The following is a 72,089-nucleotide window of genomic DNA, read 5'->3' on the forward strand; positions in this document are numbered from 1 at the left end:
CTAAAATGTCATTGTGACCCACCAGTCAGAGTAAGAGTTTATGGAGATAGGGTGAAGTTTTAGCTCAGATACATCTTACAATGGGCCTATACTGTGGTTATTTCCCCAGCTCTGGAATGTATCTTTGAAATAGACATACTAAGCAACTGTCATAATCCCCAAATTGGTTTAGTCACCTTAGAGTAGGAAAGGCCAAGTGGAAACCCCTAGAACTGCCTATATCAAGGAAAATATTTAAAAAAATGTAATATCCCAGCCTTGGATGGAGTTCCAGGATCCCTGGCAGCATTTCATGGTTTGGTGCACTTTAAGGACCTGAAAGTTGGAGGGGTGATGATGTCTACCACTCCCTGTTCAACCTCTCTATTTGGAAAGTTGAAAACAGATGGGTCTTGAGAAAGCAATGGATTATTATAAACTTAACCAGGTGATGACTCTAATTGCACCTGCTCTTCCAGATGTGTTTCATTGCTTGAGCAAATTGACATATCCCTTGGTACCTGGTATGCATCTATTGAGCTGACAAATCCTTTTTTTTCTCCATATCTGTTACTAAAGACCACTAGAAGTCATTTTATTTCAGCTGGCAATATACTCTCCCTGTCTTATTTCAGGAGGACATGAACTTTCTTGACCTGGATTATAAAATTTAGTCAACAGAGATCCTGATTACCTTTCCTTTCCACAAGAGATACATGTGGATACGTTACATTTATGACATTTATAGCATTATATTGATTGGACCTAGTGAGTAAGAGGTAGACACAACTAGATTGATTGGTAAGACATTTGCCTATAACAGGATGGCAAAAAATCAGACAAAAATTCAAGAGTCTTCAAATCCTTAAAATATTCTAGGGATCAAGTGGTGTGGCACATGTCAAGATAGCTCTAGATATCTTAGACACAATGCCTGTGGCACTCTGTATTTAGAAGATGTGTTACTCTAACCCATTTATCAAGACATCCAAACAGCTGCTAGTTATAAGCTGACCAAGAAGAAGAGAAGGCTCTGTAATGTGGAGACTAACATGCAAGCTGTTCTGCCACTTGAACCAAAACATCCGTTAGATCCAAAGGTGGTTCAAGAGTCAGTACAGATAGAGATGCAGACTGGGGCCTTTAACTGGCTCTAATAGGTAAGTCACAGTGTACAGCCTTAGGATTTTGGAGCAAAGCCCTTTCATCATGTGCAGACAACTATTCTCCTTTTGAGAAACAGCTTTTGGCTTAATGTTGGGTCCTTATAGGGACTGAATATTTTGCCATGGTCCACCAGGCAACCTGAGCTGCCCATGAACTGGTTTATCTGATTCAGCAAGCTATAAAGCTGAGCATGCACACCAGCAGTCCATCATCAAACAGAAGAGGTACACACACACTTGAGCCTGAGAAGAACTTAAAGGTACAAGTTACATGAAGAAGTTGTTCAAATCCCTATGGTTTCTCTCCTGCTTTCTCTCTCTCTCCCAGCCTTCACTTGCCTCTTGTGGAGTCCCTTAAAATCAGTGATTAGAAGGAGAGAAAACATAGTTTGGTTCACAGATAATGCTCCACCATGTACAAATACCATGTGCCAATGGACAACTACAGCACTGCATCCCCTCTCTGAGACACTCCTGAAAGACAGTGGTGAAGGGAAATCTTCCCAGTGGGCAGAACTTCAAGCAGTGCACCTGGTTGTGCATTTTGATGAGATAGAAAATGGCCAGATATGATTATATATCAACTCATGGGGACTGTGGTCAGTGATTTGGTAGAGATTCAGGAACTTGACTGGAACATGATTGGAAAGTTGGTGACAAGGAGTTTTGAGAAGAGGTATTATAAATTGGACTTCTTCAAAATTAAGAACTTTTGTTCTTCAAAAGATACTATGAAGCAAGCCACAAATTTGGAGAAAATATTGGCAAAGCACTTCCATCCAATATGTAAAAAGAACTTTGAAAAACTCAGTAGTAAGCTGGGCATGGTAGCACATATTTGTAGCTCCTCAGAAAGCTGAGACAGGAGGATTGCAAGTTTGAGGCCAGCCTCAACAACTTAGGGAGACCCTGTCTCAAAATTTTTAAATAAATAAATAAATAAATTGCTGGGTATATGGCTCAGTGGTAAAGTGTCTGTGGGTTCAACTCTCAAAAAAGAAAGAATATAATAAAACAAATGAAATTAGGCAAAAGATTGTTAATATATACATCTATAAAGATATATATGATAAGTATGTCGTAAGGTGTTACCATCCTTATTATCAAGAAAATGCAAGTAAAAATCACAACAGAGAACCCTACACATCTATTATAATGTTTAAAATCCAAATGGCTGTACTAAGAAGACAGAAATAGAGAGTAGGTAACAGTTAGCAATACTATGGAGACACTGGAATACTCATACAATCCCAGAGTTAATGTAAAAATGGTATAATCACATTAGAAAACAGTTTAGGAGGTTTAAGATGCACCTACCACACCATACAATCATTTTACTGGTAGGTACTTTTCCAAGAGAAATTATCTTAGGAAATTTGCACACAAAATGTGCATACCAGCTTTTGTGATAGCCAAAAAAAATTTTTTAAAGTCCAATGTCTATCAGCAGGTGAAAGAATAAACATATCTTTACAATAGAATATTTCTCAGATATAAAAAGTAATAAATTATTGATATACAAAAATATGGATGTATCAAAAAATATTTACACCACGTGAAGGGAGTCAGACACAGACATGAGAAAGTTCATTGTGTATAAATATATTTACATAACATTTTGAAAATGTTTTAGTCAGCTTTTTTGCCACTGTGACTAAAAGACCCAATCAGAACAATTGTAGAGGTTTATTTAGGGCTCACAGTTTCAGAGGTCCCAGTCCATAGGCAGCAGGCTCCATTCCTCAGAGCTCAAGGTGAGGCTGAATGCCATGGCAGAAGAGTGTGGCAGAGAGAAGTGGCTCACATGATGATCAAAAAACAGAGAGAGACTCCACTCACCAAATACAAAATATATGCCCCAAGGCCACACCCTGCAGGGACCCATCTCCTCCAGCCACACACTACCTGCCTTCAGTTACCACTCAGTAAATCCCCATCAGGGATTAATCCAATGTTGAATTAAGGCTCTTATAATCCAATAGTTTCTCCTCTAAACCTTCTTGCATTGTCTCACACATGAGCTTTCGGGGGACACCTTACATCCAAGCCATAATAGGAAAGTACTAATTAATTTAAAGTGGATTAAAATAATTGAAGCAAATCAAGAGAATGGATTTGTTATCTTTATTGTTGTATTGGTTTAATGAGTTTGTGTGTGTGTACACGTGCATGTATAAAAATTACTAATTTACAAAATTTTGCACTTTAAGTATTCACAATTTATCTTAGGTCAATTATACCTCTGTAGAGGTATAATAGAGCTGTTAAAATATGTAAGTGTAAGAAACTAATTGAATGAAGAAAGTGCTTGTAATGTTTCGCATTCAAATGATATTTAAGGTGAGGAATGCTCTCCTAAAACAGATTTGTTATAAGGTTTGTTTGTTTATACATGAAATCATGAGTGGATATTGAATGTATTAAATACTTTTCCTACATCTACTGAGATAGCATAAGAATTTTCCCTTGTAATGTAGTAGCTGATGATTATGGAATTTTTAAATGCTAATCCACCCTCACAGTATCTATTACACACACACACACACACACACACACACACACAAAACGGGGTTTAATTAGCTAATACTCCATACAAGACATTTTGGAGTCTAAATTGATGAGAAAGGGTATCCTACAAATTTTCTTTCCTTTTCTCTGTCTAGTTTTGATTTCAAGTTTACAATATGCTGATGAGTTGTAAAATATTTACTTTTTTCTTCCCTTAAGGAGTTTATGTAAGATTATACAAACTTCAAATGACTTATTCCATTTAATATTAGTTGGAGAAAATTTGCTGTCAAAAACCATCTAGTATTTTCTTTGCAGTTAATTTTCAAAATGTTATTTAATTGCTTAATTGACACAAATTTATTCAGATGTCCCAATTCTTCTTGAGATTATTTCATAACATGCTTTTCTAAAAATACTTATATTTTATCTAGAGTTTAAATTTGCTGCCATAAAGTTATGTTTTTAATCTAAGTAAATATAATTATGTATGTTTTTCAGACTTAATATTTTTATTAAATTTCTTTTTCACTTCATTTCAAATCAATTTCACTTTTTTCAATTCTTTTCTTAAAAAACAATCAACTTTTGGTTTTGTTGATCTACTTTAAATTGTTAATGTTTTCCAAATCTGTGATTTTATGTTTTAATATATTTTATAAAGTTCTCTGCCAAAAACATTTTAAACGTTTACTTCTTATCCATTCTATTACCTCCCCCTGAAACTCTTTATTATATATATATATATATATATATATATATATATATATATTAGAATTTTTATTCTATTGTCCATTTATCTTAATTTGTCTTTCATATACTCTTTCCCCTGGCTCTGCAAGCTACAATCTAAGTAATTTCTTTCAACCAATACTCCAGGTCAATAATTTTCTTCTTCCTCCATATGCAATCAACTATTTAAAACATCTATTAAGATTCTTCATATCAGTAGTCATATTTTCATTTACAGAGGTTCCATCTGGCTACATTTTGAAACTGTATGGCTATCTGTGGCAAGCTGTTAATGCTAGGTCCTGTTTGAGTTTTACTCCTTTGGAGTTCTTATACAGATTTCTATATTTAATATCAGACAATTTCTATATCCATGGTCCTGGTAGTCTAAATCTGTTGTTTATTTATTTTTTTCCTAATTCTCACTCATGCTAGCTTGCCTTCCTATATATTTGAAGACCTTGAATTTGTAGTTCACATCGTATTATTTCATGGTCTTAAAATAATCTTTTCTTCCAGAAATGATTTATATGTATCTCAGGAGCTTCCACCGATCTAGGATCTCTTCAACACCCCCGACCCAAGGTTGTGGCTCAAAATAGAATTCAGGAGCTTAATTACACTTTCCCCCTGCTGGAGCAAGCCTCAGAGCAGATTGTGGTTCTGCTAAGGCATCTGTCCCTAGGGCCACCTTACCCCTTTCATCTGCCCACTACTCACTACTCACAATTCCCTCTCCCACTCTTCTCAAAGTTGGTTGTCTGTCTTGTTCAGGTTTGTTTGCGGATAAAATAAGTGTATCTTGGACTCCTTGCCTACTTAGAATCCTCTTATGAATACATTAATTCATCACAAGGTGTTTCATCTTTAATACCTAGTTGTTCTTTAATGGGAGGGTCATCCAGGGAACTTAATACGGTATAAGGCCTAGTGTGAAAGTTAATCCTAGATCTCTTAAAACACGTATTGGAAACTATCCAAACTATCATCTTCTTTTACAATATTCTGATAATCAAAACATGGTCATTCACAACACCCACAACTAGAAAGGAACCATTATGGACTGAGTCCTGTTCCTTCAAAATTCATTTATTGAAGTCCTAATACCCAGCACAGCACAGAATGTGACTATATTTGGAAATGAGACACCTAAAGAAGTAATTAAGGTTAAACAGGGTCACAAGAGCGGGGCATAATCCCACATGACTGTTATGAAAGAAAAAAAAAACAATAGAAATGCCTGTACCGAGAAAAAAGACCCTGCAAGGACACAGTGACAGGGTGATCACCTGCAAGCCAAGGAGGGAAACCTATGAATACCTAGATCTTGGACTTCCAGCCTTTAGAACTGTGAGAAATTGCTGATGTTTAAACCCCTCTGTCTGTAGTATTTTGTTATGAGCCCTAGCAAACTAACACAAGAGCTTATGCAGAATTCCAAATGTTTTCCTCCTTCCCAGAATGACCCATTCCTCTCTTATTCATAGGATATTTAACCCATCCTTCAAGGCCGATTCAAATGACATCTCTTCTGGGCAACATTTTGGCATATTTCTATTATACTACTTTTTCATTGTGTCAAGATCTACCTCTAATAGTAGATTGTGAATTCAGAAAAGAAACTATATAAAGTCCATCTTTGAATTCCTAATAACTAGCTTCATCCTTGTCGAAAGAATAGATGAAAGTAAGAATTCAGGAGCAGAGGAACAAGCCCCAGGCAAATGTCCCCTTAAGCTGCTGTGCTCTCTGCTGCCCTCTGGCGACCGTTTATTCCCCATCACTGCGTCTAAGGCAAGACGTGGAAATGCTCTTGGCAACATCCTAGGGTTTCCTTCAGATCATTCATTTTCGGACTCATAGAAAACTTCCTCCGACTGTGTTGGTATTGCCAGGATATTTTACGCTTACTTCATCATCCTTCAATCTCCTGGTCGTTCTCATTCGTTGAGAACCTTTGTCCCAAGATCACCATCCTCCCTAACATGACTTCCAGGCTCAGGAAGACCATCCTTCTCAAACATGCAGACTCAACGTTCCTTGCTCAAGCCTAACACATTATCTGGAACCTACTTCAGGAGATTATTATTTGGCCACAACCAGACTTAATCATCAAAAACATCTAACTACCTAAGCTCTGTAGTGCTCTCTCCCAAGCGATGTCTGCCTGCACCTAATCCTCGGCACCTGTGACTATGTAATTTTACTTGGCTAAAACTGTAGATTTGATTAAGTTAAAGATATTGAGATGTGAAGATTACACTGGATTGTACAGGAGAACCCAGTATAATCATAAAGGAACTTTTAGGTCAGGGACAGGAGCATCAGGGTCAGAGGAAGAGATGTGACAACAGAGGTCAGTGTAATGTGGGGACATGAGCCAAAGGTAGCCTCCAGAAGCTGGAAAGAACAAGAAAACAGATTTTCCCTTCAGAAGAGGCATGTCTCTGACAACTCATTCCAGATTTCCAGAACTGTAAGAGAATAAATTTAGGTTGCTGTAAGTCACTAGTTGGTGGCAATTTGGTAGAGCAGCCAGATGAAGCTAACATAGGAGCCAACGGCCTAATCTCCAACCATAACCTTTGTTCTTCTGTCTTGTTCACTCCACTTCCAGATCACTAAACCCTCTTTTCACAGTTTGTCATCTTTCTCCTGGTTTTATTTCCTTTATTGTGACACCTAGACACCATGATTTTCAATTTTAGCATCTTTCCTTTGGGGATGTCAACATTCTAACCACTTACTTCTCTTCATCTACATTGATACTCACAACATGGTAATTTACCAGTCTCCTGCTTGTATCTTTCCTATATTGAGGACACTAAATATCTCAGGAGAAAACAACTCAATAATGTATATTGCACCACTACAAAAGCATGACCTCTAATCTCAGCCTGCCCTCAATCTTTCTTTTTCCCTCACATAACCTTTATTAGCAAATAATTCTGCACCATCACCTTTTCTCCACTCACCTGATCCATCACTGAAACTCTCTTCATTGGTTACTCTGTCTTCTATTTTCAAGAGAAAATTAATGTGTGCCATGGACTGATTCCAGCTTGGCCTCTTGTCACACTGCCATTTTCTCTCATTGTCCCTGACTGTTCTCACATGTATGCTGTACCCACCCTTTGCCTCTGCACTCTCTACCCTACATTTTCCTAAAATACACTTACTTCTCTTGCATTTCCCAACTTATGGGTAAACTTTCTGTGAACTATTCAATTCCCTGGTTTACCATCCCTCCTTTGAGTTCCCACTTTATTGTACATTCTTCTATTGGCAACTATAGTAGCACACCACATAAAACATGAGATCATGCTTAATTACATTTCTCTATTTGTCTCTCTTTTAACTAGCCTGAGAGTCCCTTGAGATGAATAACTGTGTCTTATTTATCTTATTATTCCTACCAATCTGGCATTATGCTGTTAATGTTTTAAGAAATGATAAGAGAAGGAGGGACTCTGCAAGAAACTGAGCAGTGTGGCCAGACAGACAGGTTTCCCCCGACACACACACACACACACACACACACACACACCACTGAACATCAGTCCTGACTCACCTCCACCCAGTGATTAATCTGTTTGGAGACTCAGAACTGTCCCAGACCCCTGGGCAGAAACTCAGACCTGTCCAAATGACAAGTGCATTGGCATGTCCATCAAATTCGTTTCAGAATCAGGAAGACACTCTTGGATACTTCAGTGCCCCAGACCATCTGGTCAGGTGGCATAGTGCCCACTTACAAGGTCAGTTCCTTATTGCCCTGAACATTCCAGATCATGCTGCAGAGTAAACTTTCTCTCTGAGCTGCCATGCAATTTTTACAGCAGCAGCATCATTAAGCCCTTCATCATTCACTTTTTTTATTTTAATCCTCAACTAGGTGGCAGGGATATTTCTCCAGGTCATCACTGACATCATCTAATTGTTCCTGAGAACAATGGAAGGGTCTGGAAGGGGAAAGAGAGTCAGTGTTCACTTCTCATTCCTTTTCCACAGGAAGGAGAGTGGCACTGAAGTGGATTATACTGTGGAATGTGGACCGACATTCTGGGATTTAAGGGAAATTCCCAATCAGCTTAATGGAGACCTCCATCCAAAGTTGTGCCATTTGCGTTAGAAGTGGTTAGCTATAAACCATGCCTCACATATAAATGATGGTTGTATTAAAAAGAATTTTTGCACCAACACTAGAAATGGAAATGAGAGAACAAGCTGAAATATGCTTCTTGTTGGCACAGTTTTTACTGGAATTGGCCAGAAGATTTTCCTTTACATCTAGAAAGTAAATTCTGTAACGACAAAAGGCTGCTAACAACATAGAGAATGCTGGAGATGGGCAACCATACCAGTTTTATGCAAATGATATATACTCTATGCCAAAATAAAAAGGATAGCCACATTACAGACAGCATTCCGAAGGGCCAAGGTGTGGAAGGAAATTGGCTTCACACCAAATGAACATAAAAATTTCTAGATTATCAAATATTTATCTTCCTATAGGTAATTCTATTTATGTAGACATCTAAGTGTATTAAAACAAAAAAATAGAGCATATTCCAAACCAACTATATTAGAGAATTAATTAAAAGTATATATCTCTCTCTCTCTCTGCCTTTTTCTCCTATGTATTTGGGAGGTGAGAGGAAAAAGGAGATGGAGGTGGACAGAAAGAAATCCTCATCCCTGATGATTCAGCATCAAAGTACTTTCTCTGTTAAATTCTCCTTGACTTTTGCAACCCACCATGATCTTTCCTTCCTCTGAATACCTGTAATATTTTGCAAGTTACCATATCACATACTGGTGTGTATAATTAAATATCTATGTTCAAAGTAGTCATTTACTCAATTAGCCACAAGGGTCTTGAGGACAAGGATCATTTGCATTTCCCTAAACTACCTATCATAGCACCTAAACATAGCAAATGCTCAAAATATATGTTTGAGCAGTAACATCAGCAAATAACCCCAAATCACAAATTTGATTTCATAATGCAGTATATAGAATTAAAAGAATAAATTGTCCCTGTATCATATTTTATGAGTTGTATTTTTCAATTATTGAGAACAAGTGAGGTAGGCTGTGAATTAGGGTTGCAGTGGTAATGGGAGTGGTTCGGAAGGAAGGGGGTGAACTTTTTTAATCCAAGAGGCCCATGAAATATGACCCCATGGGATTAAAATAAGCAGGATTTAAAATAAGCGGGATCAAGAATGTGCATAAGTATAAGGGGTGTTTGCAAACAAGATTGAAAAAACTGGAGCTGCAGCTCGCCTTAAAGACGCTAGAAATCTGAGCGTGCGAGTCACTGCCTCATGGCCACAGTGGTTTAGTGACACATGGAATTTTTGTCCTCTCTTGGGGAGCACAAGTTTTGCACACTCTCAGGTGTGGAGACCGACCGTCACAACGGCTTCTTACCACCAGGGGGCGCCTTGCAGAGCCGCTTCTCCCGGCGCTTGCAGCCGCTCTCCCAGCATGCCTCGCTCCTGCCCGCCACGACCCGGAAGTTGTCGCCGGCTGCTGGCCGGCCGGCAGCCCTGGCACAGTCGGCGCTGCGGAACGCAGTCCCCCTAGCCGCCCTATCCTGCGGTGGCTGCGGGCTGAGGCTGTCGGCGGGAACCCCAATGAGTCCACTCCAGGCTGGGTATCAGACTGGACGCGGGGCCCCTGGCGACGTGTGACCCGCCCCCGGCCGGCCGCTGCACCGGCGTTTGTAAGTGTGTGTGGGACCCAGCCGGCCCTGCACCGCCCTCTCTGAGGCTGCAGAGAGGCGCTCCGCCTGGGGCACTATGAAGGCCGCAGAGCTTTCCTCGGAAACTGCATCTCCGCTGGAAGCGGCTAGTTGGACTGTTCTGTTGACAGTAGTGAGGGGGAGAAGCAGAGCTGCAGCTGTCGCTTTGCAGCGCCTGTAGGACTTCAAGGTCCCGAAGCCCCTGCCGGTTCTCTGTAGAGAACCCCAGTTTTCTTGTATCTGGAACACAGTACCTGCCTCCTTTCCTGATTCTTAAGTAAAATAGAGGGCTGTCTTCTGGGGGAAGCTACCTGAGCCGTTCAGCCATGGAGGCCGACACAGTGTCCCCTATCCAGGAGACCTCTGCCCAGTCTTTATGTAATTTAAGTAATCTGTGGGGTAGCCGGAAGCTGATGATTGTGGGGATCTTACTTGGTTGGCTTCTAGTTATCCACCTTCTGGTTAACGTGTGGCTTCTGTGCCTTCTCTCAGCGTTGCTAGTGGTGCTGGGAGGTTGGCTAGGCTCCAGCTCCATTTTGGGGCTTTCAGGTCGACTACACCTGGAACGGTTCATCCCAGTGGCCACCTGCCCTCCATGCCCTGAGGCAGAAAGGCAGTTGGAGCAAGAGATCAACAGCACCATCCAGATGATTATTCGAGATTTTGTGTTATCCTGGTATCGTTCAGTGAGCCAGGAGCCAGCTTTTGAGGAAGAGATGGAAGCGGCCATGAAAGGGTTGGTGCAGGAACTTCGGAGGAGGATGGGTATGGTGAACAGTCGTGCTCTAGCCCAGAGAGTTATGACTCTCTGTGGTTGTCACCTGCAGAGCTACATTCAGGCAAAGGAGACCTTTGCAGAGAAGCAGAGTGGTCCAGTCCAGCCTTCCCAGCTCTGGGAGGCTTATTGCCAGGTTACTGCCCCACATCCTGCTATGCACAATCCTAGTACAGAGGTCACCTATACCCGTGGCATTGTGAATTTGTTACTTCAAGGGCTCGTGCCCAAGCCCCACTTGGAGACTAGAACTGGACGCCATGTGGTGGTTGAACTCATTACTTGCAATGTAATCTTACCACTGATCAGCAAGCTGTCAGATCCTGACTGGATTCACCTTTTACTTGTGGGTATTTTTTCCAAGGCCAGAAATGATTCAGCAAAAATAGATAAATCACTCTTCCCACCCAGTTCCTTGGAACAGCACTCAGTGCCCACATCTCTACCACTGATTGTTGAGGTGGAAAGTCTGCCAGAACGAAGAGCCCCTTCTCCAATAGAAGCCTCTGTGCTCCTAAACTGTAGTGAGCCAGGCCCCACCCCAGAGGTTGAAGAAGGCCATGAAGCTGTAGAGGCAGATATGGCTGGGATACTTGAAGAAAGAAAAGTAGGAAACAACTCATCTCATTTTCTACAGCCAGATATTCGAGGCCCCCTGTTCTTATGTGAAGACTCAGAACTGGAGTCTCCACTGTCTGAACTGAGCAAAGAAACTATCATGCTCATGACCCCAGGCAACTTCCTCTCTGACCGGATCCAGGATGCCCTATGTGCCTTAGAAGATTCCCAGGCTCTGGAACAAAAGGAAGGTGAGGGATCCGAGGGCAATGAAGGAGCAGAGACTGAGGAGGGGTCAGGGACAGAAACAGGCCTGCTGGTCTCCATGCTGAACTCCTGCCCAGAGATCCAAATTGACACAGCAGACAAGGAGGTAGAGCAAGGAGGTGACACCTCTCTTACAGCTTTGTTGGAGGAGCCAAAAAAGATTCAGCCCCTGCGACCCTCGTGCTTAGATAATAAGGATCTCATCAATGATATGAGCTCCCTTGATCCAACTCTGCCACCAGTTCCACTTTCTTCCTCTCCACCTGGTCCTCTCAGCTCAACCACTTTCAGCTTTGAGCCCCTGAGCAGTCCAGATGGCCCAGTTGTCATCCAGAACCTTCGTATCACTGGTACCATTACTGCCCGAGAGCACAGTGGCACTGGATTTCACCCGTATACACTCTACACTGTAAAGGTAACAGAATTCAAGCTACAGGTACCCACCACGGGCTGGGAATGTAATCAGAAATCAGAGTCAGCAAATGTAATGTTCTCTCAGGAGATGACTTTTAGTTTGCTATGTTTAATTCAACAAACATCTGTATGTGAATGGCCTGATTCAAATGGCTAATTTGTAAGGCAGAGTAGGCTCTTACCCTATTCCTATACAAATAATCTAGAAACTCAGGGTTTTACCCTAGTTTCCAATCTTGGCTGTACCTCAGAATCACTTGGACTGCTTTTTAAATACACTGATTCTGATAGACCCTGACAAATTCTGAAGGAGAATGTCCAAAGTAAAGTCCAGGGTTCTGTATATTTTAAAAATAAGACTTTCCAGGCAACGTGAAGACACCTTGACCTCAAGCTATTTGGAGGGAATCAGCTGCTCTAAGCAGCTTCCTTTATAGTTTCCAAGTTTGTGCTTAAATGTCTTCAGGAATAAAAAAATTCCTATCTTCTGAGGTAAATACAGGTAAATAATCTGCCTTCCAAAAACAAAGTTCAAATGATACTGGTATTTTTTAAGAAGAATGTAGCAGGGAAGAAGTTTGGAAAAAGAATTCCGGGGCAAGACCCTATCTGTTGTATTTTACTTGCTTTTTCCTTGCTTTTCTCATTGAGTCCAAAAACTTCCATAAGGCATGTACCTGGATACTGCTAACACTCTCATCCTCAAAATCCCAGTCCTGTTAATAGGAAAAGGGCCTTCCCTAATCTGCTGAACTCAGTTGCATCATAACAGCATTTTGAAAATTAACAAGACATTTTGAAGTTAAGACAACAGAATCATAAACATGTAAGTACATATATTTATACATACACACAAACACTCCTTATAAAATAGACAAGTTTTACAAGTATAGACATCTGTCATGTAATCATAACTCTGGCTAGTCTCAAAGGACAGGTGTAAACATTTTGCCTGCCTTTTTGTTCTAATTCCATATGTCCCAATGACATGCACCTTTCTCACAAATAGGCGTCAGCTTCTGATTCTTCCATCTTCTATTTATGATATATTCTAACACTGATATTAAACAACAATTATTTTTCCTCTTCATTAGCAGAAAATTTAATGGAAAGAATTATTAAGTCATAATCTTTCTCCCACTTACTGTTTTTGTTGTTGCTAAATTTTGACACCAGTTACTACCTACTTCAAGTAGACACTGAAAAAAGGGTAAGGTGGAAAATGAGCAACAAAATAATATAGTCAATTATGTATAGTTTGAGATTGGCCTTAGATTTTCAAAAGGACATAATGTAACTATGATTTTAACTTGATTTCAAAGTTATTTTACTTTCTGATTGTAAAACAGTTTTAGTTTGTATAATAAAAGTGAACACATCAGTATTGAATATTGTCCCGAATATTCCACAGAAAGATTACAACTCCTAGTTTCTCTGAGAGCCCTCCCCTGAATTCTACCTGTGTCTTTATTTCTGAGTACTGGTCTCAGGAACTTATTTGCTCTCTTCAATTCATAGTGAATACCCCTGCTTCTCTAGCTATAAAAAAGTTTAAAATACCACCAAGTCCTACCAATGGGATAGTTTTTCCTATCACTTGCCACAATATAGTAACGTACCAAACAATAATAACCTACTCCTAATTAGTCTGTTCCTAATAAGAGCAAGCATAACAGTTCCTTGTATCTTAACTACTCTGTCAGAGACAAAGTTTTCTTCTGTATTGAGTCATAGCTTTCATGTTGTTCACGGTGCTCACTTTTCTGGGAACATACAAGAACTAGTCATCATTCCACATACAAGCCCTCCAAGCATTCAAAGGCAACAGACTTTAACAACATCTCCAGTCATCACTTGACTTCTAATACATATGTCATATGCTTAGGGGAAAAAAAAAACAAAAACAAACTTAACCCCTAAAAGTAACAACTAGGAAGATTAATCTATCCACATGTTCTTTTAATTTATTGCACGCAAACAAATGATTTGTGTTCATTGTTTGGAATTATTTGTTCTTCCCCCAATTAATAGAAATCATCCCTGAATGAGTATAAAAGCAAAATGGTTTTTCCCTTAATAAGGTCCAGTTTGTAATTTAGGGGTGATAGAGTTAGCTTTTTTTTATAGGTGTTATGCCTTCTGTTTTATACTCACCTTTTGAGATTTGAATAATAGTGATGTAGCCATTTTTGTAGATAAAGTAAATATTTGAAGGAGGGAGGAGTGAAATTCATTTCTGACATTCTGGGCCACATATATTAGGAACTCATTCTTCAGTTCAGCTTCCTTGGAGTTTGAGTTATTCATTTCAACTCAGGGCAGCAATCAGATGTGTTAGGTTCTATAAAAGAATAGGAATATCTCCCTCCCTTTATCCCTACTGTGCTATTACTGTGTAGCCATTGAACATGTTTTCATTAAATCCAGAATAGAAGATTGCCTAAACCTGGCTGATTCTGTCAATAAATCTGTTCCTTCTACAGTATGAGACAGCTTTTAACAGTGAGAACAGCAGTGCCCTGCAGCAGCTGGCCTACCACACTGTGAACCGCCGATACCGGGAATTCTTGAACCTGCAGACCCGCCTGGAGGAGAAACCAGAGCTACGAAAGTTCATCAAAAGTTAGAAATTGCTAACTTTTTTCCCTGACTGGCTGCTTGCTTTTCACATCTAGCCACCCTAATCTGAATGATTGGTAGCCTATGGGTTTGTGGAGAGGATAACGCAGCATTGATGTTCTTCCCCAAATTTGCTTTGAAAGTTTGAGGGTTTTGTGCTAGACAGCTTTGATTACATTCTTTCTAAGATAGTCCTTTGCTGCTAAATGCACTCAAATTTCTATCTGTGCCCATAAGATAGAGTGAGACATTATAACTTTTCCAGAAAAATAGATTATTCACTTTTAAATATTAAAATATTATACAGAAATTCATGTCACTTCCTTTCCTTTAACAACCAGGCCTTTTGTGTGCTGTTTGACACTTCCAAGGCCCAGAGAAAATAAAAAAGTGTAATAAAACTCAACTATAAATATGAGCTAGTCACTGGTTACTTTGTTTTTTAAAAAAATGCTGATTCTGGTCCAAATAAATATTTTAATAACTATGGGCATAATTGTTTATTTTCTTTCTTAGTAACAATAGCTAATACTGAGTCAAGCTTGAATACATGGGTCAGGTTCTCTTGTTAGTTAATTTAATCCTCTTAATAGCCTATGAGATAGATAACATCATCTCCCTTTTATAGAAAAAAGACAAAGTTACAGAAAGATTATGCAATTTTCCTGCAGTCATCATTATACTAGGGATTGGAGCCACAAAACTGATCAGTTGGACTTCAAAGCCCTCTCTTCTAACTATATCAATTGGTCTCTTTATATTAGTAGTGGGAGTAGATTCTGTATATTACATCCTGGGAGCATATTTGGAACTCCTGAAATTAAAAAAAAAAAAAGGTCAGAAAAAATATATTCAATAACTGTTTTATATAGGGTAACTCTCTAAGAATGTTAAATGAAGGAGGTATTTTTGTTTTATTTTGGAGATGTGAAAGGTCCTAAAAAGCTCTTTCCAGATCTTCCATTTGGCAACATGGATAGTGACAGAGTGGAAGCCCGAAAGAGCCTTCTGGAATCATTCCTCAAGGTTAGCATCTTTTTTGTCTTTGCCCTCATTCTGACTCCTGCCCACCCAAGCCAAGGCAGAGAGATCTAGGAACTGGGATTTCTCTTTAAAATCCTTCTGTCTTAATTTTGCAGCAACTCTGTGCCATTCCTGAAATCGCTAACAGTGAAGAGGTGCAGGAATTTCTTGCTCTGAACACAGATGCTCGAATTGCCTTTGTCAAGAAACCATTCATGGTCTCCAGAATAGATAAGGTACTAGCAAAGCTGCTATACTCAGCTTTCATTTCTCTCTGCAGATGTGGAGTGTTCATCAGAACAGAGGCAGTATCTGAAAAATAAGAGAGGTAGGGTATAGGGCAAGGTGGCACAGAGGAGTCAGTAGAACATTGACTAGAATTTTTAAGACATGTTGCCAAATATTGGTTGGATCATCAACTTGCCAAATCACAGTGAGCAGCTATTAGGTGATAGTAGCCCTGACTCTAAGTGTACACACATCTCCTGGGGAAACGTTGATTGTTCCTGCAGGAGAGGCATGTAAGGATCAAGTGAAGATCCATGGATAATTGCAGGGATTCTCTTCTTGTGGGAAAGGTCATTCCTAGTGTGGTCATCAGGAAAGAGAGCTCCAAGGCAGGACATTGACCTGGATTTCAGTTGATGTTGTTATTTTCTGATGGAAAACAGAGTATTCAGAGAACTGTACTTATTCAAGAGGGTCTCTCAGCTCCCATGGAGAAGGAAATCTGGAATACTTAAGAACTTATAAGCTATGATTACCAGCTGTTATCACTGTCTGCAGGACAAAAGCCTGAGATTTATGTTCATCAGAAGATGGTTTGTTTAAAATGTCTCATTGGCAGAAGAAGGGCTTCTCTCTTCTCACCTAGGCTTGGGAGCACAAAATAAAATGGAATTTCATGTGGTAGGTGCCAGAGGACATCCACTGCTATGTGGGATAAACCACAGACTACAAAGGGATCATCTAACTAAATCTCCCAGAGTTCCATATAGATATATTCATTCATTGATTCTTTCAACATCTTACTAGATGCCTGTTTTGAGTCAGGCACTGTTCCAATTGCTAGTGATGCAAAAGTGGATGAGACAGATTAGGACCCTCCTACAGACTATAGTTCTTGAGCTTAGAGAGCAAGTTGTATTTCCTGAGCTACATTATCTATCTTCATGCAGTCCTCTGTGTTCCTTCCCTGGCTTGTTCTCTACTCTCCACTGTAGCCTTCTTGTCTATTCGACCTTGTCTTAGCTGTACTGTGCTCCTTGTGCAGGATCGTTCAAGAATGTCTCGAAGAAGGCATATGCTGTTCCCACAGTGTTAAAGAACAAGAGACACCAAGGAAAAGAAACTGTTTCCTTCCTTGTCATAAAAATTTCAGGATTTTGGTTTTTTGTATGTCTTCTTTAGTAAATATATGTTTGTCATTTTCCCATTCTGAGAAATAGAGATAATTCTTCATTGGAAATTATTTGGTTTTCTTTATGGCTGGAAAATATTATATCAACTCTAGATTTCTTAATTTTGATCCCAGTGATTTTCATTCTTTCTTTACTGTTAGAAATTGTTTAACTCAACTACAAAAAAAAAAAAAAATTCTTTGGTCTGTGTGAATTACCCAAAGCATGTTTATATTATTTATGTCCTTAGACTGTATTTTTTATTTCTGATCATCTTTTTCATTCTTCTTTTTTTTCCTTATACTTATATTACTTCCACTTGTTCCATCTTATTGAAGGCTATATCAATTTAGAAACTAGAAACCACCTTTTTATATAAAAAGGAAGTCACCAACCTGCAGAACTCCCAGGTTTTTATTTACCCCACTGTTTGTTTTGGCTTCTTTCCCTATGGCATTGTTTGTCTTATTCTGCAAGGAAAAAGGATATTGATGGTCATAGAGAAAAGGGAGGATTGTTTTCATTGGTGGGTATTTGGCTTTCCTAATGGATGAGGCTCTGCTAGATAGCCTGGCTCTCTACTCATCTTATTGCGTAAGGCACAATGAGCTGACTTCTTTTCTGTTTGGCATTTTCCATCTGGGGATGTAAATAGTTGTACTAACCCTGCACCTCTGACCCCTGCAGATGGTGGTGAATGCTATTGTGGATACCTTGAAGACAGCATTTCCTCGCTCTGAACCCCAGAGCCCCACAGAGGAGCTGAGTGAGGCCGAGAACGAAAGCAAGTCCCAGACAGAAGGCAAGAAGGCTAGCAAGTAAGAACCTTCGGTGGCCCAGAGACCCTTCCCCCAGTTATCAGGTTGATCCTCAATCTTCAACCAAAGCCTACCTCATTCTCAAGCCCTAGAAAAGAGGAGGAGGAAGAGGAGGTGGGGCACACATAAAAATTTTTAGGCAAAGCCAGACTCTGGGCTACTTAGCACTCCCCTAGAGCAGGAACCCAGCGCTCAGCTGACCAAGGATTTTTTTTTTTTTTTTTACTAGAAGGAATACTGTAGACTATGGATAGTCTCTTTTCTATCTTCTGAAAATTTGAGGTATTTCTTTCCTATTAAGAATTAAGGCTCATAACTCATTTCTGCTGTCATTTCTGGTAATCTTGGCTCAGAAATTTCATATACTAACAATAAACAAGAAAAGGGTAGAATAGAAACCTGCAGGGTCTATTTTAGTAACTGGTTGACTGCTACTGCATCCTGCACTAGAGTCCCAGTTGTTCCTTGGCATCACTCCACACCAACATGTAGAAGGCAAGGGTACCACACTTAACCTTACTGGAAATTTCATCTGAATATGGGCCCATAGGGAAAGAGAAAGTATGTATGTATGTGCGTGTCTGACTGCCATTGTCTTTGTGTTCATGTTAAAATCCAGCAATGCCAGACTCACAATAGTTAGCCTTTTTTAATTGACCCATATTTTATAAGATGACCATTGTGCCTGTGCTTATTTGTTCTCTGTCTCTTGAAACATTGAGATTTATCACTTGGCAATCCCTTCTCTGATTTTATTTGGAATACAAAGGGAATAAATGGTTGTCCAAAAAGGGTACCCACAACAAAAAGAGTATCTAGAATTTTCCCTCAGTCTCTTTTTTTGTCTGTTTAGCCTTCAACAAATTTTTAATTTATGCATAGTATGTGCACTATTTATGAAGAAATGCCAGAATATATATTGTTTGGAAGATTTCAGGGCCAAATCTTTCCTGGCAACTCTGAGTACCATAAGCCCCTAAGAATAAGTATGGGTTGTTTTTGTTTTTTTTTTTTTTAATTTTTTTTTTTTTTTTATGTATTATCAATTCTGGCCAGCTCTTTGTATGGAAATAAAGACCACAAACTATATTCTGTTTCTGCCCTTTATTGCTGTACTAGGTCCAGACTGAGGTTCTCATCCAGCAAAATTTCTCCAGCACTGAGTGTGAATGAAGTACATGAAAAGATTCTCTATTGTCTCCAGGAGCGCAATGTGGTAAGACCCAAAGCCCAGAGGACTGTAGGAATCAAGACCCAGGGTGTTGATTCTATAGTTATAGGTAATCGAAACATTCTCTCAAGTCAGGAAGAACTGAAGTGTCTTGCGAAGAACTTAACTAACATTCGGGTCTCACATTTAAAAGTATTTTCTCTGAGTGCTTTTGAATTCTAATTGTTGTGGGTTGGCAGGTTGGCTTCTTAAGGTAGTGGGTTCAGAATTAAGAATGACAGGATGAGAAGAAAAACCAGAGAACAGATGACCAAGAATGTGTGCAAAAGTGATAATCCCAGGGAAGCTTGAAATTTGGGTTAAAAAAAAAAAAAAAGAAACTTTTATAGACTGGCCTTAGGGTCAGTGGGTTCTATACTCATGGTACTTTGGTAGAGTCTCCAGAGTCTGCACAAAAATTTTAGGGAAACCTATAGTGCTGCATTTACTTCTGTACTTTCTGCATTCTTTATGTCATATGCCACTGGCTGTTTCTTCAGGAGTCAGAGATCCTATCCATGTCTGGGATGGAATCCTTTATTGAAAAGCAGACAAAGTTACTGGAAATGCAGCCAACAGAAGTCCCAGTAAAAGATCCAGAACAAATCTCCAAAGACTTTGTGGATGATTGCTTGTCAGGTACAACCATGCTATCCCAGGACCTCAGCAGCAGTGATGCAGGTAAATGGAAAGGTCTCTATTCCTACAGAGAAGGGAGCCATAAGAACTTGGGATAGGTGCACTTTGTAGCTTTAATATCTTTTGTCTTTAACTGAGCAAGCCACATGTTGAACTCCAGTGTAGAGTAGAACACAGTCCCTAAAGCCAAGTCAAATAGTGAAGTCAGGCCCAGACACAGGGAGTTGTAACCCAGCAGAAGATCCATGTGTATAATATCTTACTTAAAATATTTTTAACATACTCTGGTACATGGGACCACTGTCTTTATCTAGAATTTTCCCTCAGTGTCTGTGATACCACTTTTCTGGTTTTCTTTCCCTCTCCCTGTGGTCCCTTTTGGGCCCACTTTTTTGTTTTCCCCACCAATCCTCTGTAGCCTTGGTTTGGACTCTCTGTTCTTCCCCTCATGCTGTCCCTAGGTATTCCCAACTGTACTGTTGGTTTCTACTCTCATACGTATGCCAATAATGCCTAAATGTTGGATATTATACACCTCCATGTGAACAGACCACAGAGCAGCGGAAATACAGTATGTTCAAGATAGATTTCATCTTTCTTCCTAAATCTGTCCCTTCTGTATTTACTGCCATGACAAATGATACTACATTGTTTCCTAGGCCAGAGAAGGGAAAGAGAAGAGGTTAGGTTCACTTCCCCTTTATATCCTTTGAGGCAGGACTGGTTTGCTTCCCAGGAGAAGAAAGGCAGATGCATTCTACAAAGGAAGAATTGGAGCCTTGGATATTAATTAGTATTTGCTGAAATAGAACTTAAAAGAAAAAAGTACATCAATTCCACCAAGAAAAAGACCTCTGGTGAGAACAAAAGATCACAAAATCTTGGGTTCAGAAGGAAAAAAGCCAATTTTACTGTTGTCTTTCAGGTTACCATGAACAAATCACCTTACCTCTGCTCTATGAACTTCAATTTAAATATGTGGAAAAGGGGTTTTAAAATCCCACCCCTTCACATGTATCTCATTGGTTAGGTAAATGAAGTAGTACGACAGTAAAAGCATCAGAAAACTCTAAAAAATTACAGATAAAAGGGATAGGTGAAACAATACAATTCTTCCTTTGTAGAATGCATCTGCCTTTCTTCTCCAAATCAACCCTGTAAATTTTGAATATTTTTAAATGGATAGTTTATACCTGAGCTTTTCTTCTTTAGCTCTGAGAGACTCGAAAGTGTTCATATGATAGAAAACGTATCATTTTCTTCCAGAGGACTTGGCAGTACCTTGTTCGCCTTATTGTTTTTTACTGCTATGACTGAGTGTTACCACATGGTGGCAGCTTCAAGCAAATAGAAAAACTGAGAGAGTAAAAGTAATTAGATAGAGGAGAATTCTATTTCCCAGGAATTGGAATAGCCCATCTTTCAGATAAAAGGGATGGGTGAAACAATGTAACTCTAGCCCAAATCAACCCTATAAATTTTGAATATAGTATTTTTAAATGGATAGTTTATACCTGAGCTTTTCTAGCTTTTAGCTAGTCAGAAAGCAGTTCATCAGCCAAATGCCCACTAGAAATATAATTTAGAAAAAGAAAGTATGTATTAGATGGCCTTTAGAGGGAAGTGGGTTTCAATTCTAGCAGATCTATCCAAATCACTTATATTCTTTTTTTATTGATACATTGTAATTATACATAACAGTGGAATTCATAATGCAATATATATACATGCACATAATAATTTGATTGATCTCACTTCCCAGTACCTTTCCTTTCCATCTTTTCTCTTCCTCTGATTCATTTTCTCTATTCTATCTCTATATTATGATGATATTGATGATGATTATGATTATGTACATAAGCAGATTCATTGTGATATATTCATACATGGACAGAATAATTTAGTAGATTTCATTCTCCAAAATTCCCTATGCCCTTCCGTTCTCCCTCCCTCTCAATCCTCTTCCTCTACTTTATTGGTTTCCCTTCTGTTTTTGTGAGATATCGCCTTTTTTTTTTCATGTCTAGAGGACCCTTAAATGAGGTGAGCTTAGGCAAGTCTAGTTAGTCCTAGACTAACAAAGTTATTGTTGATGATTAATTATAATATTAAATACAACAATAGCACCAGAAACCTCATATTTCCTGTGGAATATTATGTGTTCCTAGGAAATCTCCAGAAAGCAAATCAAAAGTGATGTCCCCGCACCACACAAAGGTTTAGAAAATGGATGTTTCACTCCATAAAATACATGTGTTTGGAAACTCCAGGTTAGCATGAGTGTAGGCTCATTTGTGGCCCTTCCAGAAGTCTTGAAAACAGGGAAGAAATCAGTAAATGTCATGGCACTTTACCAGAGGTGTGGAGCTCTTCCTAGAACCACATGTTATCTTAGAATCAAACTGGAGCCTCCTGAATCTCAACCCCACAGCTCTGTGTAATGGAGATGCTGTCAAAACAAGGCTTTGCAGGAGAACGAAGCCCAAATCTTTCCCCAGTTCTGCCCACAACATTTCCATGATGAATTGTGGGGGCGAGTGGAAGGCAAGGAAGAGACAAAGCTTTGCCAGTTCCAGTTAGTCACCAGTTGTGAGCTCTTACTTGGAACAAGATGAATTCAGCAACCTGGGGAAATAAAGGAGAAACAGAAGCTAGGTAGGTAAAATAAAATATATGTAAAATCTTTTTAAAAAGTAAGAACACTTATTCATTAACCGAAGAATTGTAAATACATACAGAGCCTATCACTGAACTTTCTAGGTATGAAGTACGTGTCTCTTTGTTTCAGTGCAGAGGGATTAAAAAGTAAAGTCCAAGATGATGGATATGAAGCTAGAGAAGACCCCAGTGCCACCAGTGCATTAAATACATTCCTCAATTGGGGGTTTCTTCTTATTTACTTTTATGCCTTTTTGTCCCTCAGGAACAGAAACAGAGTTAGCTGACACAGCCCTGGATCTAATCCTCTTGCTGTTAATGAAACAGTGGAAATGGCTATGTACTGAAAACATGCAGAAATTTCTTCATCTTATCTTTGGGACCCTAATTCAAAGGTAAGGTTTCTAAGTTCTCCTTCATGTCAGGTTCTCAAATTGCATGGAAATTGTACACAATGGTGACTTCTGTACTTGGAAGGGTAAGTGTGTAGAGTCCAGGAAAACTGTGGCCATAAGAAAAGGTAGGCTGTCTGCTACAGGGCAGGGATGAATATTGCCAGAAGACTATCAGAAAGCCCCAGCCCCAACACCACTGCCTGTGATCTTAATAGACTTTTGTTTAACTCTGTCTTCTCTGGGATCTGTTCTCCTTTTATGTCCCCAGACCTGGAGTCACTGTGATGATTAACTATTTTAAAAAAATGGAGAAAACAGATCATTGTTGTTGATATAAAGCTCTTCCCTCACTAACGATGATGAAATATCCTTCCCAAAATGTTTGTAGGCTTAGATTGAGAAACCCTGCCCTAGACTAGAAACCCTGCCCTAGACCAGAACTAGTTTTGTATCCCCAGCAACTTACACAAGGATGGGGGCATAGTGGATTCATTAAATATTTGATAAAAGAAAAAACATTACTCTTCTCAATATCTTTATACTTAAAAATATAGTTTCCTAATGTTTTATTCAGTCCCCTATGACTCTTGCTAATTAGGCCTCCATGTCTCTTCTTTCTCTGTCAGACTTTCTTTTGCTTATCTTCCAAATATTTTTTAAAATTGTAAAGATCCTACAAATAGATAATATGTGATTTTTTATAACACCCCTTCCCCTGTAGTCATTTACTTGATGAATTAATTTCAGAACACAAGAAATTGTTCAGTAGGAGTTTAAAAGTATAGGTGAAAGGGATCTGAGGAGCTGCATATCCACAGATCTACGGTTAGTTCGTGCAAGAGAAGGGCCACAGATCCTGCCTGGTCTCCTGTGGTGACCCCACTCTCATCCCAGTCAGTCCCTATGTACTGGAAACCTGGCCACACCCTTCCTGTTCCAAGTCACTGGTGGGCCATTGCCCTTTACTCCCTCTACCCTCCTGAGGGTCTTCCCATTCTCCCTGTCACCTCAGGGAAGCCCCCAGCCATCTGCTTCCCACTTCGCTTCATAGCATCTGGGCCTTTCTAACTTGCTGATTGCTTAGTTGTCCACCTCTGCTGACTGAACACCAGGGGCAAGCAAGACCATATTTGCTTTGTGGATTGTTATGTTGTCCAGCTTATTTCCATGCATAACACATAGTAGGTGCCTGATAAATGTGTGTAAAAGGAAAAAAAAAAAGTATAGGTGCATCAGCAGAGACTTAGAAAAGATTAAGATCTATATTTAAAAGGTAGGGGAAAATTTGCCTAAAAGTTTGAGTAGCTCAGAAAATGAAATGGCTTGGGCCAGTCCAGATAAAAAAGAGAAAGAGAACTAGATCCTGAGAATTAACAGTAAGATCATGGAAGAACTGATACCTCACATAGAGAGGATCCTTGGAAATCTAAGCAGGAAAGTTAAATACAAGGGAAGTAAGTCCGAAGGAGTATAGTAGACATGGGATAGACTTTCAGTAGTCAAACATAGGCTGAGAAACTTCTAAGCCAGGTTGCAGACCCTTAGTGGGGAGTGTGTAGGATTAAATAAATAATAGTTGTGTTTCCTAGTCTGAACTCTTTCTCGGCTTAATGGTACAAGATTTTGCCAGGCGGTTTTGTGGCATTTGTCCCACTTTACCTTTAAATGCTTCTGTCTCTCTTTATACAACTGGGGATTGATTTTGGTCTTGCTTCTTTGTTCACAGGGGAATAAAATGTATATTACCAAAAGCTGGTCAATAGTGAACAAAATAGGCATGATCCCTACTTTATTATATTTTAATAAATTTAAATTTAAAGAGGTTGAGTGCTGAAATTCAGGGCCACACAATCACAAAGCTAATGGGTGGTAGGGCCACCATTCAAACCAAGCTGCTCAAAAGCCCAAGTTCTTATCTACTCCAGTAAGCTATTATTCTGTAATTAAATTTTCTGAACTTTGGTTTCCTCATCTGGAAAACAGAATTAACAATGCTATCTCAAGATGTCCAGTAAACGATAGTTCTTAATATTTGCTCTTCAGAAGAGAAGAATAATAAAACATATTTTGTTTCTAATGCCTTCAACTAGTAGCTGAAAATTAGCTTCACTTTTTATGTCTTCTAGATACATCACCCCATACCAGTCTCCTTCTGCCAGTTACCACCATCCCTTTTGTGCCCATCTCTCTGAGCCACACAGAGTTGGGCTTCTAAATAATGAAGGCTTTATGAGGTCTTTCAAAGTGATTTTGTGCCAGTGGTCTCATTTGTTAAAGCAACAACCACAGCACTCCCAGTCTTACATTAGGAAGCAGAACACCTGGGCTCCTGTCCAGTATCGACAAGCACATGTGAAGTACATAGTTCCACAGTGTTTTCCAGGTTTCCTGGTGCTCCTGGCGACCTGGGTGGGGAGAACTACTGAAATCTGTTCTAATAGGAAAGCTTTGGAATCAAGCTAAGTTCTTCACCTTTCTGTCCCCATCCCTTGACACTTCTGCTAGATCCAGTTAGCTAGATAGATACACAGCTGGTAAATGAAAACTATCAAAACCTTTATGCAACTCATGCTATAAATTATATCAAAGAGAGGGCTTGCTCCTGAATTTTTCTTGATTTGCTCTTCACTTTTCATTCCTGGTTTTCTTTTCTGTTTTCTTATGGAATGCCATCACTATTTAGAAAGACAGGAAATTGTTAATGTATTTGTAAATATTGTACAAGAACAGAAATTTGTGGCTGCTTTTGAAAACCTTGTTGTATCTATAGACTGTTAAACATGGTCATGATAGGTATTTCTAAATAATTGTATTTTGTAACCTGTTTAGGTATATCTCTTCCAGCCCCAAAAGTTCTTATTTATATCTAGTCAAACTTTATCCTTAGCCCATTTCATTTTCTGTTAGCTACAAGGAAACAGAACTATAGCTAGCTGGCACTCTCCTCATCCTGTGCTTTCATAGACAAGAATCTCATCCTTCCCCTTTCAAGACCTTCTGTCTTCCCCTGTAAATCCCTATTCACTCTACATTTTTGATCCTCTTCTCAAGAATCTTGTGCTGGTTTGACAGTGTTCCAGAAGCCTCCTTTAGATAGGAAGTAATAAGTCATGGTGTCTGAAGAAAGAACCAATTCCCTCTCCAGAGGCCCAAGGATTTGCCCTTCATGGCCATTGTCTCATACCAGCAAGTCCCTGGATATATGGTAGACATGGAAAAGATGGGCCTTACTTCTAAATTCAGAGTGTAGAGATTGATCATCTCATCAGCAAGGTATTTACTATCCTGTAAGCTTTTGTTGAGAGTCTTATTTCACACAAACATTGGGCTAAACATTTCAAACATATTCTATCATTTAATCTCTTTAAGAGCCATATGGAACAGGTATTATGAATCCTACTTCTAACATGGGGAAAACTACGATTTACAAAGAATTTGTATTATTACATCAAGATGACAGGTCAAAATAGCACACATAAAATTTCAACCCAGTTTTTTCTAATTTTTAGCTATAATGATTCTTTCATTTTCAGGATCAGAACCTTTGCCCTATAATTTGAAGGATAAGGCCAACCCAAAAATCTTTCACTCCGAGTAGCAAACATTCCCCAAGAAGAGATTATCAGATAATTTATAGAATACAAATTATATCTCACATGTAACAAAAAGAACACTGTTCCCTCCTAAAGTCAGCCTGTATTACTGTTCCCTGGGCAGCTTGCAGTTTTTATTTTTAAAAAGTAGTTTACGTAGTCCTTTATTTGCTTTAGTAAGCAAATAAGCCAGGAACTTGATATCTAGAGCTACAGCACCCTCCCCTCTGCACCTACCCTGACCACCCCCCCACAAGAGGTGTGATATGAGGTCCCAGTGTCCCCAATGTCCCCATGACTGCCATCCAGGAGGCCACATGTTTGTTCTCTCTGAAAACACAGTTAGCTAAGCCATGTCCTTTTGAAGGGTACTAGGTTTCTCTTCCTTTAAATTCTGTGATTTAAGGAGCAGTAATATCTTGTGTCAGTACCTCAGGTGAATGCGTCCACTTCGCTAATTATCATAAACACACAGCAGTTTGGGCATCAGGAATAATACAGCCACCTGGATTTAGATGTATCTCCTCCTTAAAACAGCCTCATTTTCCAACCTCACATTATTTCCAAGCAGACAAGTTTATTCTGCTTCCAGCTTTCTTTACTCTCCCTGCTCCCTTAAAAGACCTATATATATAGCTCCCTTGGACTCCAGGGACTTCTGCCAAATTATAAGCATATTCTCTCCTTAGCTTACAAGGCAGGAAAAAAAAAAAAAGACAGAGTAAATTTAACCTCATGACCCCTCTTTCCAAGCGAAAGTTGGAGGAGTTCTGTTCTGAGCCAGACTTATAAATCTCTCTTGATTGTTGATGGTGTGGAGAGAGTAAGGGAGGGGAGCTCAAGAGAAGTTAGATGCCCAAAAAAGGCATTGTTAAGTCAAAGGGAAGTGTTGCACGCATGCGCGCCTGACCTCGTATGTCAGCTTCTGTGCTGGGAAGGTCCAATTATGTAACAAGGAGCGCTCCTTATTTGGCAGGGGAAGGGGTGTGGGGGTAGCAAACTAAGCCAAGGAGCAAATCCAGCTTGTGCAAACTCTGCTCATGTCCGAAAACAGAAGAAACTTGACAGTATTCCTATATGCATCAAAATCAGGCTTAGGGAATTGGAAAAGTACTCAGAACTAGCCTGGGTTAAAGGGAAGGAAGAGAGATGTACTGTGCTCCATTGATGATAGAAGGTTTGGGGCAAGAAGATCCAGCCAAGGTAAGGGGTGAGATTATTTTAGAGTCTGATGTAGAGTAAAGGAATGAGAAGAAGTTGGACCAGCTCCCTGCCTAGATGCCCAGAGCCATGCCATGATAAAAATAGGAGCCAGGCCAGCAGTAGAGTACGTGAATGCCACGTCCAGGGCTCTGCCCTCCCCATGGCCCTGAAGATGGTATCAGACCCTGTGTCAAAAGGGCAGCAGACACATTCCTGGCATCTTCATCAAGATTTCTTAAAGAGTGAGTGAGTGAGTGAGTGAGGAGAGAGATTGTGTTGTATATGTTGGGGACACCAGGCATAAAGTCAGTAAAAAGGAGAAGGTTCTGTTATTTTTAAGAAAAAAAAGTAAAATTTAAAGTTAAAGAAATTTACAGAGGGGGAAAAAAAGAATGTACAGGAATAATGAGTCCAATAAGCAATGAACTTAGGAGAAAATTAAATGGCAAGTTCTGGAACTTAGGTCAGGCCATGGAATTGTTTTCTTAGAAAAGATATCTCTCTACAATTATCTGCTAGGAAAGGTTAGGATAAGAGTATGGCAGAGCATTGAAGAGTGCTGCACTGCTAGATGGGATGTCCACCTCTCTTATGGATAAATGGGAATTGTTGACCATGAACTCTCCTGCTTTCATAATTGTCTTAAGTCATTCCAGAATCATAGATGTTCTCTGGGTGGAACTCCACTGCAAGGGCATCTTTTCTTGGTAGACGTGTAAATAGTAGATGGAAAAGTGGTTTTTATAACACTGATTATTTCCTAAGGGAAACTCGAAGCCTGCCACTAAAGGGACACAGATAATTATAACAGGAAAGGAAATGAATTTATTACAGCATAACTATACCAGTTAAGCAGCTACATACTTTATGTACTAATGTGCAATTCTGTGAGATAGATTTATATTTTCACATTTTACAAATGAGGAAAATTATATTCAGATTAAATAACTTTTCCAAAATCATAGAACCAGGAAGTACCACACCCAAGATTCCACATAAGTCATTCTGATGTCAACACCCATGCACTTTCTACTACTGCACACTGCCTACCTCTGTGCAAGCTTTCTTACTGAGGAGTAGCCACTACAATTGTTGTCACTAGAAAACCCCTATGACTTATTCTTGTGTAATATCTTGCTGTCCATCTGACTGGTCCCAGGAAGACATGCATCTGGTGGTAGCATATAAACTTATTTCTGTTTGCATTTTCTTATTTTATTCTTAAAGCACCCCTGAGCTAGTTAGAGATTGACTAGGTTTCACCATTCTACATCTCTACTTTTTCGAAAGTAGAGAAAAAGTATAAAAATTAAAGATTCAGAGTTACACAAATCACAATTCTTTCCTTTGTTCAGAAAATACAGATCACAGTTTTTTCTTTGCTCCCTAACTTCCTTTTCATCTACTCTGGTGCCTTGCTGTAGTTTATACCTGATCTCTTCCTATGCGCTTCTTCTCTAGAAAAAATGCTTACTCTGGAAAAATGAATACTTTTGTAGAAGTTATAGATACAAAATTAACTCAAACTAGGTCTTAAGGTTTCTCATATCAGGTTTAACTCCTGGCCTAGTAATAATCATTGACTCGGGCTGGTTTTAGTGGTGCCGAAATTAACTTTTCACAGTGATAGCTTTGCTCAGATTATATTGTATCTCCTTGGAGACAAGGAGCTCTACTTGTACCATGCCTCTTCCTTGGGCCATGCCAAAGCGAAGTTCTTGACCTCTACAGATCAGGCCAGAATGGACCCCAGCAGTTTCACCTACTATATACTTACTGTATGAGTGGTCTGCCTGACAACTTTCTTAGATGTTGCTTATTCTACACCCATCTTAAAAATGTTGTGCCCATCCTGTCATGTACTGACAGTCTCCACTTGAATGTGCCTTTAAAGTTATAACAAGTATGTGACAGCTGACTGCCTTGTGCCTGTGCATTGTGTGTTTACACTTTTGTATGTGGCATGTGCTCTTAAATTCTCATATACTCAAGTTCAATTACAGCAGTGGTTACTGTAAAAGTTAGGGGGGAAAGTGCAGAATGTCAAAATTACTTAAAACTCACAGCCTTTTTTGTTCCCTGAGTCACATTATTGGTATATCTTGCCCATCTCTATATCTCTGACAACTTAATGTTTTAATGACAACTCTAAGTCTCTTGAGGGAAGGGACTGTCTTATTCATTATTATTACATCTTAAATACCTAGCCTGATACATAGGAGACACTTATTTAATTTGTGTCAAATGAATGAACGTGTAAGATCACATGCCATTCCACTTGAATCAGTCCCTCTGCTTATCATTACTGAGACCCTTGTGGTTCTTCAACAGGACTAGGGAAAAGAAATGCAAATGGAAACAATCTTTCATCCTTCCCCCACAGGGCATGCCCAGCTTTTAAACTGGGCAACTATAATTCCCAGAGTCATGATGGGCCTAAGCAAAGAGATTTTTATTTGGGGCTTTTCAGTCCATCTACCCTTTTCAGTCCATCTGCACTATCATTTCCAAAAAAGTACAGTGCCCCTGACCTTCCTGGGCTCCCCACTATGAGGCCCCATTGAGTTTACCCTCTCAGAAAGCATGGCCCACCCTCTTCCTGCTCCTTCTAGATCTCTCTCCTTCCACTTGGGAAAGAAAATATATGAACCTTGAAGTCAGTCAGATCTGAATCTAAATCCTACCTTTAGGTTTAGAATCTGTGATTTTAACAGGTCACTTAATCTGCCTTTGCCACAGTTAACTCTCTGATGGGAATAACAGTACCTTTCTCATGAAGTTGTTTAGGGAATAAGAGATAATGTTAGAGAGGCTTTATAAAGAGGAAAGTATGTATGGAGCTAGACCTTTTGAGACAGGTATCAATTAGAATGACTTGGGATGAATAATATTCCAGACACTGAAATACTTTTAAAGGATAATGTCTCTATTTAAAATAAAAGATAATCTTTAAGCATGTTTTGAATATTTTTAGCCATGTTCTCAGAAAAAGAATCTGTCGTGTCCACATTGTTTTTGTTTTAAATGTATCAAAGAAAATGGAGCAAATTATGTTTTATGCATTTATTAATATGTCAAAATGAACCTCGTTATTATGTATAACTATAATGCACTAATAAAAACAATAAATAAACAAAACACACATTAAAAATTAAATAAAATTGTCACAGGAAGACTTGCCCAGCTACTAGGTGGAAATGAGTACAATAATTCTCCCTATAGGCACCAGGTGGCGCTGCAGGTTAAATAATACCCATTCCTTCTCTGAGGGAGACCTATTTTGCAATTATAGGTCACTTGCTCTGATGGTGATGATATCCAAGCCATGCTGCATCTTGCATCATGATTCAGAGGCCATCAGTCCACCCATTCCATAGTGCCAATGACTTTTAGACAAGCCAAGTTGCTTTTTTCTTTCACCCTTTACTCTGTTCAGATGGGTCTTCAACATTTCCTTCTTTCTCTGAGCAATGTATACTGCCAGAACTTGTCCCTTTGAGTGAATTCTATCCCTTAAGAATTCAGTGCTAGAAGATGTTCTTTCAGAATAGAATGAACCAGTCTGTGATGATGATGAGACCAGCTGGACATCTAAGTGGAAAGAATCTTGTCAATACTGTATAAGCTAGTTTGTCCTATACTAAAGGACTTTTTGGAGAGTTAGTGCCAGATTGCCCTGATATTAGGAATCTTATGCCTGTTATGTAAGCAAGGGATTTCTTGTTACTTGCAGCCATGAGACCATTTGGCTCTTTCTTATTAACTTGGTTTTAGAGAAGCAATTACATGTTTATGCTCAGTTTTGTTTTTGTTTTGAGGTCCTGGAGATAGAACCCAGGGCCTTATTGCATGGTAGGCAAGTGTTTTACCTCTGGCCTTAGAGTCTTCACCAAATGTCTTATTTAGGAATAGACCTATTTGGTACTGGAGCAAGGATAGAGTAAGGGTGAACTGGTGGGAGATATACTTTAGTCCAGCTCTAATGTAATACCAGCATCAAAGGAGTTCTCAGCAGGGAATTTGGCCCTCCTGGGAGGGCAGCTTGCCAAATAAATGCAGTGTCAAGATAAGTCCCTGGACTTCTTTCCCCTATGGTTTATTTTTCCTCTTTTTTCTTTTCTTTTTCCTCTTTTTTCTTTTCTTTTTCTTTCTTGCTTTTTTTTTTCAATGTTATCTATTGCCCATATTTTCTAATCACACAGTTGGTACCCCCAAAATTCTTACTATGCAGAGATTCTAGAGTTGCCACCTCTCTGTCCTTATGTCCTTAGTATCAGGATAGATAGCCTTCTAGCTTGGAAAGGTTTTGAAATTCAAACTGCAGAGAGGAAACTGGAAACAAATATCTTTAGATAATTCTTCCATACAGATGATTCTGTTCATTATAGTCACTTTCCTTCTCCTTCACACCCTCTGGAGCATTTTTCCTGCTTCTTTATCTTGGACATCTGCTTCTCATGTATATCCTTTGTTCTCAAGGCTGTTCTTTTCCAGCCTCCTCTGTTACCTCTAATATCAATAGAAATTTGGAGGTCAGCCCCTTCTGAGTCGGGAGTACATAATTACTTAGCACTTCTCCCCCTACCACTATTTCCCTTCCCATCCTTGTCTCCTGTGGTGGTGGTTCTATGCCCAGAGCAGAGCATGGAGCTCTCCCTGTGAGGTAAAGTCACCATGAACAATAGGGGCTCTGGTTGTCAGGACAACACTAAATCACTGTCTTCTCCCCTCCTTTGTGTCTTGCCTTTCTTCCTGGTGTTCCAGCCATCAAGGACTTTATACCCTCTCCTTGCCCTTTCCCCTCTAGCAGACTCAATTTTCTTCTGAATGGGTGGCCACTTTAATTACCTTCCCCTTCTCCAGGCCACCTCCCTGCCCTTGCCCTGGAAAGGCAGGGTCAGAATAACTACCTGGAGACTGAGAATCAGCCAGGCTTACAGTTCACATGAGGCCAAGGAGAGGAAGCAGACATTTTGAATCCAATTTCTACAATGAAAGTTTCACTGTATAAAACATAGAGGTCAGGTTTAGGAAGGAAAGTTTATTACACAAATTTAGTATGCCCCTGAAGACTTTTAAATAACTTTTTTTATGTGCCATACCATCTTGCTATCAATGCACTATGTTCCAGCTCAGAGAAAATCAGGGCTGACAGACTTCACAATTAACATGGAAAAGAACTGAATACCCATGAACTGAATACTCATACCATACCTTTCCAAGTAGAAGGCTATCTATCCTGATACTTTACACCCTCTGAATACTCAGCCTTCTACAAGCTATCTATCCTGATAACTTTACACTCTCTCCTTGCCCTTTCAGAGAGGTGGCAACTCCAAAATCTTTGCATAATAAGAACTTTGGCATTACCCATAACCCCACAGGGCCCTTTTCCAATTTTATTTACTCATTACCAAATTGTTCACTGTTCCTGTTATTTACTTCCCTGGGCCTGCCAGGAGAGGAGTAAGCAATTTTACAAGGAGAAAACTCAAGCATAAATGCCTAAAGATGCTGCTATCATTTAGTTCCTTTGGCCTAGTAGAATTTTTTTAAGATAATTTAGAGGATTCTTTTGATCTGTTGCATGCACAAACATACAAGCAATTTCAAAAAGGCTTTCATTTGTCTTACTTGATTTTGATGATAACTTCATGAAGAAGGCACAGTAAGAATTAGCCCATTTTGTAAAGAAGGGAGCCAGAATTCAGTTCATTCAACTTGTCAGTGGTGAAGGAATAATTTAAATTCTAGATGACAAGATACAAGGCTCAAAGGTGTTTGTGGCTTTTCCATGCTAATTGTAAAGTCTATCAGCCCTAATTTTCTCCGATCTGGACTATAGTGCATTGATAACAAGATGGTATGGCACAGAAAAAAAGGTTATTTAAAAGTCTTCAGGGACATACTAGATTCGTGCAATAAACTTTTAAATTGGAATCCCAAGGGTGTCACTCAAATCTAAACAAATATTTAGAGATCTCCCTTTGTAATTAATCATATTTATCCCAAGAACACAGAATCTTCAAATGTCTCCCTTTTATTCTGTATTTGTTAAGAAAGGTAGATTGACCTTTGATTCTGGTCTTTTTCCCCACATCCTGCTATGGTCTTTCTTCTTTTCTTCTAACTTGTTTCAAATAATGGTTTGGAATCATTTGGATAATGTTCCTTCCATTAGAGTCACCTCCCAAAATACAAGTGTGACTTATAGTCAACATAACCCCCTTTGCTTTTGTTTGACTTTCATTCTCTTCTGTCCTTTCATTCTCTTCTTTAGACCTGTTTGCCAGGAAAACCAACAAAAACATAGGCTGCTGGCAGCTGTCTCTCTTCTCTAGGATTTATAGTGTGCCAGAGAGGAAGCATGGCTGACCCACTCCCTCGCCTTCCACCTCTCTTTGCTTCCAGAGGAATGCATAACTAGGTGTGAATTGCCTATTACATGGATTACTCATAATGAATTCTTCATTCTAGATCAGCTGACTTACTACCCAGCATACTCTTTAAAACATTCACCCTGCAGCTGGTGGATTGGCCTACAGTTTAGTATTATTATTAGCTTAAACAAAGATCATTAGGAAAGAATCTAAAGTTTATTATGAAATGTTTATATAAATACATATGAATGCCAAACACAAAGTATTTGCATCATGTCCATAGTCTTTTAAATCTGCCATTGTCCTCATTCATAAACATTAATAATTGAGATCACTTTTTTTCTGATTTAAAAACTAAGATTTTTTAAAAGTGATTTTAAAAAAAAATAAACCCCAAATTTGTACCTTTGGCAGTTTAATATCCAGTTGGAAGTGAAAACTTACAAGAAATTCTAGTGTAAACTTGAGGCTTCAAAAAGAACTGTCTCTGTGAGTCTGAAGGGATCAAGTAATCAATTGTGAGGGGCCCCAAAAAGGCTTACAGAGCAGATGACATCAGAAAAGCACTTAAAGATTGAGGAGATATTAGAATGGCTATTATCACAAATAAATAAATAAACAAAAAAAAAAAACATTTGCTGGTGGAGGATATGGAGAAAGAAGTAGTCTTATATGCTATTGATGCCATTATATATGCTATAATGGCTGTAACTAATTTATATAAATTAGTTACAGCCATTATAGAAGTTTGGAGGTTCCTCAAAAACCAAAATATAGAACTATCATGTGATCCAGCTACCCCACTCCTGGGGATATCTACAAAATAGGTGAAATCAGCATTGTAAAGAAATAGTTGCATGCCTGTGTTCATTACAGCACTATTTCAATATCTAAGATATGGGATCAATCTAGGTGCCCATCAACAGATGAAAAGATTTTAGAAAATGTGGTATATACATGCAATGGAGTATTATTCAGCCATAAGGAAGAATTTAATCCTATCATTTGCAGCAAAATGAATGGAACTAGAGGACATTATGTTCAGTGAAATAAGCCAGCCGTAGAAAGACAGTACTGCATACTATCTCTCATATGTAGAAACTAAAACAGTTGACCTGAAAGTAGAATAATAATTACTAGAGATTGGGAAGTGTGTGGGTGGAGGGTGGAAAACAAGTTGGATTTGATAAGTGCTTGCTATCAGCATGTATGGAAATACAACTGAACCCCCAATAATATTATGTACAATATTAACATATGTTAATAAAAGTGAAGGGTATTTACAGTAGACATTGAGGAATAGAGCATTCAAGGCAGAACAGTGGTAGAACAATATATCTGTGGTACTAAAGAAGTTAGGTATGCTTAGGAATATACAGTGTGTAAAAAGACTAGCTGAAGATAACACTGTAGGGTTTAATGTGATTAAACTGATTCATTTAGAGCCCTGTGAGTCATTGAAGAATATAGCACCTGTCCCCCATTTGGTGGGAAACAATTTACAGAACATATAATGACAACGTGATCACATTTGCAATTTAGAAAAAAAATCACTTAAATAATGCTGTAGAGGATTCATTAGCGATAAAGTTGGGGCCAGGGAGAAAAATTGGGAAGGAGTTGCATTGATAGAAATGACAAGACAGGAGGAACTTAGCTGAGGTCACTGCTATAGGGATGGTAAAAGGGATGATGAATTCGTGAGATACTGAGAAGATAGAACCAACCAGATATAATACCTATTGCATTGATTCTCTAGCATTGGATAAAGGTTGGGGAAAAGAGAAATCAAGAACAATTCATATGTAGTTTTCTACCCTGTAAATTGAGAAGCATAATTATTAGGATAGAATAGTGTGTTTTGAACAGTATATCTAGGTTATGATTAAAAGTCCCTTATTGGCTAGTAAATCAACAATTATCTACTTTGATTTCTGAAAAAAATAAACAGTGACACCTGAAAAAGCCACTATGTGTATGTATATATATATCACGTGATAACTCATATGGTGGACTCCAGATTCCAAACAGAGTCCAACTGAGGAATAGTAGAAAGAATATGCTCTGCAGGAGACCCTTCAGTCCAATGAAAAGGGAATAGTGGAAGCCAATTTTAGATAATGTTAAAAATTAGAAATTGTGGAAAATAGCTGATTCAGAAAGGAAAGCAAAGGTGGACAAAAAGGTACTAAAATTCCCAGGAGAGCATAGAGAATGAGATTAAAAAATACTGCTTTATATATTATAGCAACAAAAGAACATAAAATTTTAACCCCAAAGTTATCCCTGAAACTTTTGGAACAGATGATTCATTCAGTAAATATTTAATGATTTATTGTGTGATTGGCACCAATGCAGAAGGAGATATCAGAATGAGTTAAGTCAGATTACTACCCTTAAAACATTACAGTCTTATTCTTTTGATACTTATAAGGTGTTCATCCAATATATGTTTAATAAATGAATAAACAAATTAAACGATTCCAATGAGGAAAAAAAAAAAGAATCAGTATCAAGTGAAACCAGGATAGTTAACTAAGATCAGATTGTAAATGAACATACATTAAAAAATAGAGAGGAAACATAGAGTAGCATGGATAAGAATGGAGTCTGGTAAACTTAAACTCAGAAGGAACTGAAGTTGTAGATAAATATTAGGGGGAAAGACTTTTTTAAAAAGAGCAACAGTAACAACAACAAAAGGGAAATTGCTTGGGATACATGAGAAAGCATTCATTCAACAAAAAAGGAATTAGTCTATTATTTGCTAGGCTATTTAATTTCTGCTTTAGTTTGGTTTTGTGTTTTGTTGTTGTTGTTGTTTGGTTTGGTTTGGTTTTTTGTTTGTTAAGGAGAAGGTTCTAACAAGAATTAAATAAGCATGATTAAAGTAGAATTGAAGACTAAAATAGGAATGAAAATAATAAGAGCATTTAATTTGGTTTCCAGTTCATGTACCGGGCCTAGATAAATTTTATTTCATGAAACTGAAAGAATTTATATGTATGAATAAGATCATTGAGAGGCATTGCTAGAAATGGTTTGGTATTAAACAAACATCTTGCCTTTTAAAAAATGAATAAAGGTTGTGAACCCTGACATTTATCTCTGGAAATTTCTGAAGCAGATTAGGAAATAGATATGTTTTACACACTCAGGAAAGGAAATAACAAGCTCTAGAAAGCAGTATGGAGTGTGTCCTGCCTGATTTAGAATGGTTTGTGTCTTTGATGGGATTATGAGGCCTTTAAATGAAAGGACTACAATGATAGTTACATTTTATATGGATTTCAACAAGCTTTTGCCATAAGATGCGTATAGACAAAGTTGACATGTGTGACATAGACTATAATAGTACTTTTAAGTGATTAGTGGCTAGTTGAGCTGTTTTTAAATTGATGTCAAACTGGAAAGAAATGTCTAATGATAGAACATTGCTCTTGTTTTTATCTTGTTCAATTTTTTTCATTAGTAGCTTTGAAAGTAATCTTAGAGGCATAATTTATATTCTAGATGACAAAAGACAAGATTCAAAAATATTTTGAATGATAATCTAAAACCACAAAATGAAATTTGGTTAAAACAAACATTATAAACCAGAATTCACATTTTTTTAATTACACAAATAAAGAGTGCAAGATAGGCATAAACAAGGGACATGTGAATTTTTTAAAAAAAATATACGTATCTGGACTTAGGGTTTTAGTTGACTGCAAATCCAGTATGAGTCAGTATTTTTTTGTATATGTCAAAAAGCCAGCACAGTCTTAGGTGTCTTAATAGAAGAATAGCATCTAGATCAAGGAGAGCACTAATCTCCTTTGCCCTTGCTGGTCAGGTCACATCTCAGGGCTGTGTAGTTCTGGGTGCTCTATTTTAAGAGAGAAAAAAACAAAGCAGAAGCCACCCAGAGGGTGGAATCAGGATGAGGAATGGTTCATTTCTCTCTTCCATTCATCAAACATTTACTGAGTATCTACTGGGTGCCCAACTCTGAGGTTGGCAGAATTAAGGGTGTATAAGTTGTAGAAGAGATTTAAGAGAAACATAATAGATGAATTTAGAAATGCAAAGTTCTGTCTTATGGAGAGATTTGATCTACAATCTGTTAACTCCACATGATGGAACTACTAGGACTAATGACTATAATTCACAAGGAAGTGGATTTGGGTTCCCAATATTTAAGAAGCATTTCTACGGAACTATAGTTATCTTTTTCAGAAATTTTGAAACTTCCCCAGTGTCACACGCTAATGGGTGGCAGAAGTAGGATAGAAGTACAAGCTTTGGGATTCACAAGCCAGAGCCTTTGTCTGTGCCTCAATATTTACAGAGGGAATTTCTGCTTTGGAGGAGATTAGATAGATAACCTCTAAACCTTCTTCCAACTCTCAAGTTGTGTCTATAAGCCATTTGATATGAAATGCTCTTTATTGGTTCTCAGTGTTTACATGTATAGAATTGGTGAATTTGGAAAAAATAATCTCTAAGGTTCAATAAATGATTTCTTGAAGTTGCTTCTTTGAATAAGAATCTTCAAATTTATAATGCATATTAGTCTCACAACTGTGACTTATACATTACTAATTAAAATTTAAAAATGCTTGTTCCTAGATATAAAAGTATAGAACTCAGATTTTTTAAATTGTGGTGGTCAGGCAGAGTTAAGTTCTTCTCTTGTTGGACATGTTTCAAAGAGATGGATCCATGATTTAAAACATGAAAGCAAAGATCCAAGAAGAAATTGTGAATACTCTGTGAGCCATTTTAGATGTCACAATAGTTATTTGGAGAAAGAAGCTGGAGTTCCATATCCTCGGAGTTTATTTCCTCCTCATTCTTCTTCTACACAGAGCAGGAAAGGATGGTGACCTAGATACACAGTCAGAGGGCAGCAATGTTGAACTTTCTCAGACACAGCTGAGTAACTTGGGTCTGGCTGTTTATGGGACCCAGAAGTCTAGGACTAAGAGGTGACGACAGGAACTGTCTGTAAATACAAGGTGCCGTGGCAGGAAGACAGAGGCCTGGGAAAGGAATAGAGGGAAGAAAAGTAACTTTTATCAGGTGTGAAATTGACAAAAACAATTTGTTTAATGGGAAATGCCCTAAATCCACACTATCTCCCCCTCAAGACCTGCTTTTTCTCCTACCCTATAGATTGGGGCTCCTAAGTGGATGAGCCAATACTCAAAGTAATATGCAAGACCAGGGGTATGGATCACAATGTTTATGGTGTATACTATTGTAAACCTTTTATAGGGTACTTGGGTGGGTGGAGGTGGCCAGTGTTTCCAGGAAACTTAAAATGTGGCTTGGGCTTGTTCTCCCTTCTCTCAGAACTCCTAATCCTTTATACTATATTAGTGTTTTCTGACTTTTTTTGAAAACTTCAATCCAGAGTAAGAAATAAATTTTACTTTGAATCCTGTCATGAACACATGCATAAGTACAGCCATGTACATGGATATACCCATGCACATATCTGAGATACACACACACACACACACACACACACACATACATGTAATTCTCATATATTTTCTATTCTAATCTGTTTGTATTTCGATTTCTTAAAATGTTGCCACAAGTAACTTCCAATCATGTCCACAATTTGAGGAATATTGTTGTATAACTACAAAGTTTAAAATGACTGTGAAAGTACCCTGATACATGGATCCAAAAGACTCTATACTGAAAGCAGTGATTCTCAGATGGTGCCATTTCATCCTCAGGGGACACATAGCAATGTCTGGAGATACTTTTGACTTTCACAGCTAGCATCTACTTAGGAGTCTAGAGGAGAAGGGGTGCACTAAACATTTTACAATGCATAGAACAGCCCTCGACTCCACAACAAAGAATTAGCAGTTCAAAGCATCCATAGTACCAAGATCAAAAACCCTGTTACAGGGATCATAAAATGAGTCAATACTTGTAATCTACTGTAGGCCTGTTTGGAATAATAGAAGCTGTCCATAAACACAAGAAGGAGCCATTCAGGATCAGTTTTAACCTCCTTACCCATTTCTGTCTCTTTTTCTTTAAACTGTAGTTGTTAGCTTAGGATGAAGTTTGAGCATAACAACCTTTGGGTTTTCTCTGAGGTTCAACCCAGTGAATAAATATGCCATAAGGAATGAACTTGTCATTTTCTTTCATTGAGAATGCACCAGATATTTTTTTGAATATTTATAGGTTTTCTATTTTATGATTCACTATTTTCCCAGTCTCTTTCCTATTAAACCATTTATTCAGGTCCCTTCCTCACTTAGTCATGGCAGCACGCTTGAAAAGAAGAGAAGTAAATTTGGCTAACTGGATTAGACATCATCTCTAGAGTGTTCTCCCCTTACTTATGAAATTTGATTCTGCTATTTTGATGGAAAATGACCTTCTGCTAACCTTGAAGTGTCATCATAAGCCCTGCTGTTAAACTATCTCCTTTTTAGCCACTGGTTCATTCATTCCTCTATAGCTATTTCAGACCAGTTTTCCTTGAGCATGGAGGAGACATGCATTCCTGGTGTGATGGCAAGCCTTCATCCTCCACATCCTCCTTCTGTGCCTGATATAAGAGAGACTCTTAAATGTCTTTGTCAGCCTGTTGCTTTTTGACGTGTTATTGGTTATTTCTGGGCCCCCTAATATGCTCTAGACTGCCATATGCTCTACATCTTTCAGAGATGGCTTGACATAAAAGACCTGATTTAGGTTTCCCCCTTCTTTTCTTTGGATAAAGATAAAATGCATGACAGATATCTCTCTAAATCAAATATCAAAACTGGAATAGTGATGGAAAATAAAACCAATGCTATTTGAGGTTATTATCTACCATATTTATTTTAGCATATTTACCTCATGCATCTTGAATTACATAAACAACAACATTTGTATTTAGTAAATGACTTATTATAAGTAATTTATAATAAACAGTGGGAAGGACACATGTGTGTATCCACCTTGAAACTTTAGATTTTTATACAAACAGATTCCAGAAGCTGATGTTGAAAAGCTACTGTGGTGCATCAGTTTCATCCCTTTTGCTTTAAGAGTGCTATAGGGACACAGATCTGTTTTTTATCTTCCTACTCCTATGCTAAAAATATAAAGACAATGTGTGGACTAGAAAGATGCAGGGAGGTAACAAGGAAGGGTCAAGGGATCAGTCTCTCTTCTAACACTCCTATGCCTAATCTGTTTGTTCTCTCTGCTCTTGCTCAGTTTCTAAGTTGATAAAGTTAGATAAAGAAATGATGGTATGTATGGTGCTTCACTTCAGAGCAGAACGATAGAATAAAATACAGGTATGGACACGAGAGAAGAGATTCTACCCTCTTTGTTGTTAGCAAGCACCTATTGGCATTCAGTCCTACCTAGGTGTCAGACAAGGCTAATTATACCAGATCCCTGTATCTAGCCATTTATAACTTTAGAAAAGTATCATGTGTAATAATAAAACATGTCTTAGAATTGGAGTACGGCTCACAAATTTTAGCAGTTGTATTAAATGAGGAGCAGGGGTAGTTGTGATTTTCTTGGTTTGGGCTTTGTTGTTTTTCTTTCTAGACTGGAATGTCTGGTTTTCAGGATAATATACCAGCCCTCATAAGTGCTGTGCATTTTGTACACAAGAAAGAGTTGTTGCCCTTAGCCTTCTACACATGCTGCCTGGGACTCAGCCCAATGTCTGAGAGAAAGTTTTTGCTTTCTGAGAGGAGAAGAAAGAGGAGAAAAGGCCTGGGCAAGAAAATTCTGGAAAGAGGGTGAATGTTTAAATCTCATGTAGTGCAAGCATGTAGTCTGTAAGGTATGGAAAAGAATAAGAAAAGCTGGCACCCAGAAGCCCCTTGTCAACAGAAGCCACTTTGTAACCTCTGTACCTAGTTGTAAACCTAAAGTTTGTTTCACTTCTGCCAATTTGTGTGAGTCTTATTTCGTACATCCCTAGGGCCAACTTTCAGGGCCTTCTGTTGACCAGCTCTGGGCCTCAAGTTTGAAGTCCTTGACAGTGTCTTTCTTCTGTTAGCAGTTGGCATTTTACTTGGAGGTTTCAGTTCTCTTTGTGGTTAGTTCTCCCAGTTAACTCCCACAAATTCATTTAACTTACTGATTCATCATTATCATTGGATGCTTGATTTTACCTTTTCAGACTTTGATGCTTCTTTCCAATATTCCCACTTAGAGTTTGATAAGTTTTCTTTTGATTTGTATAAATTCACCATTTTGCCACATACTAAAATTTATCTTGCACTCAACATATGTGCACAAGATGCCAAATCACTATAGAAAGAGAATAAAAAGGAAATCCTTGCTATAATGCAGTGCAAGGTCCTGTCCCCACCACGTGATGCCAATTCAAAAGAATACAGCTCCTATCTTGTAAGGCATGCCCAAAAGATGACTGATGCCCAAATTAGCTGTTGTATAATGTGCTTAGTCTAGGAAGGAATGGATAGATGCTGAGATACCTTTGAAGAGTTTGAATCACAGGCATTTTTGGCTCCAGACAACAGAAATAAGGGCAGAGTGGCTTATTATTTGCATATGTGAATGTGAAGCATAGTTAGAACTAATTCTGTCTGAATGTGTCTTATTCTTTGATTCTCCAGGCTTCTCAAAGATTTTGATTAGCAAGACTTTGTCCCTCTCTTGCAGATCTCTTAGATGACATCCTAGTACATATTGTTCACTTCCATGAAAGGCACAGAAGTGTATGTTGCTTGAGGTGAAGAAGGGAGTCCTTGGGTCACTTGATCCTCTGCAGAGAACTTAATCAGGTCATCACAACCTTCTCCCTCTGGTGACCCTCTTCTATAAACAGGAACAGGAATTCTTGCCACTGGATCCCTCTCATCAGGAGGCTTAGGCTTGCTGAATGAAAAGCCCTGTGAAAAGGAGATGCAGCCCTAATAATAACAGACACGATCGCGATGGCTATTTTGGGCTAGAGCAGCTTTGTGCCGCTCTTGATCTCCATCGATGTCTGCCATTCCTGCCCTGCTATTACCTTTCAGACTTCCTATTCTTAGAATCATTTGTGAGCCCTGGGCTTGGGGGATTGCAGCCCCCAGGACTGGAATGCCCAGCTTGAGTGGAATGCAGACTGTCTGGCAGAGTGGAGGTTAAATAAAGTTTGCCTTGGCAGCCCCTTCTGCTCTTGGACGGGTTACAAGTAATTTGGGTATAGGAGCAATGGTGTGAGCTGCTATGTGGTATGGTCCCAAACAGACTTCTGGACATGAATAGAAGTGGTAGAAGGTCCATCCATGACCAGCTTAGCCATGCCAGCCTCCAACCAGGTCTACTAAGGAGACCTTGACAGTCTTAAACCTCAGCTAGTGATTATGTCACTCTGGAAAAAAAAAATACAGGAACAAATAATGTTGAGACACCTTCTGGGTTTTTAGTTGAACTTTGGATTTGGTATATGGAAGAAAAAAGGGGAAGTATTTGTTATGCTGAAAACAGTTGTCACTTAACATACGTTTTTGAGCATAAAATATTTTGGGAAATTTTTATGAAGTAGGAGACACAGAACTCTTGTGCCACTTACAATTGAGTTGAAGAAGCAAAGATATAAACAAATGAGAAATCATTCATACTCTAAAGTAAAATATTAGCTCCAAACTTGTGATCCAGCACTAAGGACTAGAACAGGTCTCAGCAGGAAGAGAGCACCTCTGAATGAGCAGGTCAAGAAGGACCTCCCGGAGGAGGTACAGCTAAACAAGGAGTGTTAAAGTGGCAGACTTCTATTACTTGAGAGGAGAGGGCAGGTATAGAAACTCCTCAAAATAGGTCATAGGGACTTGAAGACCAACTGGACATGCCAGGGTGACAAGAAAGAAGGTTAAGGGTTTGTTGTGTGAAAATCACGAAACCCTTAACTTTGAAGGCTGTGTGTACAGGTTACTTAGAAGGTTCTAATGATTCCTACTGGAAAGGTTAGATGCAACCTTAACTCAAGATTGAGGCCCTTTTAGTGTTCTGTTCTATAAAACCCTTGTACAACATGTGGCTCAGAGTGAATCAGTAAATAACACTATTATTGTTACTCAACTTCAAATTTTTAATCCCCATTATTGAATTGGCTTGGTTTTGATTTTGAGCATTGGTTGTGACTTTGCTTTGTCCTATTCTAATTGTTCACATGACTTATTCTATTTTAATCCACTGGGAATACTATAAGAAAATGCTATAAACTGAGTGGCTTATAAACAACTAGGTATATTTCATACAGTTCTGAAGGCTGGAAAGTTCAAGATCAAGGCACTAACAAATTTTATATCTTGCAAAGACCCTCTTCCTGATTCATAGACTGCCGTCTTCCCCTGTGTCCTCACATGATCTCTTGGGCCTCTTTTATAAGGGCATTAATCACATCATGAGGGCTCTTCCTCCATGACCTAATCGCTTCACAGAGTCCTCACCTCCTAATACCATCTCATTGAGGGTTAGGATTTCAATATTTGAATCTAGGAGGGAGATATAAACATCCAGTTCATTGTCTTGCTGCACCATTTTTTTTCCCCAGGTTAATCTGAGATTTATTTTCTTTTGTATCATAGGTGGCTAGAAGTGCAGGTAGCTAATCTCACGTGTCCACAGCATTGGGTGCAGTACCTCCGGCTTCTTCGGGAGTCCATCTGGCCTGGTGGATTTCTTCCCAAGTTTCCGCGGCCTGTAAGGACTCAGGAACAGAAAGTGGCTACTGAGAAGCAAGCTTTGCAGAGCCTGATGGGAGTCCTGCCAGGTAATTGGATAAAGAGATTGATTATATTGAGAGCTCTTCTCCTCCCATCCTGCTTTGCCACCATTGCCCCACATCCTTCCCCATTTTCAGAAGAGCTCTGAACATAGCTAGACTCAAAAACCTATTGATCCCCCTACCCACCCATTTTGCCAACTAATAGGAAAATGGTCATGGCTGTGATTCTTTTAGTCCTCACTTAGGTGATGACAAAACAGTGAAATGGATCACTATGGCCACACCCTAAATATTAGGGGAGAATCCTGTAGGTATTTGGGTTCATAATCCTTGGGCAGGTCTAAGGAAGCTGTGCCCTTCCCACCAGATGAAAACTTGGTTTTCTGCCAATTCATGGCATCTTGGGACCAGGGAAGAACATGATACATCCTACAAAAACTTAGACTTCATAAATTGAGCCCTTAATAGTAAGGAGAGACAAAACCCAAGAAAGTTTTTCTTCCTTTATGTTGTTTTAAAGGGCAGGAAAGGCAGCTTGTCACCTGTGGCTGTGGTAACTAGATGACAGTGGTGAATGCAACTCTGGGCAGTCTGTTTTATTTACCCTTATTTACCCTAACCTTCTCTTCTCCAACCTAAACCATTACCTCATAAGTAATACCAGTTCTTTTGTGGCAGGTTACAAAATTATTTCTTGAGGCCTATTTTTATTTAGGCACCTAACTGAAGAAACTTATTTTTCTTGACTTTAGTTTAGGAAATTTTGGTTTAACTACATGGTTTAGAGGTATGCCAAAATTACTGAATCTTTGTAAGATGGCAGAGATCCTGGGGAGACAATCTCCTTAGACCCTAAGACTTAAGTAGTAACAAAAAATTCTATCTTTTTTTTTTTTTTTTTTCACACTAGATTGTTTAATAGAAATCCTAGGGGTGAACAAATGCCAGTTGAGCTGGAGTCTAGTCTTGGAATCATTACAGCAGCCACTCATCAACAGGTAGGCTAAAACATGTGTACCCAGTATCAACACAGATAAGGCTGTCTGTGGTCCCAGAGGTATGCAGGGTTTCTAAAGCCCACACTGAGAATGGAATTCTAGACTTGCTATGGACTTGACTGCAAAGTCTAAGTCCAGGTTCCATACACATTAAGTAAAATCCAGACTTCTGAGCAGGTCATTTTATGGTAGTAAGTGACTATGGGACCAGCCCCCATTTGTATTTGGAAGAACTCAGCACAGAACTCCATATGAGCTGCTAAAACCCTGTTCCAGGCTCGTCCAGTGTGCTTAACAGTTCTTTCCACCATCTGCCAGCCATGTTAACACTGCAAGAACATACCTTGGCCTATGCATTATAAGCCACATAATGATTTTTATTAATTTTTATTGGTGCTTTATAATTATACATAATAGTTGGATGTGAGGGCAATCTGGCTACTACATCTATTACCCCATTGATTTCCAGAGTTGATTAGGCTGATCTGGCTGGTGAGGCAGGCATTCGCTTCCTTCATCACTGTTCCCTGTGCATTCTTTCAGAAGCTGGACACTTAGTAAAGAGGATAACCTTCCCCTAAGAGGAAGCCCATTCTTCATCAAGGGCGTATGAGTAGCTGTGCTCCCCTTAGAATTTTTAACATAGAATTATAGATTTTTAACATAGAATCCTAGCCTCACTGCAAAACTTGACCAGTGTTGAGATTAGGGGTTGTCTCTGCTTAATATGAAATAGATGAGATTGTGTCTTTCAACTGCCACTCCTCAAGAGTCCTGACTTTGTCTCACTGTCTATAAGGTAGCCTATAAATCTGTAGTTATTAATCTTAAGAAGAAGCAGTAGTTAGTAATGTGATATCACAGGGATTTTCCCTCATAGTTCTTCAGAATAGTCTTATGTGCTAATGTAAAAAGAAGTGGCAATTTATAAAATCTAGTCTCAAGTACTGTTATTGCCATTATTATGGTTGTAGCTTTTAGTAATTCAACAAACACTTATTAGTAGTTCAGTAAACATCTTGGGAGACACTTTATCAAAATGCTGCAGTTTAAAGTTATCAGTAACGGGTGAAGGGGGAAGCTAAAATAAATGTCACAAATAGGATCTTATGTTTCTTGACTTAGCCAGATTCTTCTCTAAGTTGTTTTATCTATTTGTTTCAGACATTTGATTTACTGCCTTGGAGACATCATCATAGAATTCTTGAATCTCAGTGCATCTGATGAGGAATCTGCCTCAAACACTTCTGCCTCAGATACCCCAGGCATCCCCAAGAGGATGGGCGTCTCCCCTTAGCTAGGGGTTATTCACATGATCTTCACAGGTTGAGAAAGGAGACTTAGCCACCCAGAGACCAGTCAGGATGCCCGGACCTCAGGAATCACCTTACAAGGCCTAGGTTTCAGTGGCTCAATTCTCCTATGAGTCCCACTCCATTTGTAGCAGGTGACAAGGATATATATGTACAATTGCATGCATATTCATGTCCATGGCTTTTTTTTTTTTTTTTTTTTGTGGTGTTTGTATTGTTGCTCGTGGTAGATCCTGTGTACTTTGGAGAAGGAAGCTGTGAAGTAGAGGAATGAGCCCCTTTTGCTTCTCCTTTTGCCCTCCTCTGTAAGACTGCCAGAAATCTGATCCTGTACATACATGTGCCTAATCCATGAACACACAAGATCAAGATCTGGAAAGAATAAGAAAAAACTATAGCCAGATATCCTTGGAAGAGAAAACAATCTTCTGAGCTCTCTGTTCCCACCTGGAAACTAAAAATTCATTCAGGGCCACTCCTGAAAGTCAGATTCCCTGGTCCTACCTAGTTTCCTAACAATTCTAAAAGAAGAGGGAAGGAAAATATTTCTTAAGGGACTTCTCACTCATTGGCTATTGTCCAGCACAGCAGCCTAATGGAGGGTGCTGTGAATGCTGCTCCCTTGGGTGGCCACACTTTTCCTCTCCAGAAGGTTTCAAAGCAAACTGCCAGAACTTCTGGTAAATCCACCCCACCCTTCACACCCTTTCCTGAAAGGGATTTGCAACACAGATTTTATTTATTAGCTTTCCTCCCAACCCCCTGCCCAAAAGCCATTGAGTTATTGGATTTGTGACCTTCCTTCTATCTTCAACACAATCACATGGGAAATTATATATATATTCAGCCTCAATGTTTCCAAATGCTCCATGACTGGGGATGCCCAGAAACCCAGAGAGTAAAGAGTTCTTTCTCCATACGTCTTTAGCAGAAAGGTTTTACTCTGAACAGATAATATTAGCATACTTGCAGGGATTAGTTTTAACTTTCTGCTCCTTAATGATCTAGTTAGTCTTTAAGAACCAAGCAATGAGGACAGGTGCTCCAGCAGATTGTAGTGTCCACTAAAGAGATGGAACAGTTCAAAGGAATTGCCAGTAGAAAAGGGGCCGTATGGAATTACAAGGAAAGTGCCGCCCATTCAGTGTACATGAATATCTGGTGAAAAAAAGTTTCCAGGGTGCCACCAGGAGACCATGGCTAACCCCTCAGCCCTTTAGCATCACACCTGCCTCTTTGTACCCTGTTTTCACTGAACCATGAAATCTTCTTACAGGGAGAAGAAGAGTCTTTAAGAATTAGACCAATTAGAATGGGGTGGGGCATCAAGAACCAACATCTGGGTTCTTGTAGACTTTGAAGTAGGTAACGAGCACACAATTAAAGTTGTTCGTAGAAAAAAGTTGTGAAACCATGTTACTTTTTACCTCCTTTGGTGGCTCCTAACCGTAGTTATGTTATGTTGTAATCAAAAGGCTTAGGTATGCTACTCTTGCCAAAGGGCAAGGAAATGAATGAGATAATCATTCATGACCCCTTCTGGCCTTAAAGTTGATTATGACAGTAACTTGACTTTAAAGTTCTGGAAGCATCTTCTACCCTAGACTTTCACAACAGGGTAGCTTGTGGAATTGCAGGGGTCTGCTGATCCTGTGACTCTTTCAGTAAAGACCATTCTACTTTGGTGAGATGGAGATGGGTAGCTCTACCCTTCTTTCCCCATACTTTCCCCTCATGTGTATCTGCAGACCTAGATTGCTTTAAATTCACTATCGGTTCTGGCTCAGATGCAGCACAAAGTCGGTGGACGATAACCTGACACACCATAAAATTCCTATAACAGTGAATTCTAAGGAATCTTTTGACACTTCCATCCCATAAAACTTGCTTGCATTTCATGTTATATAAGAGATCCCACCCATACTCCACCTGCCCCTAAAAGATAGGCTATCCTCACAGTCCATTGGAAGGAAATGGGTTAGCCTAGACAAAAAGCTTGTCAGTCCACCTCTGATCCTAAATATATAACCACTATAATACACTAAACTAAGCTGCCTTTTATGTTACAGAGAAAAATAAAATCAAATTTTCATTTTTAAGAAGTCTATAACATAAGAGCTAGCAAGCTTGTTTGTTTGTTAGTTTGCTTTAGAGGAGGAAAAGTTTATTTTGGCTTCCAGTTTCTGAAGTCTCCTTCCACAGATGGCTGACTCCACAGCTCTAAGCCACGGTGAGGCAGAACATCACAGCAGAAGGTCATGACAGAAGAAAGCAGAAGCTAGCAAATTTTTTGTTTAAGGGGCTAGAGAGTAAATATTTCAGCCTTCATGGCTATCTGGTCTCTATTACCTAGCTCTTCCATTGTAGTGTGCAGACAGCCATCGACAATTCACAAAAATAAGTGTAACTGTGTTCCAGTAAAATTTGACTTACAAAAAACAGGTAGCTGACCAGATTTGACCCATGAATTATAATTTGCAGAGCCTTGGTCTAACGTCTAGCAAGTTAGAATAATGCTTATCAAACTTCCACATGCCTGCAATTCATTCACCTGGGATCTTGGGAAAAATGTAAGTTTTGATTGATTTGTCTGGAATGAGGCTTAGTAAACGTACTAGTGCTATGCTATAAAAATGTCCATGACCTGATTATCTCACCCCTTCACTGGGTGAGGAAGCAGTTGGAGATGCCCGTTTTCAGGAACCCATTCAGCCAAGCTACCCGTTTATCCCTCGCAGTGGAGCAAGATGTGTTTTCCCATGATGAAGAGAGGAAGGTTAGTCAACTCTTCTGGATAGGAAAGGGGACAGGAACCAGGGAAGGAGTGGTAATTGGGAAGGAAGGGAAACCATGATGCTTTTGTAGTTTAAGGCCCAACTGGGAAAGCTCTGCCATGACTTGGCCCCTCTGTTTCCTTTCCACTGGAAATGCCAGAAATCATAGGGCAGTTTTGGCTCACACTGCTTTTGTGGATAAGAGAATGAAACCATTGAGGGGTGAATTTGAGCACACAAATGACCATCACTTGAGAGAGATGGATACACACAAACAGGATTTCTCAGGAAAAAAGCAGTGAGGGAGACATTGCCCCAAACATAATGTTCGCACCCTGAACCTCACCTGTGTGTGTACACACACACACACACACATACATATCTAAACCAAAAAGAATATCTAGGTGTCAAGCAAGAAACAAGTGAAACTCATTAAGTGAAGCTTTTTCAGGATGTGGCTCAGTGGCAGCAGTGAAGGAAGCAGACACAGCTCTGAAATGGCTGAGAAAACATGGACACCAACAGTCACCTTAGCAGATACACTGAGCTATTCTCAGACTTGTTGAGCCTTCTTGCTGTCTCCCTCTCACTTCTCACCAGTTTCTGGTCTGAAAGTCCATTTTGACACTGTTTTCTTGGAAGTGAAAACAAGCATGTAACAGGATGCAGAGAACTGGCTTGATATCTGACAACTGGACTTCTCTAACTGTCTTTACTTTTCAGACTTCACTTGCAGCTGCTTCTGTAGGAGTCACTAGCAGTTACTGGGTTGGGAGGGAAGAATAAAAGAACAAGAGAAGGCACGGTATCTAGATTCAAACTTAGACAACATGTCTTGAAGTGACATTTTCTGTGCTTTTTATCCTAAAGTAGATCCCTTTGTTACTAGCCAGTATTGGTTAGGTAATGAAAACTAATTTTAGCATCAAAGTGTTATAATGATTAAGAAGGTAAGTGTGTGGTTCATATATAGAAGTCATCCACACTTTGGCTTTTGTTTTTCCTTCTGCTTACATCATGTCACCACTGCACCTAGTTATTATAAACAAAGGAGGGTTGTTATGATTACTTCTAGAAACTTGGATTGACTCCTGAGGATAAAGACCAAGTTAGATAAACACCAAAGTCTCTGATTGCAGATAAAGAGACGAACATGTCCACAGAAGCTAACTTTTGTGTCTCAGATCAAATTGGATTTGGTGACCAATAAGCACAGATACTCAACCCTCTTGCCTGTCTCCCCTGCTGAAGAATCATTCTTCTCCAGTTGTTATTTAAAATATTAACCATGAATCTTGCCATGAGGGAGAAGCTACCTTAATAAGGGAGGAAACCTCTTTTGAAGTTCATGGCCTTTACAAATATTGCTCATATTAAGTCCAACTTCATAAAGTGATAGCAAGTCAGTTCCTTTCCAGCTGCATATGGTTGTACTCAAAAGAACCTTATGTTACTGAGGAATGCAAATGATTCAAGAACAGTGAAGGCATCTTCCATTAAGGTTTCATGAGTTTCTGAGTCACATAGGCTTGATTGTCAGACTTTTTCATGGGGAAGAATCCATTATAGAGATTATCATTTTTTGATGGCAACAAACACATTTTGTATCTCTTTTACTCCTATTATATCCCTATGCCTCCCCAACCTTTCTTCTCCCCCTTTCTCTCTCTCTGAGATACACATATACACACACACACACATTTATATATATACATACATATATATGTAATATACATACATACATATATATATACATACATATATATAATGCTGAATTAAAGCGGAAGGGGCAGTAACAACACTATATATTATACACACACACACACATATTATATATGAATGATGTAAAGCCAGGCTTTGCTTATTTAAGAGGTAAAATATGTGAATAAATCCAATGGAAAAAAATTGCCAGGGATGTAAGATGGCAGCCGGGACAACAGAGTGACAAATTTTCATCTTTAGGAACTTAGTACATCTTTATTTCACAGCAAGTATCAAATGAAAGAAGTTTATTCTTTTATTTTCCATGCCAAAACAGTACTGGTTCTCATCTAAGTATGTGGGCCATAAGGTTTAAAAAAAAAAAAAAAGTTTTTTAAAAAAATGTGTCTACATTTGAAAATGGTTTTTTAAATCATTCAGTCATAAAAATAACCAACATCCCTGCTGATTCCACAGCCCTTTCCCCCAACTGCACCTACTTTTCATCTAAGATCAGGAGTAAACCAAATATCTGCCTAAAGAAAATAATATCAACTTCTTCCTGCCTCAGACACAAATCTGCAAGGAATACAATTACTATGAAGAGAAAATCAACACAATTTTCCCTTCCCCCTGCTATTTGAATTCTTTAAAATTATCCTTGAGTTCCTTTAAAAGTCTATTTCTCAGTTTGTCTAAGCCATGTATGTATAAGATACCACAAGGAAAACTCTTCAAAGTTTGTAGTAAATATGAAGAAAAGGAAGGATAGCATAGAGTATATGCTGTCTTTCCCACCACATTTGCAACTATTTGCACAAACCTGACAGACCAAAATGAGTCAGCTTGTGGTTAGAATGAGAAGGAAGCCAAGACCTCTGGTTACAATGCTGCTTTATGGCAATAAAATCACCTGTTGTTTCTGTCTGAAGAATAATTGTCAGTCCATTGATGGAAAAGAAGGATCAGACAGAGGATCGAGTTCAGTCTGAGAATCAAAACTATTATTCATTTTATAAAAAGGAGAATCTCTAGACAACTTAGTGCTTGGGTCATATATTAGTTTAAAGTATGCCTGCATAAGAAGAATTGCATCTGTTGTAGAATGAAGTCCATGCCTCATGCCAGTGCACATTTGCACAACATATGATGTGGGATAGTCTCTAGAGCCAAGATTGGTTCTGTATCCACCCTGGGGCAGGTTGGTTAGTCTCCAGTATAAACCTCCTTGGGATTAACCACTTATTCCAGTGGAGAGCACTGGATAATTAATACCAGATCTGTCCCAGACAGCTTTGTATATCTTCATATGAGTGAGGACCCAAAGTTTCCTTTTCCGTGGCTCTGTTTGAATGGGGTAGAGAAATCTGTTGTTACAATGTTTAAAAGCAAAGCTATATCCATATACATGGGTGTACCTTGCATAGATATGATCTTGGGAGTGGCAGATGGTGTATACAAGGAAGAGCTTGTCTGGATAGTTAAGGGGGGGAATAAGTTTGCACATGTGAATACAGCAATAATATCTGTAGCATTTCTGTTTGCAGGAGCAAGATTATGTCTTTTTAGCAATCTGGAAAGGATAGAGGCAAGAGCTTGTGTTTCAGCATGCTCTGCATCCTGAGGTTTTGGAAATGGAAATGTGCCTACTGTTGGGGGTGGGGGCAGAGATGACCTGAGTTCTTTATAGGATTAAGGTTTCTGTGGATCTTTTCCAAGTGATGGAAATTTTCTTCGTTTAGTCTTTTTCATACAACCATTCTTGAACCTATAGGCTGCCTCACGCAATTGCTTCTCTATATTCATTTCTGAAGCCCTTTTATTAAAAACAAGAGCAGAAAATGGCCTTAAAAAACTGTTCGTATCTCTATCATTTCTCCTTTTCTTGTACAGTGCCCAAATTGTTTTCTCTTTATCCCTAATTTTTCCTCAACTTATCAGTCTATGTGGGTAATTTGGCCCACAAGTCTATCTTTTTGCTAGTAAATTAATATTGGCATCAACTTAACTTTATGGGTAAGCCTTAATTGTGAATATTTCCTGAACTTGACTCCATAGTTGTTATTCTGTGAAAAACATTGGCCCAATCTCCATCTGTGCAATCAGAATAGCCATCAAGCCTGAGATTTTGATAAATTATTCATATGTTGCTCACTATTCACTAGAAAATTTAGCTGTACAGATATCTTCCTTGATTCTAAGTTCAGATTCTGAGTTTCAAATAGTCTAGTGACTTGAATTTTCTATTGCAAATATGTTGTAAAAACAGCTCAGACACTGGAAAATATAGCAACTTCTAGAAACACTGATAAAGCCACTTGCCCCGGATAACTTCTACACTTTCAACTTCCTAGAGAAACTTTCTGAATACTGTGAAAATGCTGATTAATTAGAGCTCAGATGGTATGGGGAGGGGAAATATGTGCAAAAGCAAAGGAAGAAAAACTGTCATTAATTGGATCTCTTCATTCTATGTACCTGCTTCCTACCTTCAGTGGTAGACAATATGTAATAAGCTCCTTTTAAAAATTTGTTTAAAAATGTAAATAAGTTCATCTTAAAGTCAGCACAAATTGGTTGGCAAACACACAACTGTCTTCACTGAGTGACAGTCCAATTTCCATCTAATCTGCCCATAGATAATGCCTATTGCCTCTGTTTTTCTGCTGGCCTATAAGCTCTTTGCAGGCAGATTATCTTGTTTATTGTAATCTCTCCACCATTTAGTACCCAACCAGGCTTAATTTTCTCCTTATATAGTCTCTCAAATCACAAATTTCCCAGAGCCTTGGCCAATCTCTCCATCCTGTGCACAAGGTAATGATGCTAGTGATAGACTCTGCACAGTTGCTTGGTCCATAGAAGAAGTTGGCAACCTTCTTGTGTCAGTGAGCAACATTTTTCTTTCCTTCTGGTAAACTTGGAATCCTAATCACCATCTGACAATTTTCTTTCCATCTTCTTGTACACCATAGAACCTTAAGAACCCTCCTGACTAAACCAAAGAGAGCAAGAACACACAGTTCCCAGCAAGCAAAGACAAAGCCTTAAGCTCTTGTCTCCCCGAGACTTTGCCTTTGCTAGGAAAATATACCAACAGAAGATAAGTTGCTTAACCTCAACCTGCAAAGAAGGGGGTTCTGGAGCTGCAGCTGCCTCTATCTAAAACTTGCAAAGCTCCAAGACTGTTGCCACAGTAACCAGCGAGCTCCTGCTTCTAATGCCTTTTGACACAGCTTGTCTAATCTGAGGTGGAAATGTCCCCAGAAGCAGACCCCAGGCTGGCAGCTCTTAACTGTGACCCACCTCATAAGCACATATCCGGCAAAAGCCTCTTGGTTGCTGGGGTGAATCAGTCTCTGATCACCACAGGAGGAGTCTGATGAACTCCAAGGGTGTTGCTCTTTTTTTCACTTGCAGACAGACCCTCCAGCCACATCTCTTGGTGAAAGTGTTCATCTTGTGTGGTTTGTAATGCTGAGTTAAAGTGGAAGGGGGCAGTAACAACAAAGGGTGTGAATTCTCTTCCTGTTCTCAGGGCAGCTTCTCAGCAAACAATGTTAAAAAATAAAGGGGAGTATTAGGTCTGCCCCTGGGGAATTTGTTGACATTTAATGGCTACAATTGATTGTTTCAGCTCACAGATGCACCCACCACTGTAAAAGAATGCTGATTTCACTCTTATAGCACCTCTTGCTGTAGGAAAACAGGCGATTAATAGTATCCATGAGACCTAGATCGTGTCTATTTAACTCTTCAGGCAATACAAAGGCAGAGATGCTCATTTTATGCTTTGGAATTGTCACAATATGTCCTGTGACTTCCACTCACTCCAACTTCTGCCCCCCATCGCTGCCAAAGGAAAGCAATGCAATGGAAAGGCACATTTATCTGACTTGAGAGGAGCTGGCTTCTAGTCAAGGGTCCTAGAGACCTTGGACCAATCTCCTCCTTACCTACCTGGACTTCAGTATGTTCAATACAATGTTGGATGAGACCATAGATATGACCCCATCCAGCTTGACAACATCTATAGAGAGCAGGAATTGTCAGGTCTGGGCCAGTTTTGGGAAGGATAATGATGCTCTCTGAATGTTCATCATAAAAATGAATAATTATATTTCATCTTTACTTTTATCTTAGCAGGAATTTTCTTCATCTTCGCTTGGATCTGTCTAGATTTAAGGGAGGAAGCAAGGATAATGAAGGGGAGAGATGGAAAGAAATAAGGGAATATTATTCTTCCTGACAGGAATATCCTTGGCTTTCTCTGGACTCCTTAGATAAATAGTTCCTATCTTATCCTATGTTTTCCTTCTTTGAACCTGGCAAAATCAAGTCAATTCAGGATGTCATACATATTTAAAGAGTAAACTACATCATCAAATTTTCATGGAGTCCAAGGATCTATGTTCATGTCCAATTAGCCTTTCCCAGTAGTGTCGATGGTATTGATCATTAAAGGATCCACTTTTAATTTTCCATTTTCTGGAGTATTTTCCATTGGCCATCTTGTTTTATCCTCTCATTATTCTGAGGAATATACTTACATGAATTTAAATCTTGACCATCATTTTAAAGGTCATTTGGAGAGTTACCCCACATCCTCATTTTACTGAAAAGAAATAGCACAGAATTTGTCTTTGGCCAAGCTCATTTTCTCACTGTATTGGAAGGCCACAGCACAGTGATTGAGAACTTAATGACTCTGCCTACACACAACCAGGGAGAAATCCAATTCTGCTAGCTTTGTATCCTTGGGAAAATGGAGTAAACCTTCTGTGCCTTAGTTTCCTCATTCATTAAACAAAAAATAAGAATAGGGCTCACCTCTCAGAGAATGGTCAGACAAGGGAGCTTCAAGTTGATGTATTTAGAAACAGTTTCTAGCACACAATGCATAATACATGTTTATGACAAAACCAGGACTAGAACCAGAATCTTCCAACTTCTAACATTTCTGTACCCTACACCAATACTGTCCCTAATACACAGATGGGAACCTGAGTCTACAGTGTTGCAGTGAAAAGCCCATCCAAATTCTTTCTGTTCAGTGGGTCTTGCACTAAATGCTTCTGGTGCACACTGTCCTCCATAATCCTGAATAGGTGTCAACACGCTTAAGTTTTTTAAATGTATAAGCCCAGCACTATTTTCTAATACTATTGTCAGTCTGAAGCAGACTCTCCCAATCCTCTGGGGAAAGGGTCTTCTACCCATGGGTCTTAGGAGATAAAAAGACTTAGGGTGATTCCTTGCTATGGGCACACACTTGTTATTACCTCCAGATCTTATGTTGTGTGTCCACTGGAATGATCCTCAATGCCAGACCATTTGAATTGACCATTTATCATCCCCTGAGTGCTAATCTTGTTTTTGCACCTTCATTGTGTACTTCCTGAGAAGTACACAATGTTGTATGTTGGTTTCTAACGCTCTAGAGCTCTTAATGAGATGCTCAGAAAATAATAAGTACACAAATATTTCTGGGTTTGTGAATTAATTGTGTGGTAGACTGCTGATGGCCTCCCAGAGTGGTTAACAGTGGTCCCACCTACTAGTTCCAAGTTCAGGGGGAAAAAAGAACTTATCTAGACGCTCTCAACACCATCATTCCAGACCAAAGGGAGAAGTGATCTCTCTGCACTCACACCAGGTTATCTGCTACTAAGCCTCAGAACCTGTAGAACCTAAGCTCCATGTAGTGTGCTGGAACCAAACACAACCTTGTTCTACAGTTAAAAACAAGTGAAAGTCATCTGCCAGGGTCACTTGGCACCAAAGCTCTAAGACAGAAGGGGCTCTGGTTAAAGGGCAGCTCAAATCCAGGCATTAAAATAACCTGAATGGTGTCATTTTCTGATCAAATTCCTTTCCCTGTCGGGTTTGTGATTTTTGAGCCTGAGAATGTCCTTCATGGCTCAGGCTTCTCTGCTGTCACACTGGTCTCAGGCCTGGAATGTGAGCACTGACCGTTGAAGTCTGATGAAACTATGTCACAGTCCCAAAATGGAGAGACATTATCTCATAGATGGTGGCAGCAGGCAGGCACCAGTGTGCTGCTGGCAGGCAAGGCCCAGAATTTGGTCCTAAGAGTACTTCACACCCATGGCTCTCTGTGGACAGACGGTCTGATGCCCCAGACTTCAATCTGTGCTCTAGTAAGTTGAGATCTTGCACATCTTCATCCCCAGGAGACAGGAAGGCGCAGGCTGGGATGGAGAGCCTCATTTCTGGACAAGTCACATTGTCAGAAAAATCCCTTGTGTGTCTCAAAGCACCTGAGGGCTAGGGATGATTGCAGCCATTCACATGACAGAGGACGTGCACCCAGGGAGTGTAAGCCTCCAAACTTCCTTTACAGGGTTCCTGGGGGGCAGGATTGCTTCACCCAAGGGCAGGTGGGGTTTGCTGCCCTATGAGATAACATCCCTATCAGCATTTGGAAGGGAGGAAGCCTCCAGGGGAGCCCATTAACCTCTCCTTGAGTAACAGCAACATCCAAGTCCTGATTATTTTGATCAGCAAAGGTCACTCAGATTAAGAGAAGCACTCTTTTATCCAGTCTTGGAAAGGGGGTCTGACAGCTTCCTTCCTGCTTGGTCAGCTTGTCTTTACCACTTGCTTCCCATTGCTATTCTCTGAGATGCTTTGATTCCATCCAAGCCATTTGCCTATTAACATGTCCACTCTGCCTTCTCCCACTGCTTACCCTTCCTTACCAGAAGAGTCCATTTCTGAGTTTGCTGTGCCCTTTCCTCATGATCCAGACTAAAACTCCTCTTTGGCCAGCATCTCTGTCTGCCCCACCCTCTATCTCCACAACTCTTAAACAGCTAGAGTCTGCTCATGCACTTTTTTTTTCCAGTGCTGGGAATGGAACCCAGGATCTGGTATGAGTTAGGCAAGAACTCTACCACTGAGCTACACTCCCAGCCCCTGCACATGCATTTGATGCTTGACATACTTCCTTTCACCATAGGCTACCCGCTTTTATATGGATAAGTGCATGTCTTTGAAAGCATCCTCCAGTATACACTGAGGGTTTGGGAACTACTAGTGCCAAGCAAGGAGTCTTGCCCACAATATTGACTTTTAGGAATGCTACTGCACTGTATCAATTCTAGTGGCCCCTTAGAATCAAACCTAAGACTGAATCCAGGATATGGCTTCATTTCCCAACTCTCCCCAGTCTCCTTACTTTTCTTAAACATGGTAAGCCCATCCCTGTATCAGGCCCTTACACTCACTCTTTCCTACACCTGCTATAATCTTCCCTGAATGTCCCCATGGCTCACTCCCCACTCCATTGTCTGCCTCAATGCCACCTTCCCAGAAATCAGTTTCCTGACCATTCGTCTAAAAAATAGCATTCCTTATCCCATAATTCCTATCCTGCTTGATTTTCTTCCATAGCACTTACAACTAACCGATTTACATGATAGTATTTTAAAATATATTACGTTATACAAAGGTTTGTAATTTTTTAAATTGAAACATAAGATGTATTTTTTATGGCATACAATGTGATGATATATTTACATATTGTGAACTGGCTAAATCACGCTATTTAACAGCATTGTCTCACATATATACCATTTTTTGTAGCAAGAACACTTAAAATCTACTGCAATTTTCAAATGCATGTTATATTATCACCTGCAGTCACCATGTTGTTTGATAGATCTCTTGAGCGTACTCATCCCATGTAACCAAAATTCGGTGTCCTTTGACCAACATCTCCCTAATCCTCCAGCCCCTCAGCCACTAGTAACCACCATCTATTCTCTGTTTCTATGAGTTCAATTATTTTATATTCCATATATAAGTGAGGTCACACAGCATTTATCTTTCTGGTCCTCGCATATTTCACTTAACATAATGTCCTCAAGTTACAGTATATACTTTTAAATCTTTTATTGTGTGCAACCCCTATAAGAATGACAACAAACCCACAAAGGCCATGACCTTCACAGCTTGTCCTACAGCTGTCTACAGTGTCAGGAATACTGTAGGAACTCACTCTTTGTTGAATGAGTGGATGAGTGAATGAACAAACAGGTGGACATTTCTCTGTAAAGTGAGGACCATTCTGTGTGCCAGTGTGACATGTAGTCAGGCCCACATGATAAAAGGTTTCCTTTCAAAGAACTGAAACAGTATTTGAACTATAAAGGTCCTTGAAAGTAGGTCAATTCCCCAATTGTACAAAATAGGAAACTGAGTCCCAAAGAGGCAGGGAAAAAAGATGGAAATGAACTGGGAAAGTCACTATCTTTGACTTCTAACAGTAAACTGTCCTTAGAGCATAGTGTGATGTGACAATTCATCTTGCTAGATTCTGAGTTATCGATTTTCTATGAGCTTTGCCTTAGAATAGTTTTTATTAAAATCAAAAGCAAAATAAACAAGAGAACAAGGCCAATAGCATAAAATGTCATCACTTCATATTTCCAAGTGTTTTAAGAGGCATTACTAAAAAGGAGGTACATATATTGCACTTAGTTCTGAACAAATACTGTTTGGATATTTTTCTTCATTCTTCCCACCCTTCCTGTGTTAGGTAGGACTCAGGGACTATCTACATTTGCAATAAAGAGGAAATCCAAGCATATTCACAAAATTAAGCTGCAATTGGAGCTCTAGGTCTTCATTTGGTTTCTCCAGGCACCTGGGTCATGCAGTTGGGGTCACTACAGGGTACACAAGACCCCACTCAATGCACCATTGAGAAGGGCTCAGCTGCTATGTCAGCAACCATTAAAAGATGTTCTGGTTGTTGTTGTTGTTGTCATTTTTAATTCTCCAAAGGATTCCAGGAAAGTACTACCCAGTCAAAAACCTTCTCTCCCAGTTGGCTTTCAAGGGTAACTGTCTCATGTTCTCCTCGTAAGATTGTGTTTGACAGCAATGAAAACCAACAGTTTAACAGCAGTCATTTCTTGGCAGGACAGATTGGTATGAGATTTGTCCCAAAACAAAATAAGCCTTTCAGGGAAGTGTATTTCAAGTCGAGCTCACGTTCCCAAGACACTGAGATTCTTACATGGCTGACATAGGAGCTGAGGCAGGACCCAGCCAGGAGCATCAAATGATTGCCAGTAACACAACGGAGCTGAGTGGAGATTCGGGGGCTGACTGCTTCAAACATGGGGGAATCCAGAAATGCTGCAGAACTCCTTATGGAGAAAGGCCTCCTTATACTCCACCCTGCTCCTCTTAAATGGCCTCCTTAAGTGGCTTCAGCCCTGGAAGTGGGAAGTCTGGGTCAGAATAACACCCTCTTTTCTTTTCATCCACCTCTTTTCCCTCCCCAGCTCCATCATTCCCCACAATTCTTTCCTCTCCATTGACCATCATTTTCAATGCTGTTTTTGCCACCTAGAGGAGCTTTCTGGACATTGTCACTAGGGAGTATGACATGTCACCTGTACCTAGCAACTCATTGCACCTATGCCTCTGATCCTCTGTACCTAAGTTGTTAGCAAGGTCTTGATTTCTAGGTTTGGTTCTCTTATACAGGCTCACAGAACCACTCAGATATCAGAGGTGGAAGTCCCCACAGGCATCTTCAGCTTAGGGATAACCAACTGATTTCTGCATCCCCTTTTCTCAAAGACCACAAGATGGCGCCCAAAATTGCCCAAGCCAGGCCACACGCAGTGGCATCAAGACCAGCAGGTGGCGATGTTGCCTTAGCCATCGTGAAGGGAGTGGCTGCAAACACACAGGCTGGGTGATTCCCAGAGATGCTGGATATGTCTCAGACAATCTTTGACACCCGCCCTGGGAAGCAAAGTTGAGCTCCAAATGCTGGATGTGGGAGAGATAAGAGCCACTTTGACCAGACAGAAAAGTTCTAGATGAGGAAGCCAATTTCTTGGACTCTAGTTCTGGCTGTCTTGCTAGAACAGAACCTGGAGGTTATGAAGGAAATATGTCCTTCTTTCTCCCCAACAGCTTTTCCCACATTTCATGTGTCCATTATACATTAACAACATATTCTATAGTGCCAGGCCAACTTAAGATTCAGGAATAAAAAAGGCAAACCCTGTGCCCTGGAAGAATTCATCATTGATGGGATAGGAAGGCATGTGATCAGAAGGTCACAGTGTGAGAAGGGACACAGGAACACACCAAGGTGGCCAGGAGAAGAACGCTACCATCTTGGTGGGCTGCAGAGGTGGACCAGTAAAAGCTATCTGGTAGTCAGCCCTCAAAGAGGTCTACAAAGCTGAGAAGTCATCTTAGGAAAGATTTGTAAAGGGAATTCTAGTAGGTAAACAAGGAGGCAGACTAGCACAGTGGACAAGTAGGGTTCTCATGTGAGTGACTAAAAGTAGGAAATGGAGCCAGACCAGGATATAAGGACCAGCGGGACTGTGGTCTTGTGTAGAATCTCCCCAATAGGTTTTGTGGTCAACATGCTTTGGAGAAATTCAAAGGGCAACAGTGTCCCTAATATATATTTTAATTTGTGGGCACATATGGAGATATATAAGTACCCCCCAAAGGCAAAGAAAAATCAGGAGAGACATTGGAGCCATGTCCGAACTCCATATTTGACCTCGATCTGTCATTGTCACTAGTCACTAATTTTCTCTCTTCCTGACCAGGAAATACAACAAACTCACTATGATATTGACCTGGTAAGATCTCAATTGAAACGCAACTGCATGTTTACTTGATCTATACACATTCCTTATGCAAGATAAGTAGTCACCAATTCATACAGTCACCATCAAAACCAAGACCCATGCCCATGTTCTATGGAGGAGAAACATAAGACCCAGAGAGTTTATATCATCCAATTAGGGAGAGGAGGTGATAGCACTAGGGCCCTCTCACCTAACTGCAAATTCTCCCCTTCACCCAGGCAGTGCTGTTCTCTGGATCCTTAAGGAGTTCACTACCCAGCTGAAGAAGGGAAGCTGAGCATGTCTAGTAGTACCCAGCATATTCACACATTCTTTGAGAGATGCTATACAGCATAACTCCCAGGTTCCAAAGATGGGAGGCTCATCACACACAATGCCATTGTTTGCAGAAAGAGGGATAGCTGCTGGTAGCTGGTCTGGTTTCATTCTAAAACTCCCTGCCATTCTAGCATAAGTGAGCACCAAATGTTCACCAGCATTAATGGAGCCCACAGTACACCATGAGTCCTAAAGATACAGGACAATAGACTTTTGTTCTCATAGTTCTGGAAGCTAGAAGTCCAAGATCCAGGTCCTAGAAGATGCATTATCAGGTGAGAGTCCATTTCCTCATAGATAACTATCTTCTCACTATGTCTTTATATGGAAGAAGGGACAAATTCTCTGAGGCCTCTTTTATAAGGACACTAATCTCATGCACAAGGGCACCACCCTTATGGTCTAGTCACCTCCCAAAGGCCCTTCCTACTGACACCATCTTCGGAGGTAGTGATTTCAATAAATGGATTTTGGTGAAACAGAAGTATTCAACCACAACACAGGAGGGATTTTCAGACTACTTACCAGTGTGCTGCAGCTAGAATAGTCTGATGCTTCATTGCCACATGCACCAATGCAGGAGGGAGGGCCATCCAAGATTTGGTGTACCCATAGTTTAAATGGCATCTTTCCCAGATGCTGTCTCTCAACACAGAAAGCAGCCTGCAATTTCATTTTTGAAACTTTCTGCAACAGTGATTCCCTTGCCAGTGTATTGAAGTTTATGGAGAGAATGTTTTTAATCAACAAAGTGTACTGAAGTGATGTACAAAGTTCCAGGAAGGAATGAAACCCACCAGTGAGACAGAGTCTAACAAAGACAAATGAGGGACTTTACTCAACGCCACTAGAAAGAAGGCAGGATCTGTTAAGGGGACTCTGATGGGGAAAGAATATGAAGAAGAAAAAAAAAAGCAGCAGTTCCTGATAACAGAACAAATGACATGCAAATGGTTTACAAAATCACATGCAAATTAGCCTCAGATTTATCTGAAGAGGCTTAGAGTCAGGAGAACATAGAGATAAAGCTCAACATCAGTGAATGGTGGTACCAAATCACAGAGAGGGGAGAGGACTTGCTTTGATAGATGCAGCTAACATAGAGGGCCCACACATCGTGAGCACTGGTTTCAGTGCTCCACGTGCATTAACTCCTTGATAGACGGATACACCACATGAACTATGAGGTTTTCTTCCATACTTACACATTACAGATGGGAAAATTAAAGCTTAGAGAGGTAAGTAGCTTGCCCTCACACTGGGGTGCAAACCCAGGTAGCCTAGTCCCAATGCATCCCCATTACCATTTTGCTCTATTGTCAGCCCCAAGGACCATGGTAAACCAGCAACAGAACTAGGACAAAACCCCAATACCCCAACTCCTGCTTCCTGCTCTTTCCACCATTCTACTCATTCTTCAGTTTCAAGCCATGCCCTTGCTGGTTCCTGTGTCTGGAATCTCCTCTCTTAGATCTACACAGAGCTGCTCTCTCTCAATTGCTTTTCTGACCTCCCCAAATAAAATCTCAACACTTTTACCCTCTGTAGTTCTGGCGTATCCTATCATGTTCTGCTTTACTCACTGACAACAGTCATCACACTACTGTATTGTTACTAAACAATCACTGATTTTTTCGCTTGCTTGTTTGTTTAATACTTTCTACTGAAATGCAAGCTCCATGAAAGCAAATGTCTTTGTTTCTTCAAAGATAGTATCCCCAGTGCCTGGCATGTATAAACATCTAGCAAACACTTATTGAATCGATAAATGAATAAACAAATGGGCAAACAATAAATGCATTCACACATCTAAGAAAAACCTCAGACACTGTTTACTGTATGTTGGAAGTCCTTCCTGGTCTCTTGTTTCTGAAATGCTACTCAAACGTTCAAATTTACTTTGAGTCCTACCTCTTCCATGAAATCTCCCGAGTTTTTCCACCATCTGGCCAAAATTCCTTCCTTGAATTTTAAAACCATGTCTCCAGGAATCTTCTATTAAGCTGTAGGCACTTCTGAAAGGGAGGACGTTACACATCAATTATTTATTAGCCAGTAACACTTTAAGACATACTAAAATAATACATATACAAAACTTTACGGGTAACAGATCCAAACTACATGCAGCAAGTGTGGAATGAATACAGAACATTCCAGTCATGGTGCTAAGTGCTTTACAACTGTACTAATGTCCAGACATTCCCGGCTGGGTGCCTTCCTGTTACCCATGAGAATTGCACTTCCCAGATCCTCATGGTTGGATGGCCCAATGTGACTAGTTCTAGCCAATCAGACATCAATGGATCTGCTACCCATCTAGAGTGCTAATAAGACACCTGTCACAGCACTTTCACTTCTGGCTCAGCCACCTGGCAACCTTGGAGGTAGTGGCTATTCATTCCATCAGCCGCTAAGCAACAATGATGAGTGTGTTCCCAGTCTCACCCCCGATGCACTGCTCTTGACCTTCTCAGGCAGTCACCATTTGACAGATAAATAAACAATCTTGGAGATGTAAAAAATTTGGCCAGCGTCACACATCAAATGAATGATAGAGCCAGGAGAGGAACCCAAACCTACAACTTTCACCTGCTTGGGCCCTCTCTTAAATCTTATTGAAAATAAACAGTAAGAAATAGGAAAGTATGAATATCATTCCTGGAAAACAGAAGTTTTGCAAGGGCATCACAGCGTTGGGCTCTCAGGGTCAGAGAAGTCAACAGGACACTAGGATCCTGGAGAAAAGGCTATTCAAGCTGGTGGCTGAGGTGGAAGTACCTTTGATAATGTTGAAGGTGGACAGTTCATGCTTTTGTCTACTGGAGAGGTAGAATTCTCAGTCTTTGATTTTCTCTCTGTATACGCATCTATCAAGAAAGCTCACAACCAAGTCATGAGTTCTTTTCTGGGTGCCAGGCACTGCACTCAAAATCCTGATGAAGCCAAAACCCACAACCCCTGCTTTCAAAGGCTTCTCCTACAGGGGACAGTCACCATTGCTGAGACAACAGCAGCTATTTGCTCTACAGGTCACTGGTCAATGGCCTTGTGCCTCAGGACCTGAGGCCAAATCCCCGCTACCCCACCTACTGCTGAAATCATTCGGTGTAGCTTGCACACTTCCATGTGGTCCCACTCCTTGTCTGCCCAAAGCTCTGTTTACTCATGTGGATGTTGATAGGTATAGAGATGAGAAAATGCATCTGAAAATACAATATATCCTAAACAGAATAAGGATGCCAACTACATAGAATAGATCATTATTATAAAAATGACAGGGGTCAAACCACTCTCATTCTTAGCAGACATTTCTCCCTTTCTAGGGCGATGGAACATCCAGGTTTGTCTGTGATTGTTTGGAGTTTATCAGTAAAAATCTTAGATTCCCTGAAATTTCTTAGTCCTAGGCAAACCAGGATGGTTGGTCACCCTGCCCTCTGCCTGGAATTCCTTCCTCCCAGCCTCCCGTCACCTTACCTCTTAGCAAAGGTGTCAAACTGCTGCTTCAAAAATCTCCTCCAAGCTTTCCATGATCCCATGAAGCTTTCTACGATCTCTCAGACAGAACACACTCTGGCCTCTGTCTTCCCACACAACTTTCACATAACCTAACAATAGCACTTCATAGCAAGCCAATGCTCATTATATGAATGAATAATCAAAGGAACAAAGGAAGATGGAGAAAAAAAAAACATTTTATTCACCTCCAAATACCAAAAAATCGCTTGAGATATTTCCACCTACACTGATCTGCATGGACATGGTAGAAAATCATGAAAGTCTGTATCACCCACAGGGGGAAAAAAAAAGGAATACTTGGATTGAAGAAGATTTCCAAAGTTTTTACTTACTGCTAATATAATACCTAAAGTTTTTACACTAAAATATGTTTCTTGAGGTTAAAATAAATTTCTTATCTTGTCAAGGACATGTCCAGACTATTTTATAAAATTTTATCTTGTTATTTATCCAGATGAATGGCCTAAGAATTCTTAACAATCAGCATTGAGGTCCTGCTCAAATAGGCCAGAGTATGTAACATCATGTGAATGGTTGTATTTCTAAATGAATACCTCAATTATGAGGATTAAAATGGTTCCCCAGGGTGTTCTCTTGAGAAATGACATAGTCCCAGAAGAATTCAAACAGAGGGTTTGCTGTTATTATTGTGCTTAGTAAAGAACAGTAAGCAAACTTGTTGCTAGACCAGAAAGGAAGATATCCTACAGATAATAAGTTGCTATGCTATAGAAGCCAAATTACCTGTAACTGGGTCCACCACAGGTTCTGGAAGCTAAACATGGATTTAAATTGCTCTTTGAGAAGGGTGTTGTCTCTGGGAACCAGTAGAAGGTGAAGGTGTGGAAGCCACTCTGGGCACCTCAGTGAAGATGAACAGCTATGAACCTATGGAAGTGTCAGCAATGGAAAGGTGTGGGAAATGACATAGCCTAGGAGCAGAAGAGGAAAAGAGGTTTCTTTGTGGGTAGAGGGAGATGAGGTATAAGAACCCACAGAGAGACATCTTCAGAATAAATTTCCAGAATCAAGAAGAAATCATGGTGACCCTGAGCAGAGAGGCAACTTGACAATGTATTTGTAGACTTAGCCCTGAAATTGTATAATTTGGGACCTAATTGGTTTTGAATGTTCCTACCTTTTTGGTCTCTTTAGTTTATAATCTAAGACCATCTTGTGAAATTCTTTGAACCTGGATCTAAGTTGAACATGAAACACAGCTGAGTGTGAAAGAGAATAACTGCCACAAATCTGAATGAGAAATAGCTTAAAATCATTCTGTAAGTCCCTAACTGGAAAAATATGTGGAAAGGCAGAACAAACTTCAAAGCTCAACCCACCTGGAAGTCCAGGGTGCAGAGAGGTTGGGGGAACTGAGGGTAAAGTACAGAGTACAGGGTGGAGCTCAAAGTTGGCTACAGTGAAAACTCAGTGGCCTGGACTGACTATGGGTCACTTAGCAGAAGGTCCCAGAGGAACTACAGATTTCTGCTGTTTATATGCGTACAGTCTGGCTGACCTTGAACAGGAGCTAGAGGAGACCAGTTCTCTCCAGAGTGTAAATCTTACAATGATGAGCCAGTGACACAAATGTAATATCAGATGATCCCTGGTGAGCTCTGCAGCCTACAGCCCAAGGCTTCAGTCTCAGTTGTGTTGTTCAGCTTTTTGTCACTGTAACCAAAATACCTGACACAAATAACTTAGAGAAAGAAAGATTTACTTCAGCTCACAGTTTCAGAGGTTTCAGTTCATGGCCAGCTGGGGTCAAAGCTTTGGGCCCAAGGTGAGATAAACTATCATGGTGGAAGGGTGGGGCAGAGGAAATCTGCTCAAGTCATGGCAGCCAGGAAGCAGAGAGAAAGGAACAGACTGGGGGCAAGATATAGTATCTAGGGGCGTGTCTCCAAGTATCTACTTCTTCAGTTAGGTCCCATATCCTCTTTATAATGCCTTCAAGTATCAATCTACTGGTCAATATGTGGGTTGATATTAATAAGTGGATTAATAGTAATCTATTGATTAATATGAGGTCTGAGACCTCATGATCCAATCACTTTCCCTAACTAGTGGCTCTAGATAATTAGTTGCTAAACAACCAGAGTGATTATAGTGAATCATAAATCTAATTTCAAGTCTCTGTTTGACACCCCTGCATGGCTACATTCCCAACTCCTCAGCAGGGTTAAAGGAGGCTTTCTCCCCACCCTCCAGCATACCAAGGGCTTACATTTCCTCAAGACTGCCTTTGAGCAATTTGTCCATCTGCCTGAATGGCTCCCCCATAGATCTCTTCCATATTTCTTTCATTTATTGGATAACTTCTTCCCAATATTTGGGATTCATTTTATATATTACTTCCAGCTTTCTCTGGCCTCGGGACTAGACCAGGTGCTGCCTTATACAGTCTTAGTTGTATTGTGTGCATAAAACTATCTAACAAATGCAGGTTTGCCCATCCTTCTGCCAACTGAACCACAAGCCTTTGGGGGCAGTTTTCCATCATGTTCACCACTGTCTTCACCCACCCAGCACAGGGATGGCACAGAAAATGTATTCATTTAAATATGTTTTAAAAATTTTTTTTAAAAAGTATATCAGCTCAAAGAAAAATTGCAAAAATCCTTTCCCAACTTTCTCTTGTGTTAGCAGCTTATAAAACTTTAGTAAAATTATTTGAACCTGGACATTATCATTGTATCATACTTTTCACTGATCTAAAGACTTTTACCAATTTTTCTACTGAAGTCTTTGGTTGTTGTTGTTCAGGATCCCGCATTGCCTTCAATCATCATATCTCCTTAGTTTCCTCCAATCTGGGAGCTAGGTCCTTTATCTTTTTATCTCTTTCATGCTTTGGACACATTTGAAGAGGATTGGTTACTTTGTTTTAGAACATTCCTCCATTTGCATCTGTCCGATATCTTCTCAAGGTTAGATTGAAGTTATGCCTTTTGGGCAAGAATACCAGACTGATCTTATGTCCATCTTGAAGCATCATATAAGGTGGTGTCTGATGTTGCTGTGTCTTGTTACTAGGGATGGTCACTTGATTAAGGTACTGTCTGCCAGGTTCCTCCACAATGAAGTTCCTAGTTTTCCCTTTACAATTAACAAGTACCATATAAAGAGGTACTTTAAGGTCAATACATGCATTTGAATCAATCAGTGAATGTTGGAAAATAGGGATGGACCATGGAAGGGCTATAAGTTCTATACCTACATTTTTATGTACAATATACATTAAGGATAAGATGAAAATGAGACGGTAGGACAAACTTAGGCCATCAGGATCAGTGCAATCTCAGGAAGCATTCATAGAGATATAGCCTCTGCATCCTGAATCACTCAGAATCCTGTTCATTCTGCTTATCAGACACACTGGAATAGTATGCTCAGATTTGCAGACCACCCTCTCTTATCTGAGCACCATCCTTGTATCACTGTATACAGACTCACTGCATCCCAAAAGTACATTTAACTTACCCAAATTCTACAGTACCACTTGAGCATAAAAGAAAACAGCCATCTAGGTTATGTCAATAAGAGTCAAAACTGGCTATATATTTATACACACAGCCCATTTCTGTCATCTGGTATTTTACATTGTATGAGCAACCCACAAGATTTTCAAGAGTGAGATGACTCACTTATGCCAGAGGGCAATCTCCGAAGAAGGTGCAAATTCACTACCTAACAAACCAAAGCCCACTCAGAGATGTGAGCAAGCAGATTCTGATCTGCTGAGAAAGGCCAAAGGAATAGAAGATGCCCAAATTTAAGAAGGCAATGTTCAAGAAAGTGCAGAGATTCAAAATTCAATGTTCAATGTTCAAGAAAGTGCAGAATGATTATCTCTATCAGTTTGGGCTGCAGTAACAGCATGCCTTAGACTGAGGGACTTAAAAAAAAAGAATTTTGTTAGAGTCTGTAAACAAGTCAAAATAACACCTGGCATTTTGCCAGGGGAATGTTAGAGTTCGTAAACAAGTCTGGATGGTGCCTGGCAAAATGCCAGAGGGAGTGGTTTGAGAAGTAACAAAAGTGAGCCATTAGTGTGGAGATTCCTGATTGGTTGACTGCTGTATCTAGTTTATGTTAATTAGATAAGCTGTGTGGAATGTATAAATACTGCTCCTGTCCTGCAATAAACGGCTCCCACTCCTGCTGTATCAACGTACACAAGTTATTCGTCACCCCCCCCCGGTTATTTTGCTGCAGCCAGCCGGACTGCGGCAGAATTTATTTTCTCACAACTAGAGGTTGGGAAGTCAAAGACCAAGGGGCCAAGCATTTTGGTTTGGTGCAGGTCCTCTTCCTGGACTGCAGATGCCCTTCTTCTTGCTGAGTTCCCACATGGTGCAAAGGGAGAACAAGAAGGAGTTAGAGAAAGGGAGAGAGAAAGTGCACTCCTGTATCTTCTTTTTAAAATGATTTATTTTTTTAATTGGTGCATGATATTTGCGCATAAAAGTGGAATTCATTGTTATGTTCATACATGCACATGACGTAGGTTAATTTCATTCTGCTATTCCTTGCCTTTCCCACCCTTCCCCTCACTCCTAACTCCTATTATAAGAATACTATCTCTATCTGATTAGAGCCCCATCTTTATGATTGCGTTTTACCTAAGTACATCCACAAAAGCTCTATCACTAAATATAATCAGATTAGATTTTGGAGAGTCTACATGTGAATTTAGGGGCCACAAATATTAAGTCCATAGCAGTAGTCATCTTTAAACATTCTTTAGTTCATTACTTGTGTAACAGGATGTAAAAGTGAGATTTTTCTTGTTTCAATTTCTGCTGAAGCCCTAACACTCAATCCAACAACTGTGACCTAATCACAAACATAAAGAAAGTTGTCAGGCCCAAAATTTGTCCAGTTCACATTAATTATCCCATCTCTCACCTCCAGATGATATGAGAAAAGACTAAGAATTTCTTAGTAGGGAGAAACAAATGGTGAAATTTCTCCAGAAAGACAATTGCATGCATCCCCCTGATCCTGCACTACTCAAGCCAACTGAGAAGAACCTCCAACCTCTCAACGGGTTTGACATATGTTCCTTGGAGTTGGGGAAGATTCTGAGACTGGTATCTGACTCACATTTGGAAGAAAGTTTGAAGGAGAGAGACTATGGCTGGCCGGGGGGGGGGGGGGTTGTGGGCTTGGCTGGCAAAACAGAGAGACAGCTGCAATTAAGTGGGCTGTATCAAAGACAGGACAAAATATGCAGTTCTCAAGGTCCAACTATGCACCCTGAAGAAAAAACCATCCATGAAGCAATTTGCAAACTTTCTATCCTAGAGGACTGTCATAAGTGGGAAGTGTGGGGTGGGAGACTCAGCAGAAGGAGACTATGGTGAACCATCAGCCATGGGTGGAAACAATGCCATAAACATCCAGCCAGGGGAGACATAGCCTACACAGCAAACTGTAGCTAAGAGTCCTCAGTGGAAAAAAGTCACAGGAATCCTGAGAAGTGCCCATGAGAGAAAGAGGCAGCACTTGGGTCCTCAACTCAAAAAGCACTTACACCAGATCACATCTGTACTTGCAAGTAAGAAAGGCCATTTCCACCCACTAACCCTCTGCTTCCTGCCCTTGGTCAGCCCTGGAGAGTGGGAAGAAGAAGAGACCTTTGAGGAGGCAGAAGAGGAGAAACAGGTGTCTGCAGGCTTCCCAGCCCTGAGCAAGTCCCCGCAGGGAAGGGTGAAATAATAACTAAAAGAGAGTTTAGAGTTTGGACTTTTTAATAACTGAAAAAGACCAGAATATTACAATGGGGTCTGCAGGAAGGAATTGCAAAAGAGTTTCACACAAAATAGATGAAAAAATAAAGCTGTTTCTATTTGCACTCTACTTAGTCCAGATATCAGAAACAGAACAAAAAGTAACCTACACAGCTGGCTGACATCTTGGGTGGGCTCTCCTGTGCCCCCACAGAGAACCTGTACTTGGTGGAACTGCACACTTGGCTTAATGCTCTGCAGTCACCATCTTGA

At 39.7% G+C, this 72,089-nt stretch overlaps 1 protein-coding gene across 3 annotated transcripts; it reads left to right on the forward strand.

Moving 5' to 3' along the window:
* Positions 1-9,909: 9,909 nt before the first annotated feature.
* On the forward strand, positions 9,910-47,274 carry Snx19 (sorting nexin 19). 3 transcript variants are annotated; one of them, XM_046432651.2, is made up of 11 exons: positions 9,911-12,149; positions 14,632-14,770; positions 15,693-15,793; positions 15,907-16,026; positions 17,878-18,008; positions 19,128-19,224; positions 19,719-19,899; positions 22,781-22,910; positions 44,658-44,842; positions 45,708-45,795; positions 46,960-47,274. In XM_046432651.2, exons 1-11 carry the CDS (start codon positions 10,461-10,463, stop codon positions 47,090-47,092), a joined length of 2,994 nt encoding a protein of 997 aa, XP_046288607.1. In that variant the 5' UTR covers positions 9,911-10,460; the 3' UTR covers positions 47,093-47,274. The 3 variants fall into 3 exon arrangements, with proteins under 3 accessions (XP_046288608.1, XP_058431211.1, XP_046288607.1); XM_046432652.2 differs by lacking the exon at positions 45,708-45,795 and having other exon boundaries at positions 9,910-12,149; positions 46,960-47,092; XM_058575228.1 differs by lacking the exons at positions 22,781-22,910; positions 44,658-44,842; positions 45,708-45,795; positions 46,960-47,274 and adding an exon at positions 22,289-22,691 and having other exon boundaries at positions 9,910-12,149.
* The last annotated feature ends 24,815 nt before the right edge of the window (positions 47,275-72,089 follow it).

Source organism: Marmota monax, unplaced genomic scaffold, assembly GCF_021218885.2.
Source record: "Marmota monax isolate L192 unplaced genomic scaffold, Marmota_monax_Labrador192_F-V1.1 WCK01_AAM20220418_F8-fsc00062, whole genome shotgun sequence".
NCBI classification, from domain to species: domain Eukaryota; kingdom Metazoa; phylum Chordata; class Mammalia; order Rodentia; family Sciuridae; genus Marmota; species Marmota monax.

Coding starts and splice junctions, on each gene's coding strand:
- Snx19 (XM_046432651.2), top strand. CDS start 10,461: ATGGAGGCCGACACAGTGTCCCCTATCCAGGAGACCTCTGCCCAGTCT. Junction 12,150..14,631: donor ATACACTCTACACTGTAAAG/GTAACAGAATTC, acceptor TTCCTTCTACAG/TATGAGACAGCTTTTAACAG. Junction 44,843..45,707: donor CCTGATGGGAGTCCTGCCAG/GTAATTGGATAA, acceptor TTTTCACACTAG/ATTGTTTAATAGAAATCCTA.